Source organism: Manis pentadactyla, chromosome 5 (genome assembly GCF_030020395.1).
Source record: "Manis pentadactyla isolate mManPen7 chromosome 5, mManPen7.hap1, whole genome shotgun sequence".
Lineage (NCBI taxonomy): Eukaryota > Metazoa > Chordata > Mammalia > Pholidota > Manidae > Manis > Manis pentadactyla.
Window position 1 is genome coordinate 165,402,750 of NC_080023.1, and position 52,286 is coordinate 165,455,035.

General features: G+C 40.5%; 1 long non-coding RNA gene across 2 annotated transcripts; it reads right to left on the reverse strand.

Moving 5' to 3' along the window:
* Positions 1-4,508: 4,508 nt before the first annotated feature.
* Positions 4,509-46,502, reverse strand: LOC118920747 (uncharacterized). Of its 2 annotated transcripts, XR_005028047.2 has the most exons (5): positions 46,081-46,502; positions 30,121-30,165; positions 21,779-21,865; positions 6,056-6,270; positions 4,509-4,749 (listed from the first exon to the last, which is right to left on the reverse strand). It is a non-coding gene; the product is annotated as an uncharacterized LOC118920747 (long non-coding RNA). The 2 variants fall into 2 exon arrangements; XR_005028048.2 differs by lacking the exons at positions 4,509-4,749; positions 6,056-6,270; positions 21,779-21,865 and adding an exon at positions 28,342-28,525.
* Between the last annotated feature and the right edge of the window lie 5,784 nt (positions 46,503-52,286).

Below are 52,286 nucleotides of genomic sequence, written 5' to 3' on the forward strand. Positions count from 1 at the left end.
CCAAGGTGACGTGGGTTCGGGGCTGAAGAACAGGGAGCCTGAGGACTGCCACACTCTCTGGGGGCTTCCTCACCACGAGGGGTTGGCCGAGGGTGAACACTCAGAACAAACAGTCCCTATACAAAGCAGAGAACTGCCTCCAGGAATCTGTGTGAACTTTGCAACCAAAGAGAGAAGCCAAGTACTGTGCTTAGCACCCTGACCGGTCACAGCTTCTGTTTCAAGGCATCTCGAACGTGCTCCGCTATCAGGTAAGGCACTGACTGGCGCTTTGGCAGGGGAAGGGGCTCCCTGCGTGCTTGCCCTGCTCTGCGTAGCCAGAGCAGAAGCCTGTCTGAGCACATCTCCCAGCAGTTCGCACCAAAAGCTCTAAGTCAGTCCTTTCATTCACAGGAAAAGCCAGCCGAGGAAACAGACCTGTGCATGCTGAGCAAACACACAGCAGCTCTCTAAATCGATCTGATGAGATTTTTACCTTTCTGTTCACACAGAACACAAAATAGGGCCCAGGTACTGGAGGAAAAATGACAATCTGAAAAATAAGCATCAAGAAAAGGAGGCTTGAAGACTGCTAACCAAATAAAAATCCAGCCATCTAAAAGATAAGTGCCAAGCCAAGCAGATTAAAGACTGTGAAATTTAATTCAGATATTGATGTGAATAATCCTTAAATTCAAACTGGTATCTCCAAATTGATGCAAGGGTCTTACTTCTGTGAAATGAGAAAAACCAGGTATGAAGAAAGAAAAAGCACAGACAGTGACTATTTTGTTGCTGACTTAGGAAAACAAAACAAAACTCTCAAAAGAAGCTAGAAGACAGAGTGACATGGGTGACAAAAATGAGCAAATCTCTCAACAGAAAAAAACCCCAGGAAAGTGGAAACAGTGAAAGAAGATGCCAGGAACCTGGGAGGCCAGGCACTGGCAGTCCGACTGGCTCCCTGGGTGGCAAGGATGGAGAGGAGGGAGGCCAGGACATCATCTCAGAAATCCCTGAGGAAGTCCCAGGGCGCCTGCGGCTTCATCTCAGCAGGACCTGCCCGGTTACCACACAGGCAAGCCGCAAGGAGAGAAATCAGTGACTGCCTGGTGAAATATCTGAAACCTGCGGATAGAGAACAACTTTCAAGAAGAAAGAATAAAACAGGTACCTACAAAAGAGTGAGGATCAGCCGCCACACGACTCTGCTCAGCCTGTCCAGGTGCTAGGAGGCAGCAGACACTGTCTTTTTGCAGAGTACTCTGAAGGAGGAAGACTCCAAACACAAATTCTATAACCGATCTTTCATCTAACAGGTGAGAGCAAAGGCACTTTTGGGTATCCAGACACAGAAGGCATAGAACCACACAGTTCTTCCATAATGTACCCCAGAGACCTCTACCCAAACCTAGCAAATTGGAGAAAGAACATAGGACACATGGAGATTGTGGTGGACAGACAGGAGCAGCTGGGTGAACTGATTCCTGGTGAGGCCAGACAGGGCGGGTACCCTGCAGACTGTGAAAGGGATTAGTGCAGGGGGCTAACTCAGCAGGAAACATGTTTTTTTAAAAAAGTTCTTTATAAAGGGCACGTAGGCAAAGTTTTAAACTTTCTTTTGGCAAAGCTACACATTGTGAGTCCCAAGCCTGAGAATTCCTGAACTTTGGAAGAGGAGCCACTGTGGTGACTGACGGTGATGCTGGCCGGTTCAGCAGCAGGCCGCCCGGAATGCGGTGATGAAGTCAGCCCCTGAGGACAGAGGACCTCTGGTCTTCTGGCTGAGCCACGGCAGCCAGAGCCAATGGCCAGCAGAGGGCACCTGGCATGCTCTTTCTATCTGAGTAGAGTGTCCAGATTTAGTAAATAAAAATACAGGGCACCCAGTTAAACTTCAGATAAAAAAAACCAGTAAGTCCTCAGTGTTGGAACATCCTATGCAAGATGTACTCTGTGTTATATGCTCTGTGTCTTATCTGGCAACTCTATGCCTAAGAGATTTCCCATTCCAAGTTCTTGGGCTGGAACATAAGCAGATGTTAGCTTGCTCTGAAAATTGGGACTGGGCGGTGGAGCTTGCAGTGCATTTAGACTCCAGGTCTCCATATGGCCAGATTTCTCATGGTGCATCTTTAGAATGATTCCAGCTACAAGCACCTGAGTTAAATCTGTTACTTATATTTTCAGCAAAAAGGGTATAATAAAACAACCTACCTCATAATGTTGTTGTCAGACTTAAATGAGCTAATCCAGGTAGGACATACACCAGCGCCTGGAACATAATAAGCAGCCCTAAATTGTAGGTAGTATTATAACTATTATAATTTGTCACTTTATCTTCAAACTTGGGACAGCAAAAATAACCAGGAAATGTATATTAGAATTGAAATAATCATTGTTCAAGTAGTGAGAAGGTGTGATGTGACTGGTAACAGAGAATTCTAAAAAATAATATTTATTATGTAAAAGGGAAAATGAAAAAGGAACTCATTTAGATGATTTCTGTAAGACTGAGAAAAGGAGTACATTTTATTTAGATGATATTATAGATGAAAACAATTCCTGATATTGATAGAAAAATGCCTTTACATGTGTTACACATGTCAAAGGTAATCAATAATAAAGATAAAACTTAGAACTTCAAAAACATTGGAAGAGGAAACAAGGAAAGTAAAATAATGATACAGGGACAAAGTCAGGAAATGAAATAAAGGAAATGAAATGAAAACAACTAACCAGAAAGCACGGCTACTAAAAATGCAAAGGAACTCTAAGATATCACTGAAAAAGTCAAGTAGTAATGAGTAAACAGCTCACTGGGGATGTGTTCATTTTCTCCTGCTCTTGGAAAAGCTTAGAGAACTGTGAAGGCAGAGCTCTAGGAAGGGGAGGAGCAAGGAAATCATGAGAAATATGGTCACTTTGAAGGTCCTCGTGGCACTTGCCTAGAAATCCACACATATTAGCAGACCAACAGCTACGTGGTGTAAGGACATCTCTGACCCTTCAGAAGGGGTGGGTATTCCAGGGACTCAAAACCCTGGTATAACCATGGGATGCTAAGAAGCTGGCTTTCCACTGGGGAGAGTAAATGTTTTTTTTTCTTACTGGTTTCTTATGATGTCGCCTTTTTAAATAGCAGACAAACAAGAAACAAGACAAAGCCCAACTAAGAAAGACCTGGTTGTAACACAAATCATAGCATAGCCGGGATGCCACACCATGCCTTTGGCCATTATTAAACAGGTGACTTTTTTTTTTTTTAAGATATCATTGATATACACTCTTATGAAGGTTTCACATGATCAACACTGTGGTTACTACATTCACCCATATTATCAAGTCCCCCGCCGACCCCATTGCAGTCACTGTCCATCAGCGTAGTAACATGCCACAGAGTCACTACTTGTCTTCTCTGTGCTGCACTAAACAGGTGAAATAATTCATCTATGTGAAGTTTTTGATGTCTGGGATATACTTCAAAATAATCCAGTAGAGGAAGGTGGAAGGGGAGAGCATACAAGGGTGCGTGTGTGTTGGGGGGCTGATAAAAGACGAAGCAAAATGGTCCAAGTGCTGATAACTGCTGAAGCTATGACAAGTTCACCAGAATCATTATGTTATTTTCTTTACTATTGTATGTTTTGGATATTTCCATTTTAAAAAGTGCAAAGAATGATATAACAACAAACACCTGATAAGAGATCTGCTCATTTATTTTTCTACTTATATTTTTAGCTCCTTAAAGAACTAATAGGGATGTCTGATAACAGGGATAGCCGTGTGTTAAGGGAGTCTGTTTTTTTAAATAGGGATTTATTCTCCTTTGGTTTCAGTGTCTCCGAAGGATCTTTTATCAGGAAAGTTGTTTTGACTTAACTGAGACATGGTGGACAGAACAGTGGCTTGGGAGTCAGCGGGCCTTGACGCTCCTTCTGGTTCTGCCACTAATAACAATGCAAACAGATTTAAATAATCTAGGTATTAATACTCAATAATAAATAATAATATTAATGAAACTGACAGTACTTGTCTAGCACTTACTATGTAATAGGTATTGTTCTAAGTACTTTACATACAGTACTTCATTTATTCCTTAAGATAAAGCAAGATGTAGGTATTACAATTCCTCCCATTTTAGAGATGAGGAAATCGAGAGGAATACAGTAAATATGGCAGAGCTGGGCTTTGGGCCCTGGCAGTCTGGCTCCAGAAACCTTGTGCTTAGCCCTATGCTAATTACTCCCTCAGGCCCAGTATCATTCACTTTAAAATGAGGCATGACGATATAAGCCTGAAAACTTTTCCCGTACTCCCATAAAGGCAGGAATAGCGGGCGGGTAGCATCTTCCTGAATTCTAGATGTGGCAATGGGTGCAGCTGGAGGGCCATGCAGAATCCCAGGAGAGGGACTGGAGAATTCAGGGTATGGGGAGGTGTTCCCATGGCCTTCCTTGGGGACTGTGTCCTCATTAACTGTCCATGAGGTTTCCTCTTCTGCCGCCCTCAGCCCAGCTCACCTCTCTGTTTTGAAAGTCAGGCCACACCTTGGCTGACGTCTGGCATGGCGCTGTCCCTTAGGACAAAAGGACCAGGACTCACTTCTGAGTGGTTCTGAGAATCGGCTTGCTCCCAGGATCTGTGCCCGGCAGCTGTGGTGACCTGCGTCTGGGCGGGGTGGGCATCTCCCAGGCGGGAGGCCTGCTCCTGGTATTGCCGCCTTCTTTCTTCACAAGAACTGTGTGATCCAGGGGAGTGTGGATCTAGCTGGAGAGGTTAATTCAGACAACTAGAATCTGCAGCTCAGCACCCAGCTGTCTCTTTGATTCACAGTCCCCTACATCAGCAGTCTCACGGTGGGGTCCCTGGACCAGCGCACCAGTGTCACCTGGGTACTTGATAGAAATACAAATTCATGGGCTCCTTCCCAGACCTTCTGAACCAGAAACCCTGGGGGTGCGCCTAGCAGCTTTTGGGTTTAACCAGCCCTCTCAGTGAGCTAATGGCGTGTCTGAGAACCACTGCCGGAAAATCTGGCTTGGGGGTCTGTACACTGCTGAGGGCCTGAGACAGATGGACAATGAAGGACCAGTCAGTTTTGCAGTAACCTGAGGGTTCTGAACAGACACCAAGAAATCTCCCAGAGCCTTTAGAGAAGACTCAGTCCTCAAGTGCTCCAGGCTGTTGTAGCTCTTGGGGACATGCCACTCTGCTAAATGCTGTGAAGGATGTGTTGCATGAAACCCCGCATGGGATTTGGAAATAAAACTGTTTGAGGTTTGTGTTCCAGGTCCTTCACTTACTGTCCATGAGACTTTACCTCCAGAGTCTTAATTTTCTTCTGGGTTAAAATGGGATTGTTAATATTGACTTTACAGGAGATCTTTGAGAATAAAAAATATTCTTAATGAAGAGAACAATGATAAAGGCAATTAACACTTCCCAGGTGCTTAGTGAATGCCAGGACCTGTGTGGAGTGCTTTACAGGTGTTACCTTATTCAATCCTCAGAACAACCTTGAGACAGGTTTTAGGAATAACTTCATTTTGCAGATAGGGAAACTGAGTCTGAGAGGCTCGTTATTTTGCCCATGGAGACTCAGGGGCAAAGCTGGAATTTGAACTCATCTGTCTTCATTCAGACTCGGGCTCTTACTGCTATGTCTTCAGATCCACCACCTGCCCTTAGTGTGCACGCATATACCAAATGTTATAAGAATTCATTCTCATCCCTTCCAGTGTCCTGGGTTTGACTCGCTGATGGTTGTTGGCCAGGGCACATGCAAATTCGAGGAGCTTCTGTAAACAGCTCTTTTAACATTTAGATGCCTTTTTTCAGCGAACTTTATTCTGACGAAAAAACCCGTGCCCTTACCCTGTTGTGCAACCTGTGGATCCACAGCTGAGCTGCTCGGTCACTTGGCTTTCTCGAGAGGCAAATGCATAGCTGACTCCAGAACAAGTGCAATAGGGTCTCAGCCCCAGTGGGTTTCACTCAAGTTTTTGCTTCCACCAGAAGTGAGCACAAACCTACCCCAAACCCGGTAAAGCAACCCTCCGTACTAGGTTCTCACCTGTAGTGCACATCCTTCGTGCAGCACCCGGTCACCGAGCAACGCTTCGACCTGGAGGCTCCAGGATTACCTGCAGCGCAGCTGGAGACAGGGGAGCTGGCGAACAAGGAGGAAGAACTGCACATGCGCAGAAGGAGCCGCAAAGGACCGGTTCCCTAGGTTCTCCCGCTGTAATCCATCAAGTTCGCGACTGCCGGTGTCTCCACGTCTCCTTGCTTAGGGAAGGTCGGAAGAATTCCTGCCTTATTTGGTGTGCTGGGTTATTTGTCCAAAATCATCTCTACCTTTGTTTGGAGCCCTGGTGCCCCTCCCTAACCTCCAGGATTAGGGTCTGAACCTGGCTCCGCCTACAGTCATCATCCCTGCAGATTCAAAGCTTCCTTAAGAAGGCAAGATCTAGGTCTGAAAGCATAAAAATTTAACTGAAGGAAGGGAGGGGCAGAAGATGGCGGCGTGAGTAGAGCAGCGGAAATCTCCTCCCAAAACAACATATATCTATGAAAATATAACAAAGACAACCCTTCCTAGAATGAAGACCAGAGGACACAGGACAATATCCAGACCACATCCGCACCTGAGAGAACCCAGCGCCTCGCGAAGGGGGTAAGATACAAGCCCCGGCCCCGCGGGAGCCGAGCGCCCCTCCCCCCAGCTCCCGGCGGGAGAAGAGCAGGCAGAGCGGGAGGGAGACGGAGCCCAGGACTGCCGAACACCCAGCCCCAGCCATCCGGGCCAGAGTGCAGGGCGCTCGATACTAGGAAAACAGGGCAGCAAGAACAGTGAGCAGGCACTGGAGGCTGGGCGACAGAGGGCATAAGAAAAGCGCGCGACCATTTTTTTTTGCTTTTTTGCTGTTTTGTTTTGGCGAGCGCTTTTTGGAAGTCTTAAAGGGATAGGGACCCCAATAATAGGGAAACAGGGCAGAAAGACCGGTGAGCAGAGGCGTGAGGCTGGCACCGCAGAATAAAGAAAAACGAAAGGCCACCTTTTTTTTTTTTTTTTTTTAATTACAAAAAATTTTTTTTCTTTTTTTTTGGTGGGCGTTGTTTTGTTTTGGTGGGTGCTTTTTGGAAGTCTTAAAGGGGCAGGGCGGGTCACTTAATCCAGAGGTAGGGAATCCGGGATCTCTGGGCACCCTAACCCCTGGGCTGCAGGGAGCAGGGAGGCCCCTTACAGAGATAAATAGCCTCCCAGCCGCTCCTGCTCCAACGCGACTCCACCATTTTGGAGTAGCTGCCCGAGCCAGGCCACGCCCACAGCAACAGTGGAGATTAACTCCATAGCAGCCGGGCAGGAAGCAGAAACCCTGTCTGCGCGCAGCTGCGCAGCACAAGCCACTAGAGGCCGCTGTTCTCCCAGGAGAGGAGGGCCACAAACCAACAAGAAAGGAAGTCCTTCCAGCCGTCACTCGTCCCAGTTCTGCAGACTATTCCTATCACCATGAAAAGGCAAAGCTACAGGCAGACAAAGATCACAGAGACAACACCAGAGAAGGAGACAGACCTAACCAGTCTCCCTGAAAAAGAATTCAAAATAAGAATCATAAACATGCTGACAGAGATGCAGAGAAATACGCAAGAGAAATGGGATGAAGTCCGGAAGGAGATCACAGATGCCAGAAAGGAGATCGCAGAAATGAAACAAACTCTGGAAGGGTTTATAAGCAGAATGGATAGAATGCAAGAGGCCATTGATGGAATTGAAATCAGAGAACAGGAACGCATAGAAGCTGACATAGAGAGAGACAAAAGGATCTCCAGGAATGAAACAATATTAAGAGAACTGTGTGACCAATCCAAAAGGAACAATATCCGTATTATAGGGGTCCCAGAAGAAGAAGAGAGAGGAAAAGAGATGGAAAGTATCTTAGAAGAAATAATTGCTGAAAACTTCCCCACACTGGGGGAGGAAGTAATCGAACAGACCACGGAAATACACAGAACCCCCAACAGAAAGGATCCAAGAAGGGCAACACCAAGACACATAATAATTAAAATGGCAAAGATCAAGGACAAGGAAAGAGTGTTAAAGGCAGCTAGAGAGAAAAAGGTCACCTATAAAGGGAAACCCATCAGGCTAACGTCAGATTTCTCAACAGAAACCCTACAGGCCAGAAGAGAATGGCATGATATATTTAATACAATGAAACAGAAGGGCCTTGAACCAAGGATACTGTATCCAGCACGACTATCATTCAAATATGACGGTGGGATTAAACAATTCCCAGACAAACAAAAGCTGAGGGAATTTGCTTTCCACAAACCACCTCTACAGAACATCTTACAGGGACTGCTCTAGATGGGAGCACTCCTAGAAAGAGCACAGCACAAAACACCCAACATATGAAGAATCGAGGAGGAGGAACAAGAAGGGAGAGAAGAAAAGAATCTCCAGATAGTGTATATAACAGCTCAATAAGCGAGCTAAGTTAGGCAGTAAGATACTAAAGAGGCTAACCTTGAACCTTTGGTTACCACGAATTTAAAGCCTGCAATGGCAATAAGTACATATCTTTCAATAGTCACTCTAAATGTTAATGGGTTGAATGCACCAATCAAAAGACACAGAGTAACAGAATGGATAAAAAAGCAAGACCCATCTATATGCTGCTTACAAGAAACTCACCTCAAACCCAAAGACATGTACAGACTAAAAGTCAAGGGATGGAAAAACATATTTCAAGCAAACAACGGTGAGAAGAAAGCAGGGGTTGCAGTACTAATATCAGACAAAATAGACTTCAAAACAAAGAAAGTAACAAGAGATAAAGAAGGACACTACATAATGATAAAGGGCTCAGTCAAACAAGAGGATATAACCATTCTAAATATATATGCACCCAACACAGGAGCACCAGCATATGTGAAACAAATACTAACAGAACTAAAGGGGGATATAGACTGCAATGCATTCATTCTAGGAGACTTCAACACACCACTCACCCCAAAGGATAGATCCACTGGGCAGAAAATAAGTAAGGACACGGAAGCACTGAACAACACAGTAGAGCAGATGGACCTAATAGACATCTATAGAACTCTACATCCAAAAGCAGCGGGATATACATTCTTCTCAAGTGCACATGGAACATTCTCCAGAATAGACCACATACTAGGCCACAAAAAGAGCCTCAGAAAATTCCAAAAGATTGAAATCCTACCAACCAACTTTTCAGACCACAAAGGCATAAAACTAGAAATAAACTGTACAAAGAAAGCAAAGAGGCTCACGAACACATGGAGACTTAACAACACGCTCCTAAATAATCAATGGATCAATGACCAAATCAAAATGGAGATCCAGCAATATATGGAAACAAATGACAACAACAACACTAAGCCCCAACTTCTGTGGGACACAGCAAAAGCAGTCTTAAGAGGAAAGTATATAGCAATCCAAGCATATTTAAAAAAGGAAGAGCAATCCCAAATGAATGGTCTAATGTCACAATTATCGAAATTGGAAAAAGAAGAACAGATGAGGCCTAAGGTCAGCAGAAGGAGGGACATAATAAAGATCAGAGAAGAAATAAATAAAATTGAGAAGAATAAAACAATAGCAAAAATCAATGAAACCAAGAGCTGGTTCTTCGAGAAAATAAACAAAATAGATAAGCCTCTAGCCAGACTTATTAAGAAGAAAAGAGAGTCAACACAAATCAACAGTATCAGAAACGAGAAAGGAAAAATCACGACGGACCCCACGGAAATGCAAAGAATTATTGGAGAATACTATGAAAACCTATATGCTAACAAGCTGGGAAACCTAGGAGAAATGGACAACTTCCTAGAAAAATATAACCTTCCAAGATTGACCCAGGAAGAAACAGAAAATCTAAACAGACCAATTACCAGCAACGAAATTGAAGAGGTAATCAAAAAACTACCAAAGAACAAAACCCCCGGGCCAGATGGATTTACCTCGGAATTTTATCAGACATACAGGGAAGACATAATACCCATTCTCCTTAAAGTCTTCCAAAAAATAGAGGAGGAGGGGATACTCCCAAACTCATTCTATGAAGCTAACATCACCCTAATACCAAAACCAGGCAAAGACCCCACCAAAAAAGAAAACTACAGACCAATATCCCTGATGAACGTAGATGCAAAAATACTCAACAAAATATTAGCAAACCGAATTCAAAAATACATCAAAAGGATCATACACCATGACCAAGTGGGATTCATTCCAGGGATGCAAGGATGGTACAACATTCGAAAGTCCATCAACATCATCCACCACATCAACAAAAAGAAAGACAAAAACCACATGATCATCTCCATAGATGCTGAAAAAGCATTTGACAAAGTTCAACATCCATTCATGTTAAAAACTCTCAGCAAAATGGGAATAGAGGGCAAGTACCTCAACATAATAAAGGCCATCTATGATAAACCCACAGCCAACATTATATTGAACAGCGAGAAGCTGAAAGCATTTCCTCTGAGATCAGGAACTAGACAGGGATGCCCACTCTCTCCACTGTTATTTAACATAGTACTGGAGGTCCTAGCCACGGCAATCAGACAAAATAAAGAAATACAAGGAATCCAGATTGGTAAAGAAGAAGTTAAACTGTCACTATTTGCAGATGACATGATACTGTACATAAAAAACCCTAAAGACTCCACCCCAAAACTACTAGAACTGATATCGGAATACAGCAAAGTTGCAGGATACAAAATCAACACACAGAAATCTGTGGCTTTCCTATATACTAACAATGAACCAACAGAGAGAGAAATCAGGAAAACAACTCCATTCACAATTGCATCAAAAAAAATAAAATACCTAGGAATAAACCTAACCAAAGAAGTGAAAGACTTATACTCTGAAAACTACAAGTCACTCTTAAGAGAAATTAAAGGGGACACTAACAGATGGAAACTCATCCCATGCTCGTGGCTAGGAAGAATTAATATCGTTAAAATGGCCATCCTGCCCAAAGCAATATACAGATTTGATGCAATCCCTATGAAACTACCAGCAACATTCTTCAATGAACTGGAACAAATAATTCAAAAATTCATATGGAAACACCAAAGACCCCGAATAGCCAAAGCAATCCTGAGAAAGAAGAATAAAGTAGGGGGGATCTCACTCCCCAACTTCAAGCTCTACTATAAAGCCATAGTAATCAAGACAATTTGGTACTGGCACAAGAGCAGAGCCACAGACCAATGGAACAGACTAGAGAATCCAGACATTAACCCAGACATATATGGTCAATTAATATTTGATAAAGGAGCCATGGACATACAATGGCGAAATGACAGTCTCTTCAACAGATGGTGCTGGCAAAACTGGACAGCTACATGTAGGAGAATGAAACTGGACCATTGTCTAACCCCATATACAAAAGTAAACTCAAAATGGATCAAAGACCTGAATGTAAGCCATGAAACCATTAAACTCCTGGAAGAAAACATAGGCGAAAACCTCTTAGACATAAACATGAGTGACCTCTTCTTGAACATATCTCCCCGGGCAAGGAAAACAACAGCAAAAATGAACAAGTGGGACTATATTAAGCTGAAAAGCTTCTGTACAGCAAAAGACACCATCAATAGAACAAGAAGGATCCCTACAGTATGGGAGAATATATTTGAAAATGACACATCCGATAAAGGCTTGACGTCCAGAATATATAAGGAGCTCTCACGCCTCAACAAACAAAAAACAAATAACCCAATTAAAAAATGGGCAGAGGAACTGAACAGACAGTTCTCCAAAAAAGAAATACAGATGGCCAACAGACACATGAAAAGATGCTCCACATCGCTAATTATCAGAGAAATGCAAATTAAAACTACAATGAGGTATCACCTCACACCAGTAAGGATGGCTGCCATCCAAAAGACAAACAACAACAAATGTTGGCGAGGCTGTGGAGAAAGGGGAACCCTCCTACACTGCTGGTGGGAATGTAAGTTAGTTCAACCATTGTGGAAAGCAGTATGGAGGTACATCAAAATGCTCAAAACAGACTTACCATTTGACCCAGGAATTCCACTCCTAGGAATTTACCCTAAGAATGCAGCAATCAAGTTTGAGAAAGACAGATGCACCCCTATGTTTATTGCAGCACTATTTACAATAGCCAAGAATTGGAAGCAACCTAAATGTCCATCAATAGATGAATGGATAAAGAAGATGTGGTACATATACACAATGGAATACTACTCAGCTATAAGAAAAGGGCAAATCCAATCATTTGCAGCAACATGGATGGAGCTGGAGGGTATTATGCTCAGTGAAACAAGCCAAGCGGAGAAAGAGAAATACCAAATGATTTCACTTATCTGTGGAATATAAGAACAAAGGAAAAACTGAAGGAACAAAACAGCAGCAGAATCACAGAACTCAAGAATGGACTAACAGGTACCAAAGGGAAAGGGACTGGGGAGGATGGGTGGGTAGGGAGGGATAAGGGGGGGAGAAGTAGGGGGGTATTAAGATTAACATGCATGGGGGGGTAGGAGAAAAGGGAGGGCTGTACAACACAGAGAAGGCAAGTAGTGATTCTACAACATTTTGCTATGCTGATGGACAGTGACTGTAAAGGGGTTTATAGGGGAGACCTGGTATAGGGGAGAGCCTAGTAAACATAATATTCGTCATGTAAGTGTAGATTAGTGATAGCAAAAAAAAAAAAAAAAAGGGCAGTTCCTGTGTGGTAACCTCCAACGAGTTCTACACAAGGGTATAAAGGGCATATAAAAGTGTAGGCAAAGGGTCTGTTTGTGTTTATACAGAGGATCAAAGCCTAATTGGGCTACCCCGAAAATGAACTAAGATACGATATGAAAAAGAACTTCCAACATCTGCACCCTCTGGAAGACTCATGCCAGAAGATGATCATCAAAAAACCCCAACAAAGATCCACGCACTGCTACAGCTGTAGATGCACTCATCCCACCAGTTCCTGGACCTGCCATGGGAATGAGGAAGGAGATATCTAAGCTGGCCTGTGCATACAGTAAAACAACAAAATTGGACTGGATCTATACTGTTGGAACTCAACCAAGAATTTGGAGAAGTGCAAATTGTAGCGCTCCAAAGTCTTACAACTACAAACTATTTATTGTTAAAAGAACATATGGCATGTGAACAGTCCCCAGGAATGGGTTGTTTTAATTTGTCTGATTTCTCTCAGACTGTTCAAGTTCATTTGGACAATATCCACCATATCATAGATAAGTTTTCACAAATGCCTAAGGTGCCTAACTGGTTTTCTTGGTTTCACTGCAGATGGCTGGTAATTACAGATATGCTTTGGTTATGTAACTATACTCCTATTATGTTAAGGTGTGTGTGCAATTTAAGTAGTAGCTTAAAACCTATACATGCTGAAGTTACTCTACAAGAAGATATATCAAAGAAATAATCAATCTTCCCATGTTTTCTTCCGCCTGCTACTTCTATAGCTTTTCTTCTTCCTTCCTAATTACAACCCTTAAATAGAATTCGTGCCTCATATCAAATTTACCGAGTATCATAATTCTTCCAAGTGGTAAAGATACCTCAAGACAAATGCTGGGCATAGAAGCCACAGGGCATAAATATGCAAAGAAGTAAAAAGCTAACTTTTTCAAACAATAAGGCTTCTCTCTCACTTACCAACTTCACATTTCCCTGTATGGCCCCGGAAGATGACTGGTTAGCCAGAGACGGGTAAGATTCCTCAAGGGAGGAACAACCTAAGACAGGCACAGTCGCAGGGGGGCCATCAGGTGAGAAATTGGGGATCAACAGAGGTGAGGCTTAGAACCTCACCCCCCCGTTCTGAGAGAAATCTTCTGCATCCGTGGATGTTTTATTGCCCTGGTCTAGCTTGGATTAACACATAGTCTACAGGCACACACCTGATCATCTACATTTGCTCTCTTACAACACTAAACTATATTTCCTACCTTTATCTTGTATCTACCTACCACTTCAGCATTTTATTAAAAATAATAATAATAAAGAGAGAAATGTGGTATCCACATATAAATTAAGTATAAAAATCAAATGAGTATTCATATTTGAACTGACTGTTTATAGTTCATAATGCATGAGCAAAACCGAAAGTTTCTGTGATGACTGCCCTTGTACTGTTCACTATGTAACTTATTCACTATGTAAGAATTTGTTCTCCATGTAAGAACTTGTTTGTTATGCCTCAGAAGATTGGAGACTGACAAAAATTAGGCTTGGGGTGGATTAATGATTGTGCATTGAGCATTGACTCCCCTATACAGAATTTTATTGTCGTTAACAACCATTTGATCAATAAATATGAGAGATGCCCTCACAAAAAAAAAAAAAAAAAAAAAAGAAGGACAGACTTCCAATGGTAAAATAAATTAGTAACCGGGAGGTAATGTATAGCATAAGGAATATAGTCAAGATATTGTAACAGCCTGGTAGGGTGATAGCTGGAACCTAGAATTATGTATATAAATGTTCTACCACTGTGTTGTACACTTGAAACTCATGTAATGTAATACTGTGTGTCAACTACCCTTCAATAAAAAATAATTATTAAAAAAAAAATAAATATATATGCACCCAACACAGGAGCACCAGCATATGTGAAACAAGTACTAACAGAACTAAAGGGGGATATAGACTGCAATGCATTCATTCTAGGAGACTTCAACACACCACTCACCCCAAAGGATAGATCCACTGGGCAGAAAATAAGTAAGGACACGGAAGCACTGAACAACACAGTAGAGCAGATGGACCTAATAGACATCTATAGAACTCTACATCCAAAAGCAGCGGGATATACATTCTTCTCAAGTGCACATGGAACATTCTCCAGAATAGACCACATACTAGGCCACAAAAAGAGCCTCAGAAAATTCCAAAAGATTGAAATCCTACCAACCAACTTTTCAGACCACAAAGGCATAAAACTAGAAATAAATTGTACAAAGAAAGCAAAGAGGCTCACAAACACATGGAGGCTTAACAACACGCTCCTAAATAATCAATGGATCAATGACCAAATCAAAATGGAGATCCAGCAATATATGGAAACAAATGACAACAACAACACTAAGCCCCAACTTCTGTGGGACACAGCAAAAGCAGTCTTAAGAGGAAAGTATATAGCAATCCAAGCATATTTAAAAAAGGAAGAGCAATCCCAAATGAATGGTCTAATGTCACAATTATCGAAATTGGAAAAAGAAGAACAGATGAGGCCTAAGGTCAGCAGAAGGAGGGACATAATAAAGATCAGAGAAGAAATAAATAAAATTGAGAAGAATAAAACAATAGCAAAAATCAATGAAACCAAGAGCTGGTTCTTCGAGAAAATAAACAAAATAGATAAGCCTCTAGCCAGACTTATTAAGAAGAAAAGAGAGTCAACACAAATCAACAGTATCAGAAACGAGAAAGGAAAAATCACGACGGACCCCACGGAAATGCAAAGAATTATTGGAGAATACTATGAAAACCTATATGCTAACAAGCTGGGAAACCTAGGAGAAATGGACAACTTCCTAGAAAAATATAACCTTCCAAGATTGACACAGGAAGAAATAGAAAATCTAAACAGACCAATTACCAGCAACGAAATTGAAGCGGTAATCAAAAAACTACCAAAGAACAAAACCCCCGGGCCAGATGGATTTACCTCGGAATTTTATCAGACATACAGGGGAGACATAATACCCATTCTCCTTAAAGTTTTCCAAAAAATAGAGGAGGAGGGGATACTCCCAAACTCATTCTATGAAGCTAACATCACCCTAATACCAAAACCAGGCAAAGACCCCACCAAAAAAGAAAACTACAGACCAATATCCCTGATGAACGTAGATGCAAAAATACTCAACAAAATATTAGCAAACCGAATTCAAAAATACATCAAAAGGATCATACACCATGACCAAGTGGGATTCATCCCAGGGATGCAAGGATGGTACAACATTCAAAAGTCCATCAACATCATCCACCACATCAACAAAAAGAAAGACAAAAACCACATGATCATCTCCATAGATGCTGAAAAAGCATTTGACAAAGTTCAACATCCATTCATGTTAAAAACTCAACAAAATGGGAATAGAGGGCAAGTACCTCAACATAATAAAGGCCATCTATGATAAACCCACAGCCAACATTATATTGAACAGCGAGAAGCTGAAAGCATTTCCTCTGAGATCAGGAAATAGACAGGGATGCCCACTCTCTCCACTGTTATTTAACATAGTACTGGAGGTCCTAGCCACGGCAATCAGACAAAATAAAGAAATACAAGGAATCCAGATTGGTAAAGAAGAAGTTAAACTGTCACTATTTGCAGATGACATGATACTGTACATAAAAAACCCTAAAGACTCCACCCCAAAACTACTAGAACTGATATCGGAATACAGCAAAGTTGCAGGATACAAAATCAACACACAGAAATCTGTGGCTTTCCTATATACTAACAATGAACCAACAGAAAGAGAAATCAGGAAAACAACTCCATTCACAATTGCATCAAAAAAAATAAAATACCTAGGAATAAACCTAACCAAAGAAGTGAAAGACTTATACTCTGAAAACTACAAGTCACTCTTAAGAGAAATTAAAGGGGACACTAACAGATGGAAACTCATCCCATGCTCGTGGCTAGGAAGAATTAATATCGTTAAAATGGCCATCCTGCCCAAAGCAATATACAGATTTGATGCAATCCCTATGAAACTACCAGCAACATTCTTCAATGAACTGGAACAAATAATTCAAAAATTCATATGGAAACACCAAAGACCCCGAATAGCCAAAGCAATCCTGAGAAAGAAGAATAAAGTAGGGGGGATCTCACTCCCCAACTTCAAGCTCTACTATAAAGCCATAGTAATCAAGACAATTTGGTACTGGCACAAGAGCAGAGCCACAGACCAATGGAACAGACTAGAGAATCCAGACATTAACCCAGACATATATGGTCAATTAATATTTGATAAAGGAGCCATGGACATACAATGGCGAAATGACAGTCTCTTCAACAGGTGGTGCTGGCAAAACTGGACAGCTACATGTAGGAGAATGAAACTGGACCATTGTCTAACCCCATATACAAAAGTAAACTCAAAATGGATCAAAGACCTGAATGTAAGCCATGAAACCATTAAACTCTTGGAAGAAAACATAGGCGAAAACCTCTTAGACATAAACATGAGTGACCTCTTCTTGAACATATCTCCCCGGGCAAGGAAAACAACAGCAAAAATGAACAAGTGGGACTATATTAAGCTGAAAAGCTTCTGTACAGCAAAAGACACCATCAATAGAACAAGAAGGATCCCTACAGTATGGGAGAATATATTTGAAAATGACACATCCGATAAAGGCTTGACGTCCAGAATATATAAGGAGCTCACACGCCTCAACAAACAAAAAACAAATAACCCAATTAAAAAATGGGCAGAGGAACTGAACAGACAGTTCTCCAAAAAAGAAATACAGATGGCCAACAGACACATGAAAAGATGCTCCACATCGCTAATTATCAGAGAAATGCAAATTAAAACTACAATGAGGTATCACCTCACACCAGTAAGGATGGCTGCCATCCAAAAGACAAACAACAACAAATGTTGGCGAGGCTGTGGAGAAAGGGGAACCCTCCTACACTGCTGGTGGGAATGTAAACTAGTTCAACCATTGTGGAAAGCAGTATGGAGGTACATCAAAATGCTCAAAACAGACTTACCATTTGACCCAGGAATTGCACTCCTAGGAATTTACCCTAAGAACGCAGCAATCAAGTTTGAGAAAGACAGATGCACCCCTATGTTTATTGCAGCACTATTTACAATAGCCAAGAATTGGAAGCAACCTAAATGTCCATCAATAGATGAATGGATAAAGAAGATGTGGTACATATACACAATGGAATACTACTCAGCCATAAGAAAAGGGCAAATCCAATCATTTGCAGCAACATGGATGGAGCTGGAGGGTATTATGCTCAGTGAAACAAGCCAAGCGGAGAAAGAGAAATACCAAATGATTTCACTTATCTGTGGAATATAAGAACAAAGGAAAAACTGAAGGAACAAAACAGCAGCAGAATCACAGAACTCAAGAATGGACTAACAGGTACCAAAGGGAAAGGGACTGGGGAGGATGGGTGGGTAGGGAGGGATAAGGAGGGGAGAAGTAGGGGGGTATTAAGATTAACATACATGGGGGGGTAGGAGAAAAGGGAGGGCTGTACAACACAGAGAAGGCAAGTAGTGATTCTACAACATTTTGCTATGCTGATGGACAGTGACTGTAAAGGGGTTTATAGGGGAGACCTGGTATAGGGGAGAGCCTAGTAAACATAATATTCGTCATGTAAGTGTAGATTAGTGATGCCAAAAAGAAAGCAAAAAAAAAAAAAAAAAAAAGGGCAGTTCCTGTGTGGTAACCTCCAACGAGTTCTACACAAGGGTATAAAGGGCATATAAAAGTGTAGGCAAAGGGTCTGTTTGTGTTTATACAGAGGATCAAAGCCTAATTGGGCTACCCCGAAAATGAACTAAGATACAATATGAAAAAGAACTTCCAACATCAGCACTCTCTGGAAGACTCATGCCAGAAGATGATCATCAAAAAACCCCAACAAAGATCCACGCACTGCTACAGCTGTAGATGCACTCATCCCACCAGCTCCTGGACTTGCCATGGGAATGAGGAAGGAGATATCTAAGCTGGCCTGTGCATACAGTAAAACAACAAATTTGACTGGATCTATACTGTTGGAACTCAACCAAGAATTTGGAGAAGTGCAAATTGTAGTGCTCCAAACTCTTACAACTACAGACTATTTACTGTTAAAAGAACATATGGCATGTGAACAGTCCCCAGGAATGGATTATTTTAATTTGTCTGATTTCTCTCAGACTGTTCAAGTTCAGTTGGACAATATCCACCATATCATAGATACGTTTTCACAAATGCCTAAGGTGCCTTAATGGTTTTCTTGGTTTCACTGCAGATGGCTGGTAATTACAGATATGCTTTGGTTATGTAACTATACTCCTATTATGTTAATGTGTGTGCGCAATTTAAGTAGTAGCTTAAAACCTATATATGCTGAAGTTACTCTACAAGAAGATATGTCAAAGAAATAATCAATCTTCCCATGTTTTCTTCCGTCTGCTACTTCTATAGCTTTTCTTCATCCTTCCTAATTACAACCCTTAAATAGAATTCGTGCCTCATATCAAATTTACCGAGTATCATAACTCCTCCAAGTGGTAAAGATACCTCAAGACAAATGCTGGGCATAGAAGCCACAGGGCATAAATATGCAAAGATGTAAAAAGCTAACCTTTTCAAACAATAAGGCTTCTCTCTCACTTACCAACTTCACATTTCCCTGTATGGCCCCGGAAGATGACTGGTTAGCCAGAGACGGGTAAGATTCCTCAAGGGAGGAACAACCTAAGACAGGCACAGTCGCAGGGGGGCCATCAGGTGAGAAATTGGGGATCAACAGAGGTGAGGCTTAGTACCTCACCCCCCCTGTTCTGAGAGAAATCTTCTGCATACGTGGATGTTTTATTGCCCTGGTCTAGCTTGGATTAACACATAGTCTACAGGCACACACCTGATCATCTACATTTGCTCTCTTACAACACTAAACTATGTTTTCTACCTTTATCTTGTATCTACCTACCACTTCAGCATTTTATTAAAAATAATAATAATAAAGAGAGAAATGTGGTATCCACATATAAATCAAGTATAAAAACCAAATGAGTATTCATATTTGAACTGACTGTTTAGAGTTCATAATGCATGAGCAAAACCGAAAGTTTCTGTGATGACTCCCCTTGTACTGTTCACTATGTAACTTATTCATTATGTAAGAATTTGTTCTACATGTAAGAACTTGTTTGTTATGCCTCAGAAGATTGGACACTGACGAAAATTAGGCTTGGGGTGGATTAATGATTGTGCATTGAGCATTGACTCCCCTATACAGAATTTTATTGTCGTTAACAACCATTTGATCAATAAATATGAGAGATGCCCTCACAAAAAAAAAAAAAAAAAAAAAAAAGGACAGACTTCCAATGGTAAAATAAATAAGTGACCGGGATGTAATGTATAGCATAAGGAATATAGTCAAGATATTGTAACAGCTTGGTAGGGTGATAGCTGGAACCTAGAATTATGTATATAAATGTTCTACCACTGTGTTGTACACTTGAAACTAATGTAATGTAATACTGTGTGTCAACTACCCTTCAATAAAAAATAATTATTAAAAAAAAAAAAAAATTTAACTGAAGTACTAGAAAATGAAGCCCAGCACTAGAGTAAGATTGTATAAAAACTTCCACCACAAGCAAGTTTTCTCCGAGGAATGTCAACACCATCACCACCTAAAACTGGATTTCAAAAGCAACTAACTAAAATTGCAGGTAAGACAGAATAAATACACATAAATCAAAGGAAGATTTGACCAAAGGAGAGCACTCAGAAAGCTCCCCTCCTGGAGATGACCTTTCAGGTGATATGTTTATTTAATGTTCAATATGTTATTTCGATCTTTTCATTAAACATGTAGTTAGCAATTTTCTTATCCTTGTTACCTTTTTATTTGGAAGGTTCTCAAACTTACAGAAAAGTTGCAGGAATGACTCATTGCGAATTAACACCTGTAAACTGTTTACTCAGATTCACCAGTTGTTAGTATTTTGCCACATTTGCCCTCTCTCAATTTCCCTCTCTCTCTCCTCTCATCCACCTCACCATATGAAAGCAGGTTGTAAACATAAATTGTCACCCCTAAAACTTTAGCATATGTCTCCTAAGAACAGGGCATTCTTTTATGCAACCGCCATGCAACTATCAAATCTAAAAACTGAACATTGATATATTATCTAATATATAAATTTTATAAACCATATTTATGTTTATTATTATATAAACCATATTGAAATTTCATCCATTGTCTCAATATCTCTGTAACTTTTTTTTCTGACCCAGGATCCAATTCAGTATCATTCATCACATCCAGTTGTCACATCATTTAGATTCCTTTAATCTAGTTACTCAGCCTTTCTCTTTTATGGCATTGATAATTTTAAGGAGGACAGACCAGTTGTTCTGAAGAATGTTCCTTCATTTGGCTTTGTCTGATTGCTTCCTCATGATTAGATTCAGATGATAAATTTCTGGGCAGAAATCCTTCATAAGGGATATTATGTTCTTAATACATCACACCAGATCAGTTTTATAGACATGATGTTAGTGTGTCTCATTTTTGGTAATATGAACATTGGTCCCATAATTAAGATGCTGTACAGGTCAATATACTCATATCAATTCTTTCTCCTATGACAATGATAGTAATAGGGAAAAAAAATCCATTCACAGTAGCATTCATTATTTTGGACTAGGTTAACAAGACTGGGCAGAGCTTACACAAAAGAAACTATTACACTCTACTATGTGACATTAAAGATGAGAATGTAAACGGTATTGTTTTCCTGGATGGGAAGGCTCAACACTCTTTAGCAAAATTCCAGTCAAAATCTCAATAAGTTGAGTGATGTGGTTTCTTTTTGTATGTTTTATTTTATTGTACTTAACAGAACACATTTAAATTTCATTTGGAAGAACAAAAAACCCTAGGAAAAAAGCCAGGACTTAAAAAAAAAAACACCACAGTGTTTTCTATCAGATATAAATATGTATAATGTTAATGTAATAGTCAAAAGTTACCTGTGGCTCCTTAGAAGAACAGGTACCAAGCCAAGAGTTTGTGTGCGAATTTGGAGTATGATGAAGGTGGCATTTCCACGTCGGGCACTGTGGGAGGAGGGGAGAAATGAGGGAGTCAAGAAGTCATGTCAGGAAACCAGAGGCAGTGGGAAGAGAGGGAAGAGTCTGTCTTTAGTACACACACACTTTATTCACACAGAAATTTCATATAGACTCTTGATTTAACACTTTAATAGTAAGACACCAAGTACCTAGAGAAAATATAAAAGAATCTCTGGGTAGGGAGGGCAAACTGTCAAACCATAAAAGAAAAAACTGCTGAATTTTACTCCAGAAAAATTTTAAACCTTACTTTCAGAAAAAAAATCAAGCAAACACACTTAGAAAATATATTTGTTGAGTATACGAAAGAAATTGTTAATATTGACTTCATTTAATTATCTCTAACACATTTATAAGAGGATCATACTACCATAAAAATGATCTATGGGTCTGAAGGGGAAAGTAATAAAAGGGAAAATGCAAATAAGGAATAAATATGTGCAAGCCACCCATAAACTACAAATAAAAAATGCAAATGTTTAAATACATTTTTTTTTTGCCTTATAGTTGGCAAATATTATAAAGAAAAATGATATCCAGGGTGAGCATAAGTTTGGGGAAATGTTCATTGTCATAAATTTCTACTTGGAATATAATTTATAAAACAATTTGGAATATAATTTATAAAACCATTTGGAGATTTAAAAGGAGTGTGCACCTTAATGTAGCAATTCTATTACTAGAAATCTAAGGAAATAATTGTCCAAAGATACAGGTATAAGTACATTTTTTACAATTTATGTTAATAGCAACACAATGTCAAAAATCTAAATGTAAAAAAAGCTTGCAGGAATTCATGAGGTGGAGTATTAGGTAACCATTAAAAATTATAATGCAGAGCTATCTTAATTGACATGGGGAAGTTTCCAATATATTTTTAAATAAAATGTTCTTTACACAAGAATACAAAGCAATGATCTATTTTTTTGTAAAAAAATCATACATGGCTCCAAAGGGTATAAAGACAAATGTAAAAAGCAAATACAGGAACAAAATTGAACCAAAAAATTAAAAATTACTTTACTCTCTTTCACAACAAAAGAGCAGTTTATACAAGAATTTGTTTATAAAGACCTGGAAAAACTCAAAACCTGCATCGTTCAATATTAACATCCCCACGGGAGTAGATGTAGAATAAGAATGCATTCTCAGGGAGCATAAATATACATCCATTGTGGAATGTACCTAATGCTACCTTTTTATTCTCTCAGTGTTGGCTCTGATGTTGCAGTGTTTCCCATGAAACTAACTGCACAGTGAATTCTGGTGTTTGTTTAAGTGTCTTTGAGGTATACTGTAACACCTAATTTCCACTTCAAAGTAATTGGTCTTCATGGATTTTTAAGCCCCCTAAAAGCACTACCATTTAATGAATATTTGGATGAGACTCTAGTATTAAAAGATTAAAAACTTTAATAATAGAGAGTGTTAAAATAACTGCCAAAGTTACGATATCATTCAAAAGATTCTGAAGCATTAGTAACAATATGCTCATTTAAGGACACTAACAATTCTGGGCGTGATTATTAAATGGGTAAATTTGAGTTTATTTGCTAAATTTGAGGTAAATCTCAATACCTTAAACACAGCTCACAATTAGTGCTATTTACTGCTTATTAGTTATGTGATTCCTTACAATTTGTAGAAACTTTAGAAAACTTGTATTATATTAAAATTTGAACCTACTATGAGACATTAGTATACTTGCTATAGGCTTCTTAGAGATGTCCATTATCAATAATATATAGGATATCTTCTGTTCCTAGTTTGCTAAGGATTTTTTAAGTCATGAATTTAAAAAATTATGGGTGGATTTTGATTGTAACAGATGCATTTTCTGCATCATTGATATGGTCCTTATCTTGCTAATATGGTTCATTTCAGTGTTAATTTTTTAAAGAGTTAAGTATACTGCATTACTGGACTAAATCCAACTTGGCCATGCTATCTTACCTTTTACAAGTATTGCTTTAAAAAAAGTTACGTGAATCTATACACTCATGGTAACATGTCAAATACACTCATTACATGTCATATAAACATGCCAAAATTCATCAAGCTGTACATTGAGATTTGTGCGTTTTATTGTACATGCTTCAATATAGTTTTTTAAAAATTCAAGTATCACTTTTTTGTATCTATATGAGATGATGAATGTTAACCAAATTAACAGTGATAATCATTTTACAAGATATGAAAGTTAAGTCATGCTATACACTTTGAACTAACACAGCTCTGTATGTTAACTTAGTCAGTAAAACTGGGAAAAAAACACTGCCCAATTTTATTTGCTAATATTTTGTTTAGAGCTCTTATTCATGAATGAGATTGACTTTAATGTTTCATTCTTACAATATCCTTTTTTTAAAATTTTTTTAATTTTGATATCATTAATGTACAATTACTTAAACAACATTATGGTTACTAGACTTCCCCTATTATCAAGTGCCCCCCACATACCCCATTACAGTCACTGTCCATCAGCATAGTAAGGTGCTATAGAATCATTACTTGTATTCTCTGCATATACTGCCTTTTCCGTGTCCCCCCCCACCTACATTATGTGTCCTTCTTTGGTTTTGATATCAAGATTATGCTGGCCAATGAATAAAGCTGGGGAATATTCACTTTTCAAAAATTTTCTAAAACAATTTCTGTAAGACTGGGTTACTTCTTCCTTACATATTTGGTAGAATAAATCAGTGATGGTATCTGGGCCCCTGCATTTAAAATTATGGATTCAACTTAGAAACAAGTTTAAATAAAGAATTAAAAAACAATTTTAAATAAAGAAACAAAGGTTTTTCACTTCTTCTGTTGTCAATTTTGGTGATGTTTTCTAAGAATTCATCCATTTCATCTAAAAATACTGGCAGGGGATACTCTCAGTTTGTCATCTAAATTCTGTTACTAAAAATATACGTAGTCCTAGACAATCTTACTCATTCTACTCTAATTTTATTGCTATTTAAGAAAAAGCAAGATTTAGGTAACTTGCAGTTTACTCCAGTATTACCTTTCAGTGCTTCTATAGCTAAGAGGAAAAGCTTTGAAGGGGATTGAAGGGGAAAAAAGTCTGTTAGGTAGGGTAATTCATATGGTATAGGACCAGTCCAGAATCTGGACAAAGAAAGCAGAAAATAGAGTCAGTACGTAGTTTAGGGAGGAGTGGAGATGTATTTCATCTGCTGGGATTGGTGAGCTCTTATTCCAAGACCACGTCTCCTCCAACACCTTACAATGAAGTTATTTCCCTATGGAACCTGCCCCTTACCCATGCCCCTTTGCCCTGGCTTACCTCTTCATTTCAAAGTTCACCCACAGCTTCCATTGTCACACAGTATCTGGTGGCCTGTGAATGTGGTCATACTATCCTAGCTTTGCTCACTACATGCAGGAGGCCCGGCTATCTAGGACCTACTCCTGCCAGGGATTCTTCTGCTCTGCCAAAAGTTTAGGGAGGGTGCTCTCCAAGGTGCTTCTAGAACCATTTCCTTCTTTCTTCTCTGGAAGTGGTTCTTGTGGAGCTTGGACCTGGGCCTGGGGGTCAGATGAACTTGATTTATAACCTCTGACCTGGCCCACAAACTGAACTTCAGACTGGGCTACTGAAGACAGAGCCAGACTAGAGAGGTTAGGAGAGGCTCTGAATCCTCACTGTCTGACCCTTTGACCCATGATCACCCCCCCCAACCGACCCCGGTTAGATTTCAACTCAGTATTTTTTCCACAATTATTTGGCAAGGCGTATACATTGATGGAAAGATAAAATGGTGCATATATTTTTTTCCTTATTTTAGGCATAAACATATACTGAAAAGATAATGGAATGTGGAGTAAAATACCTGAATTTCAACAAAATGACTAGCTGTATGACCGCCCACTAGCTATATGATCTTCACTTCACCTGGATGAGCCTTAGTTTATTAAAATGAGGATTTAAACCCTAACCTCATGAACTGTGAAGGCCAAGATAGTTAAGAACCTAAATAAAGAAGCTTGAAATAACAATACTAACACTGGTTGGATGTCTATGTACTAATATGTACTGGGTGGTGTGTGTAGAATCACCTGGGAGCCTTGTTAAATTGTGGATTTTTATTCAGTTGATGTGGAATTGAGCCAAGATTCTGCATCTCTAGCTATCTCTGGTGATGTTCCGGTCCTGAGCCACATTTTGAGTAGCAAGGTGCTAAATCTTTTCCTTCCTAATCTCATTTAATCCTCATTAACAACACCTTCATTTTTCAAAAGAGGAAACTGAGAATTACACAGATAAAATAATTGTTCAAGGTCTGATAGCATCTCGGTGGCAGGTCTGGGACATTTCCTTCCTAAGTCACAAGAGCCCCAGCAGATCATCACTATCCTGGTTCTCAACAGGAAACAGACAAAAAGTCAAGGACGTTTCCAGCTGCTTTCAAGTACTTCACTACCAGGCCCTCTGCATTTATGGAATCAATTCTGGTATGTTCATTCTTTTTCTTTATTTTTTTAAATTTGTGAAATAGAATACAGTTATGGAGAAGTGTGTAAAACAAATGTAACTTACTCTGATGATATAACCTCACCCACATCAAGAAACAGAATTCTTGTACGTTTCCATGGTCATAACTAACCTACAGAATACACTTTCTGAGAAAGAAACAAAGGCTAATGAAGCCCACCCAGCTTCTCCCTCAGCCTAAATCTTGACCAGACAGTCCTGTGTTCCCCAGTCCTTCCTGTTCCTACTATTGTCAGGACCAAAAGGGCCGAGAGTGCTGCAGGCAGGACTGGCCTTGATTGGGAAACGAGAAGATTCTGCATGTGGTGATCTGGGATCTATGTAAGTGGGCTCAGATGGGTGCTGGGCTCACTGGCTGTGCTGGGGCTGGCCTCCCAGAAAGGGTGAGTTCATGCTCTGTTCCACTGGAAAGCTGAGTAAGTTTTGTTTCCGGCAGATCTGGGAGGTAGAGCTGAGCTTTGGCACTTGGGGAGAGGTCCCATGTGCCCCCAATCCCAGCTGCAGCATCATGTGTGGGCTCTTTGTAGGGCCCAGGTCAAGGCTGGGAGGCCACTGTGTATTTATGTTTTTTCTGTGTGGTTGAGATGGTAGTGATTTGGGGTGGGGATGGTGGGCTGGGGCATGTGGTCTCACTTCTGCCCTCAATTTTGAGGTGTGACTTCTCAGGAGTCTGAGAACAGGAGGAAGAGGAGAAGGAGAAAAATGCCTCTTTCATTTCTAAAGGTGATATCTCAGGTGAATTGCTTACTTCTGATTTTGTTCCTAGAATACCCATTTACAAGGCCTGCGAATGTTTTGCTGTTTTGGGCTGTAAGGGAGAATCTGTTCTGGGCTCTCCCCCAGCTCCTGATGCTCTGCTGGCCATCTTTTGTGTTCTTTGGCTTTTAGGATGCATCTCTGCCTTTATCTTCACACTGTGGCCCCCCTGTGTCTCTTCACATAGTTGTCCCTCTGCATGTCTGTCTCTGTGTCCAGGTTTCCCCTTTATAACCCATTTTGGATTAGCTCACCCTAATCTCACTTTAACCTGATTGCCTCTGTAAAAATCCCCATTTTCAAGTATGGTCACATTTTGAGGTCCTGAGGGTTAGGACTTCAATGTGTCTTTTTGGGGGGACCACTATGAGTCCATAAGAGACCAATTTAAAAAAATTATCAAAACATTTCTTCTGGTAGAAAAGTTCCATTTCTCTTGCATTTGTTGGACATTTAATTTTTCAAGTCCAAGTTAACATCTGCCTTTGTTTTTGAAGGATATCTTTACAAAGTATAGAACTCTAAGTGCATGGCCTCAACTAAATGCCCTGTCACCCCATCCTCCCTGGGCACTCACATAGGCTGGGCTGGAATCCTTTCTTACCAGCATTGCATGACCCCCTAAACTTCTGTTCCACTCATATCCTGGCAGCTGTTCTCACAAGTCTAGCCCTGTGAAGGCACAGTTCAGGTGTCAGCCAAGGACCCAAGTGCAATTTTCACACAGGTGTTTAGGGCTCCCTCTCTAGCACTCTGCCCTCCAAACCCCAGCTGTGCTGGAAGAAGGCTCCAGACTCTGATACCCTCTCCTTCCATTGAGCAAGACCACTGCTCTCTGCCTGGGTTGTAGTCCCTGCACTGTGGCTCTAGAAATGCCATCAAAGAGAATACCAGGAAAATGTGCTTTGCTTATGTTAAGGATCACAGCCCTGAATAGGTTGCTTTCCACTGTGTAAAAATAGTGGTTTGTATATTTATCTAGCTTTTTAAGTTCTCTTACAGTGAGAGGGAAACTCAGAGCAACTGCTCCATCATGGCTAGAACCAAAGATGTCTGTCCTTTCATTTAAAATATAGTTCAAATTTACTTCATTTGGAAGGTATCCTGATACCTCAGCCCATATAATCTTCGTCAGTCCACACTGTATGGCATTTAACAGTGATCGTATTAATCAGAGTTCTTCAGAGAAACAGAACCAATAGGTGTGATTTATTATAAGGAATTGACTCCCATGATTATGAAGGCTGAGAAGGCCCCAGCTCTGTACACAGCAGGCTGGGGACCCAGGAAATCCGACGGTGTGGTTCTAGTTCTAGACCATGTCTGGAAACCCGAGAACCAGGAGAGCCGACGGTATCAGCTCCAGCCCGCAGCCTTCAGTTCTGAGATTCAAGAAGAGTGATGTTTCAGTTTGAGTCTGAAGGCAGGAAAAGATTACTGTCCCAGCTCAGCAGTTGGGCAGGGGAGTGCCTTACTGTTCCTCCTGGCTGGATTCTGACTTCATCCACAATCCTGCAGACGGCAGCTTTGCCTCACTGACCCTCAGATAAGCACATACACTGAACGTATGTTTCTTTCGCTGTTACTTTTTTCATGAGGATAGGTAATTTTGCCTTTCCAAACTACAAGGACAAAGTCTGTTTCTTACAGTTTTCACTTTCTGTTATAGCTTTTGGCCACACATTCTAACATCCCTTATCTTCTGTCTGCCTCACAATTGTGTCCAACTTGAAAGATACCTACCAAGGGCCACACAGAAGCACATGTACATGTAAACTATAAATTGTTATTTCAGGAGTCAATGAAATTGAGCGATGTGGCTGTGCTCTTTCCCTCGGACCAGTGGGCTCAGCTGAGCCCTGAAGAAAGACAGTTGTATAAGGATGTAATGCTGCATAACTGTGATTACCTTGTGTCTCTGGGTAAGGAGAGCTTTCCTTGTTAGTTTACAACTGTCCATGGTGGAATTTTCCCTGAATACCTGCAAAGCCCCTGCAAAGGCTTGACTGGATTTGAGCTCAGTACTCCCCCAGGAAAGTACTGGAGCTGTGTGATGTTAGAAAGGGCATTTTCGTCTGGGGACAGCTCAACCTTCATATTCTCTGTTGTTCTCCGGACTATCAGTCCTTCCTTAAAAACCCTGCTTCTCAGGTTATTGTGTGCCTAAGAAACAGTGGGGAACTGTTAAACATGTAGGTGATCCTTAAAAAAGAAAGAAAAAACCAAAACAGTGCTTTGGAGGTTCCTGAGAGATTTTAAGAGATAATGAGATTCATTATCACCAGAAGTGAGGGTCTAGATTCTGTAATAACCACACATGGTCAAGGTTATTTATTTTTTCTTAGGACACTGGTCTTATAAGGCAGATGTGATATCCTGTTTGAAGCAAGGGAAGGATCCCTGGATGTTGCAGAGAGAGCTGACAAGTGCTCCATGCCCAGGTAATGGACAGGCAACAAGCAGGTGGAAGCCATCACTGCTCAAGTCTCACCTGGTGGGAGTAACCCGGACCCCTGAGGTGACGGGAGAGGAGCTCCCCCATAGGCTTCCAAAGAAATATTAGTTTTACCCCACATTTATCACCCTCCCTAGGCTCCTTTTTTTTCTCCCTCCACTCTTAGGACACAAAATGGTGTGCTGGTAAAATTTTGAAATTTAAATTACCACATGAAAGGATAGAAGTATGAATAGGTGAACCGGTCAAATAATGTATCAGTGACTAGAACGAATGAATGGGTCAGTTCAGAAAAGAGTCCTGTAAAGCCTTTTTCCTTTTTTCCCCAAGAAAGAGTTATGGAGATGGATTTTTTCTCTCTCTAGATTAGATTAGGATAATGTTAGACATAGAACAACCAGAATAGAATAACCAGAAAAACAAATCAAGTTTACCATCTACTTAGAGATGACATGCCCATTACTAAAATAAAGTGGAGATTTCTGGAATGCAAGACTATTTAGGGATTTCAGAGAAACTTACGTAAATTCCAGTGCACAACAGAGAAGGCAGCTCATTAATAGACTCCTGAAAGTTAAGCAACAAAAAGTTAAGAGTTGGGATAATTTTGGCTTGGGACATTATTAGATCTGAAGAGTAGAATAAAATAGTAAAAGCATATGAGCTGTAGGCATTTTGCAAACTGGGCCTGGAGCCCAGGAACAAATTCAAAGGTTTTAGAAGAACTGTTCACAAGAATTCCAAGTAGCTCCGGGTCTTCTTCTTCTTTAAAAACTTAATAACCTGGCCCAAACTCCTCTCCCATCCCCAAGCTAATTCACCTACACAGAGAGTCATCTTCTGATCTTTCCCTTTTGGTCCATTAGTGTATTTGTCTTTCTTCCTTATCCTTTCATTCTTGGTGCATTGCTGCATGTTTCATCTCAAATTGTCATTTTAATATTTACTACAATATATTTTCCTAATTTTTCCACTGCCTTGTGGTTTGAGAAAACAAATATGTTTTGTTTTGTGGCTACCACATCCATTAAATATTTTTTGTTTTCTCGAACATCTTCACTATATTGTTTGTTTTTATATATAACCCACATATCTTGTCCCTATTGTGAAATCTCAAGTATATGATACAATAGTAACTATAGCTATTATGCTGTATATTAGATCCCCAGAACTTATGCATGGTATAAATGAAAATGTGTATCCTCTGACCAACATCATCCGACTTCCTCCACCCCAAGCCATCCCTGGCAACTACCACTCTACTTGCTTCTATGAATTTTTTAAAGATTCCACACATAAGCCAAAGACAAATACTAGGTAGTCTCATTTATTTCACTTAGTATAATGTCCTCCAGGTTCATCCGTATCTCAAATGGAAAGATTTCCTTTTTTTTTTAAATGGATGGATCATATTTCACTACATACATGTAGCACATTTTCTCTATCTGCTCATCCATTGACAGACACGAGGCTGTTTCCGTGTCTTGGCTACTGTGGATAATGTTGCAGTGACCACAGAAGTGCAGATAGCTCTTCTAAGATGCGGATTTCATTTCTTTTGGATATATGCCCAGAAGTGAAATTGCTGAATCACTGTAGTTCTGTTTTCGATTTGTTGAGGCTCTTCAATCAAGACTTTGAAAGTATTACTCCATTTGTCGTCTTGCCAAGATGCTGCCATTGAAAAGCTTAACATCACTCTGATTCTTAACATTATGAGTGATCTGTACCCTTTCTCTAAGAGCTTCTAGAATTTTCATTTTATCATTCTCGTAACTCTTAATGTTCTTATATAGTTTGGGTTTCCCTTTTCTATTTTGTTTGGCACTCAATGAGGCTTCTCATTTGCAGTCTTTCCTCTGTGATTCTGGGATATTATCAAGTTATTTTTGTTTTCTAAGTCTTATCAAGGTATAACTGACTTAAGCTGCACATAAAGTGTACAATTTGATAAATTTTGACATATGTATACACATAAAGCCATCCCCACAGTCAAGACAGTGAGCATAGTAATTATTCCCAGAAATTTCTTTGTGTCCCTTTTTCAGTCCTTCCCTCCTGACCCTCCTATCTCCTACCCTCACACCCAAGAAACTGATCTTTTTTTGTCACTATAGGTTGCATTTTCTGGAGTTCGGGTCATGAAGTACATCCTTTTTTTTTTAGGGGATGGGGAGGTCTGGCTTCTTTAATTCAGCATAATTATTTTGAGATTCTTCCATGCTGTGCATATACAGTTCATTCTTCTGTATTGTTGAATAGTAATCCATGATATAGATAAAATTTGCTTATTTATTCATCTTTTCATGGGCATTTGGGTTGTTTTCAGTTTTGGGCTACCACAAATAAAGCTGTGATAAACACTTGTGTACAAGTCACTCATGTACATATTTCCTTTTCATCTGGGGTAAACACCCAGGAGTAGAATGATGGGGTGATATGGTACATGTTTAACATTTTAAGGAACTATCAGACTGTTTCCCAAATGTAAAGCTTTACATTCCCACTAGCAAGAGTTCCACTTCCTCCTCATCCTTGCCAAGACTTGACATGGTCAGTCTTTTTAAATAGCCATCCTAATAGGTGGTAGTGGTATCTCACTGTGGTCTTTATTTGCATTTCCTAATAACTAATGATGTTCAACATGTCTTCACGTGCACACTTGCCATCCATATAATCTCCTTCAGTGAAGTGTCGGTTCACGGCTTTTGCCATTTTTAAATGAGTTTGTTTTTTATTGTTTTTAGTTTGTTATGTATTCTAGACACAAATTCTTCAACAGATCCATGTTTTGTAATGACTTTTCCTTATCTGTGGCTTGTCTTTTTATTCACTTAAAACTTCTGCTTTGCAAAAGATAATGTTAAGTTCTGAAGCCCAATTTATTAAAATATTTTCTGGATTATGCTTTTGGTGTTCTATCTACTAGGTCTCTGCGTAATCAAAGATCACATAGATTTTTCTTCATGTTTTCTTCTGGAAGCTTTACAATTAGGTCTATGATCCATTTTTAGTTAATTATTAAATATTGTTTAAGGTATATATAACTCAAAGGATCAACCAATTACTCTTAGGCTGATAACAGAAAAACAATGGTCTCCCTCCTTTTTTCTACCTACCTTTTCTCTACTCAATTTATCTGTCTAGAGAAGCTACTTAGCTTCGGTAAGGAACAGCGGAGAGTTATCTCCATTTTATTGAATAATTTATTTTTACTGTTTTTTCTTATCTACCTTAGATATTGACTCTCTCCATTATACATATGCCCCCTCTCAGCCCCCCAGTGTGCTATATAATCATTTCTTGCTAAATGGATATTCAGTATCTATGCAATTATGATTGATTTTATATGACTAGTATTAGTTGCATGTCGAGGCATGCTGTGTTGAACAACTTGTACTTTTTCCTCGGGTTCACAATTCCTTCAGCTTTTTTCTTTTTATCTACAGATCATTAATTCATCTCCCAAATCTCTAGAAAAACTAAAAATCTCTTGGTACATTAAATACATCAAGTGCTCTAACAATTTTCCTTTGAGACTTCTTGCATGAACTCCCCATTTTTGGACATTTTGTGTTGGCTTCATACAATTCTCCTCACTCATCTTTTCAGTGTAGTTATATTATGATTTCAGCTACTTCATGGCCACTATTTAAGTAATGAAACATCATGTTTCGCCCCCTCAACAACAGATAGCATTTCTTAACTTGCCACTATAAGGACCTCACATCAGTACCTTTCCACTTACTAACTTCTTTCCTGCTTTACATTCCCCTCCCCACTTGTCAAGTTTACTTTCACCTTGTCAACCTTGATAACATTCTGTGACAATAACCATATTTCCTTCAAAGATGAAAACGATAAACTGTATTTACATTATTATGATTATTTAAATATTATTCATTCAATAGCCAAATGCTGTGGATTGCCTTGTCGTTGGCTCCAAAAGTTTGATGCACATGACATTCGTAGGGAAACATTGACATGAAGTCTACTTTCCTGCAGGATATTTAAACAGGGTCCACCTTTTTAGACTTCTACCATCTATTCAAAATCCTGTAGCATTCTATGATTTATATTTGGAGGATCACTGTTTTGTAGTTTTAATTATTCTTTTCACTTAGAGTGAAAACACTGCATTACCCTAAGCCCCTTCGTCAAAAAATCAGTTGCGTGTTCGGACTATTCTCCTAATACTCTTTGAATGGCTATAGACTCTGTAATTATGTCACCCCTTTCATTCCTGACATGGTAATTTGTGTCTTTTTCTTTTTTTTCTTGATGAGTCTGGTGATGCTTATGAATTTTATTGATCTTCTTAAAGAACCAGCTTTTTTTCCCCCCTGTATCTTCTATTTCATTGATTTCTGCTTTGAGTTTATTATTTCCTTCTGCTTAGTTTGGTTTAATTTGCTCTTCTTTTAAAATTAAGGTGGAAGCAGAGGTGATTGATTTGAGACCTTTCTTCTTTCTAACATGGCACTTAGTGCTATGAATTTTACTCAAATACTGCTTTAGTGGCAACCTGCAAATTCTTATATAGTGTGTCTTTATTTTCATTAAGCTCAAATACATTTTAATTAGTCTTTTCATTTCTTACTTGATCTGATTAGTTAGAAGTGTATTATTTAGTTTGAAAGTATTTGAGGATTTTTCTTAGTTCTAGTTCTATTGTGGTGGGAGAACATACTTTGTATAACTTGAGTCCTTTTAAAATTTGTTAAGACTTGTTTTGTCCCCAGAATGTGGTCCAATTTGGGAAATACTTCCTTGTGCACTTGAACATGTGTATTCTGTTGAGTGGAGTGTTCCCTAATGAGTAATTAGATCTTGTCAGTCAATACTATTGCTCAAATCTATCATATATTTGCTGGTAGTATGCCTACTTCTCTAATCAATATTGAGAGAAGGGTACTAATCTCCAACCATAATTGTTAATTTATTTATTTCTCCTTGATATTCTATTTGAAGCTCTGTAGGTGCATAAACATTTAAGATTGCTATGCTTTTGATTAAGTGATCTCTTTATCATTATGAAATCAATTTATTTATCCCTGGAAGTATTTATTGCTCTGAGGTCTGTTTTGTTTGATGTTAATATAGCCGCTCTAGCTTTCTTTTGACTGGTTGCATGGTATACATATTTTTCATTCTTTTACTCTTTAAAACCTATTTCTATCTTTATATTTAAAGTGTGTTTCTTGTAGAGAACATATAATTTGATTTTGCTTTCTATCCAGTCTTGACAATACCTACATTTTAATTGGGGTGTTTATATCAGTGGTTCTCAATGAGGGTAGAGAAGATTTTGTCCCTCTGGGACATCTGGCAATGTCTGGTGACATATTTGGTGGTCACAACTAAGGATGGGAGTGCGCTACTGGTATCCAAGGGGTAGAGGCCAGGCATTCTATTAAACTTCCTACATGGACAAGACAGCCTCCACAATAAAGAATTATCTAGTATAAATAGTCAGTACTAACACAGATTGAGAAACATGATTTATACCATTTACATTTAATGTGATTATTGATATAGTCAGGTTTGAACCTACCTTCTTGATATCAGTTAGTCATGTCTGTTCTTTGTTTTCCTTTTTTGCCCTCTTTAAAATTTTTTTTTTAGGACCCAGTTTTATCTCCTTTGTTGGCTTATTAGCTATAACTCTGTCATTTGAGTGGTTGGTTTAGGGTTTGAGTTCACAGTATCCATCTTTAACACTATAGTTCTTATACTTACCTTCACCTAGCCCTTATGCTGTTACCATGCGCTGTACTCACACATCTGTTATAAGCCCCATAATACATTGTTATTGCTTGTGTCTAATCAGCCAAAACTCTTTGAAAGGTACAGTAATTTAAAACACCTTAGACATATTTACCATGTAGTTACAATTTCTGATATTCTTCATTCTTTTGTGCAAATTTCCATCTGGTAGCCTTTTCCTTCTGCCTTCAGGGACTTCTTTTAAAATCACTTGTAGCAATGGTCTGCTGGGAATGAGTTCTTTCAGCTTTTGTATGTCTGAAAATGTCTTTTTTTTTTTTTTGCTGGGCATAGGATTCTGGTGATAAGTTCTTTTCTTTTCTTTTTTCTTTCACGATATTAAGGACTTTGCTCCACTATTCTTTTGCTTGCAGTGTTTCCAGTGAGAACCTGATCACCCGTATCTTTTCTCCATGTAGAAAGTGCTTTATCCACCCTGGTTTGGTTGATTTTATAGTTTTACTTATCATTGATTTTTTTTTTTTTTTCAAACAATTTGACTATGATGTGCTTTGATGTAATTCGCTTCATGTTTCCCATGCTATGGCTTGTTGGGCTTTTCAGATCTGCGAATTTATAGTTTGGTTTGGAAATTTTTGGGCATTATTTTTTAAAATATTTTTCTAGTACTTCCTTCTCCCTTTTTTTTCTCAAGATTCCAGTTGCCCATATATTAAGCCATTTGAAGTTGGCAAATCTCCTAATTGTCTTTCCTTCTATAGGACTTATATTACTCCTGACTGTTCTAACTTTTGAGTTATATATTTCATTTCTTTAGTCTCTTTACCTCACAGTTCTCCAACCAGGTTTTTCCCTGTTACTGTTTTAGTCCTTGGCTATATAATTTTGTTACTAATGTGAACTATTAAGTTTATCTAAACATTGCATCTTCAAACCAATTATTTCTACTTTGTTCTTTTATTATGACTTCATTCTTTGTTGCATGACTTATTCATCTTTCAGAAAATATTATTCCTACACATTTTAAACTATTCCTCTGTATCCATGCATTTTCTAAACATTTCAGAAGCATCTTAAGGTCTCTTCCATCTTACCAACAATAAAATTTTTGAATTTATTAACCTATCTATAATATATGTCCTATAGAAATGCTCAAAATTAATTTTTTCTCTAGCAATTAACCAATCTTTATTTAGCTTTCTTAATTACAAAAAAAATTGCTGGAACTTACGGCCCCACAGTTTGACAAGAAATTTGATAGTGCCTAAGGTTATCAAGATACTAGAAAATGATGTGCTCATATACTATAAGAACTTGAGTGTGGTGTGTAGATATAAAAATGGGACTCCCTTTCATTTCTAGAATCTATGCCTAGAATATATTTCCACAAATTAACAAAGACATATATAAGATTATTCTTAGTGTTCTTAGCAATAGGAAAAATAAATACAACTCAAATGTCCACATAAAGCATTGGCCCAATGACACTGTCATACAGTGAAATATTACATAGCAATAAAATTGATGACAGATTTATATTTACTCATACAACAGCCTCTAATTTTCTTGTTTCAAAGTATTTAACGTATAATCACGTTTATAAATTGCTGTATCTATAGAGATATTTTAAAGGACCTTACATGAGTGAAAATAAACCTTTCATCCGTGCTTAGAATTTCACATGAGTCTATTTAGATAGATTCTTTAAGCTTTTCTGTTTTGGTAATTAAAATTTCAACGACTCATTCTTTTTACAGTCACAGCTATAAGTATTTCAAATTTAGAGAAATTCTTCATTGGCCACACATTGATCACTTAAATTATTCCTGTACTTGGAGAAAATTTCTGACCCCCTACAAACTCCTACTTATCCTCTCTAAAGTCTCCAGTCACTGACCCCTTCTGTTCCCCCACTCCACTAATTATCTTGATGTTTGTTGCAACGCCAGGATTTAATTTTATTTTTCTCATATTGTTTTCCTAATAGCGTGTCAACCAGCACTGGTGAATTGTCATGCCCTTAATGAATTTGCGATTGCCTTCAGACAAAGCTCTTAACATGCTAAATATCAAAAACTTTGTGCTTTTGTCCAATGTCATGAGTGTGATGACTGCGGCATGGCTTTTAGCCATATCTCACAGCTTATTAGACACCAGAGAATTCACAAGGTAGAGGAACCCCGCAAATAGGGTAAAAATGCAAAGGCCTTTAGGCATCGTTCATCATTTACAACACTCCAAAGAATTTATATTCTAGAGAAACACTTTGAATGTAACTAATGTGACAAAACCTTTAACAGAGCTTCAAAGTTAATTCAACATCAGGGCACACACAGTGGACTGAAACCATACAAATGTGATGTGTGTGAGAAGGCCTTTAGGTTTCTCTCATACTTTAATACTCATCAGAGGTTTCATGTGGGTAAGAGACAAAAGCAAACTCACCCTCAAAAAATTCCTACTCAAAACAAAGTCTTTGCCTGTAAGTTTTGTGGAAAGGCCTTTTGTAGTTTTTCAGAAAAAACTGAACACCAGAAAATTCACATTAGAAAGAAAAATTACACATGTAATTATTGCAAAAAGGACTTTAGCCCATACTCACAATTTATCCTGCATCAAAGGGTTCATACTGGAGAGAGACCCTACAAATGTAATGATTGTGAAAAATCCTTTAAAAGCAGTTCAAATCTTAATAAACATCAGAAAATTCATACTGGAGACAAACCCTTTTCATGCAATGAATGTGAAAAGACCTTTACCTAGCTCGTAGATCTTAATCACCATCAACAAATCCACAGTGGAGAGAAACTTTACATATGTAGTAATTGTAAGAAGACCTTTGTCCATTTCTCAGATCTAACTCGACATCGAAGAACTCATACTGGAGAGAGACCCTACCAATGTAATGTTTGTGAAAAAACCTTTAAACGTCATTCAAACGTTACTAAACATCACAAAACGCATTCTGAAGAGAGGTTCTTTACATGTAACGAATGTGAAAAGACCTTTCTTTCGCTTTTGCTCAGACCTTAATCAACATAAGAAAACTCATACTAAAGAGAAAACCTATAAATGTAATGAATGTCAAAAGGTTTTTAACAATAATTCAAATCTTAACAAACACAAGAAAATCCATACTGGAGAGAAACCCTTTGTATGTAATCAATGTGGAAAAGCTTTTAGCTTAAACTCAAAACTTCCTCGACATCAGAAAACTCATGATAGAAATAAACCCTAAAAATATAGAAGATTCAGAAAGGCATTTAGAAATCTTTTTTTTTTTACTAGCAGTTGAAAATTTAAACCACAGAGATGAATGTGGAAAGGTTTTTAGTCAAAGCTCAGTTCTGCATGAATTCATCCTGTATGGAGTATTTTAGAAATTTAAGTGCATGCATGTTGAAGAAACAGGAAGATGTGATCAGAAATGTACTTTCTATACTGTATTGACTTGGTTCTTTGAGCAGAAGTGGCTAAACATGTTCAACTAAAACTTGAAATTGGATGAGCCAGTTGCTCTGGTGAGAAGTAGGCTAAGAGGCAGCTGGAAGGGTGCAGTTAAATGACCATGTTTGTTTTGTTGTTTGTTCATAATCTCTTTTCACTGGATGAATAAAGTATTTTTAATAGAGGTAGGCCTCTGAAGATGTAAACTTTTGCAGGGAGAGGACGCAACCCAAATCTAAGCATCAGTAAAGAAAACAAGTCATTTCTTTGGCATTAGAACTATCAGAGAAGAGGAAACTTTGCAGGACAATGAAAGAGGTGATCATGACTCAAAAAAGTAATGGATAAAGAGAAGAGGGTTAAAAAAAAGAGTTAATAGGGTAGCGTGAGCAATCCAAAGGTCATGGGTCTATGGGTAATGAGATGGTTTCTGCTTCCTTCTGTAAATGGACGTAACTTTGAGGTACCCAGTGCCCCCTGAATAGATAGCACTATTAGATGTTTCTAGAGAACTAAGAGGAAATGGAAAAATTGCAATAATTCTGGTTAGACTCAGGACATGGGGAATCTATTACTTGGAGTATTATTTTATTTGAAATAAGTTGACCTGTATGCTTTAATGAATAAAATGCAAAGTTTTCTAATATATGCTAATGCTGGGGTGTAATGCTGAAAACATTCAGGCTTTGTGTCAGAAATCTAATTACACTTTCCTTAATCTGTTCTCATAATCACTGGGGTTAAGTAACTTAGCCCTGTTCAGCTAAGTGGGATGGGCATGGCCTAATGAGTCTGTTGAGGACTGGCCTCAGTTCACAGAAAGTAATGGGAAGACAACATTCAGTTTCTTCTTTGGGTGTCATTCTCTTTCTGCTTCCTCAGATTACAGTGCCTGCCACAGAGCTAAGCTGTTGTGCGGTTCCCCAGAGGTGGCCTTCCTTGTCCTGTGTGGAAGGTATTGTGAATTCTCATTACAATCAGCCAAGTCAGGTTCTGCCCAGGAGACCCTTACAGGTCAGGCTATACCTTACAAGGCAGCCCATTCTAAGGTTTCCATGATCAGTTTAATTAGTCATCACCAGCAGACCCAAATCCTCTGATTACCACTCTGCTCTAAAGATTGTTATGATCATTGGGTCCATTTTATCTCCAAAGATTAAGCGCTGCTACCTGGCTTCCACCACTCTTAAGATCCTATTATTTCCATTTTAAGGATCTGTTTTCTGGGGCCAGTTTTGGTACCTATTACAGAATCAGTCCTATTAAGAAACAGTGCATTCAAAAGGAAAGAAAGAAAATTTAACAAAGAGAGTCTTTACAAAGCGTGGGCAGGGTTGGGGGAAACAAGGGGTGGTGGAGCACGCAGAGCTCGCAGCGGGGGAAGCCCTGCCCATCCCTGACCCCGAAGGGTGTGTGTGTGTGTGGTGACTTTGTGAAGGGTTCACTTGGCTTGGTGAGCTCTGTTCCCAGAACTCCCTTCCCTGTATGTTTCCAGTGACGGGGCCACAAAGGACATTTTTGTGTGAAACGTAGAGGGAGAAGTGAAATAGTCTTAGTCCATTTGGGCTGCTGTAACCAAAGACTTGTGTTCTAGGTCACAGAAACTTCTTTCCACAGTTTTGGAGGTCAGGAAGTCCAAGATCAAGGCCCCAGCACGGTCACGTTCTGGTGAAGGCTCTTCCTGGTTCACAGCCAGCGCCCTCCCAGTGTCCTCCCGTGGTGGAAGGGGTGAGGGAGCTCTGTGGAATCTTTTATGACACTATCTCAAATCACCTCCCAAAGGCCCTCGCTCCTAATAACATCACTTTTGGGGGTTAGGATTCAACGTATCAATTTTGGGGTGACACACAAGGACCACAGCAACTGTCACTTCACTTTTATGCGAGAAGGGCTTCTGTGACTCACACATTTTGCATCTGCTCACTCTCCTCGTTGGCATGGTCAGCACAGGCCTGCAGCTGCTGCCTTCCCTAGGGCGCTTCTCCCTTGAGCTTCTGTGCCACTCCTCTAACCTTTAGTACAACTTGAGAGAGTTGTTTCCAGTGCGTCTCCTCCCATAGTTCTGGAAACCACTCCATTTTTACTGTGGGTGCCTGCGGCACCGAGCCTGTATGAGAGCCCCAGCAGCCCCTACCTCCTGGTGTTCATGCCCTTGTGTGGGCCCCTGCACACAGTATCAGGGTGGGTCTGCATGACCGAATAGACTTCCAAAGCTAGGTTACCAGGGAGGCTGTGGCTTCTGCGTTGCTCTCTTGGCTCTCCTCCTGGCAGACGTCAGCTGCCATGTTGTGAGGGTATAAAGAAGCCCTATGGGGAGGGCATGTAAGAGAGCCTCTGTGGGAGTGGATCCTTCAGCCCCAGTCAAGTCTTGATCAACATTTGACGGCAAACTCATGAAGGACCTGGAGCTAGAACCACCAGGCTAAGTTACCTGCAGATTCTGAAGACACAGAAACTAAGTGAGATAATAAAGGGTTGTTGCTATCTTTAAGTTGCTAAGTTTTGGGGTAATTTGTTACACAGCAACAGATAATACCTTCTGATATGTGTTGACTTGTGTCTCCCCAAAATTCACATTGAATTCCTAAATCCAAATACCTTAGGATGTGACCTTATTTTGAAATAGGTTGCTGCAGATTTAATTAGTTAAGATGAAGTCATACTGGAGTAGAATGAGCCTCAATCCAGTATGACTAGTATCTTTATAAAAGGGGAGACTTTGGACACAGACATACATGTGAGAATGCCACGTGAAGACTGAAGTTATGCAGACAGAACTGCCAGAAGGCAGGAGAGGCCTGAAACAAGATTCTTCCCTAGAACCTTCAGAAGGGGGCACAGTCCTGCCAACACCTCATCCTCAGACTTCTAGTCTGCACAACTGTGATACAATAGATTTCTGTTGTTCTAAACCACCCAGCTGGGGTGCTTTGTTACTGCAGCTCTAGAAAACGAACACACCCTGTATGTAAGGTTTTATTTTTCTTTGGTTACTTTTAAGATTTTCTCTTCATTAAACTGGTCTTGATTTTTATGTGTCCTGAAACCATGCCTTGTGGTTTGTTTTTATTCTGCTTGGGGTCAGTGAATTTCTTGGATTTGTGGGTTTAAGTTTTTCATCAGAATTGAAAAAAATTCTTCCTGACATGCATAGCTTTTCCATCTGCACAATATTGAAGAAAAACAACACCGTAATGGGCAGAATCCTGTTTTGCCATATGACCCAAAGCAAGTGGGCAAGCGGAAGGCACAACGGGAGAGTGAATATAGACCATTAGCACACAAAATTTCGGAGCAATGCAAATCCACCAGTTTCATTTAAAATGAACAATGAATTTTACGAGAAGAGAACAACAAAAAAGAATTCAAACTGAGGGATGATTGTAGACAAATTTGGTGTAAAAAATTTTAATTTCATCAATAAAGAATATAATTTGAAAATGAAAGAATAAAATTTCATTCATAACAGCAACCACACCTTGAAGCAACTATGAATAAATTTCACGGGAAAAAAGAAAGACTGGTAAACATACACATAGAAACATTTACACATACACATATATTCATAGATATAATACATGTATAAATACATATACATACACATACATACGTATCCCAATTTTACCAGTTAGATAAACCCACTTCATTTTCCCTGGGGCAGAATGCACAATGAGGCAGAGAGGCCAGGAATGGGCTAGGGAAAAATCCTACTCATGGAAATCAGGATTTGAAGGGAATGTGTTTCCTGCTAACTTAACATCAATCCAGCTTGATTACATAGATATGTATAATGTATTTTAAATTGGCACTACAGAGACCCTTTTTTCTGAGAATTTGGTAAGTGAATTCTAAAGTACACTTCTATGAACATGTTTATTAAAATAAAAAAAAAGGGAAAACATGTTACCACTGGTAGAATAGGGGTGAATGGATATTGGGGAATACTAACACCAGGGAGACAAACACCTGCTGGGTTCAAATACCATCAGAGTTCTCTCATTGCCTAATCTGCTTATCTGTGCATTTTTTTCCCTATTGTAATTACTGTTTTCTTCTGGCTGCTGGAATCTTCAGGATCACATTATGAGCTATCTATCTCCCATATACTGTCGAAGTAACAAAGTGGAGAGGAATTGATTAACTTAATGTTTTTTTCATTATTTTAAAAGGGAGGCACACCTGGCATTTTGAATCATTAATGTTTTCATGGTTCACACTGAATTTTATACCACATTTATTAAACACACTCTATCTCTTTCCTGTATGAGTTCTCTGATGTTATAATAAGGGTTAAGGGTAGAAAATTTTCTCACATTAATTGCATTTGCAAGATTTCACTCCGTGCATTTTTATAGTTTTAGCATTGTGTAAATAATATGACTTGCTGTTTTGTTGGTCATGACTTTGTTCAAATTTACTTCAGCATTTTCTGATGTAAAAGGAAGTTTGGTTTGTGGCAAAATGTTTTCTTGCATTTATTATATTCATAGGGTTTCTCCCTGTGTGTATTTTCTAATGTTCAGTCAGAGTCCACAGCCAGTGGCAGGTTTTTCCACATCTGCTACATTCATAGGGTTTCTTTCCTTTGTGAATTCTCTGATGTACTCTGATGGCTGACTTATGGCTGAAGGACTTCCCACAATCATTACAGTCATATGGCTTCTTCCCAATGTGAGTTCGCTGATGTTCAATGAAGGAGAACTTCTGGCAGAGAGTCTCCCCACATTCATTACATTCATAGGATCTCTCCCATGTGTGTTCTCTGATGTTGGGTGAAGGATGACTTCTGGCAGTAGGTCCTCCCACATTCACTACATTCATAAGGTCTCCCCCGCATGGTTCTTTGATCCTCAACGAGTGTGAGTTGTTGCTGATGGCAAACCCATGTTCATTACACTCATGAACATTCTCCTTTGCGTGCATTCTCATGGTCACCGTGGTTTGACTTCACAATCAATGTTCTACCACATTTATTAAACACTCTGTTTCTCTCCTGTGTGAGTTCTCTGATGTATTGTGAATGTAAACTTACGGCAGAAAAATTTAAAAATTTTCCACATTTGTAACACATGTAAGACTGCTCTCCTCTATGAGTTACCTGATGTGCAATAAGGGCTGATTTAGTACATTAAAATTTTCCACATTGACTGCACTCAGGGTTTTTCTCCTGTGAGGTCTCCCATGCACACTGAGGGCTGACTGACAGAGGCTTTCCTACATTCATGACACTCACAGGGTTTCTCCCCCGTGTGAGATGGCCGGCTGGCATCTGGACATCTGGTTTGGAGCTCAAAGAGAGACAGGCAGTCAAAAGTCCTGGAAGGCATACATAACGAGGAAGGTCTCTATGAACCAATACGGAGGGATTTTCAGACTATAACGTTAAGTGAAAGAAGCAAAGTGCAAAAGAATGCTAGTATGCTATGAAAGAACGGAGGTAAGAAAATACACATGTAACTGCTCATGGGTAAGAAAACGAAAATAGGATACACCAGGAACCAATGCAATGGGTCCCCTTCAGGGCACAGGTGGGACAGATGGAGAGGGTCGGGCAATGGGAATGGGACAGAATGGGTGGGGGAGTGGCACTTCCCTATATATATCTTTCCATACAGTTCTGACCCTTAGAACTGTGGCAATGTCACATACCCCCAAAATAAATAATTAAAATCAGCCAGGATGTGGAAGGGGAATACCAAATAGAATACAAACAGTAACAAACGAACCTGATTGTATTAAAGTTAAATAACTACAAGCAAGGGATGAGGAAGAAAAGAACTAACCAAGTAAGTGGAGGAGAGTATTTCAACTACATCCCGTAAGGCTCCAGCTAAGGACTGCACAGTGACAGTCCAGTTAGGAAACGTGCTTTTCACAGGGGATGTGGATCTGTGATTCTTAACCACCACGTGTGTGTATACTTGGATGAGCAAATAATACAATGTAGATCATGAGAGCCAGGGTTCCCTGTGAGGCAAAGGAATTATAAATGAGGAAAAGGGCAGGCTAGAATGACCCCAACAAAGCTACCAGCCAGGAGAGACTAAGAATGTCTAGTCCTAGATCGCAGGAGGCTAAGGAGACATGACAACCAAATGTACTGTGGGATCCTAGGTTAGATAAGCAGGATAACTGGCGAAATGTGAGTAAGATAGAAAACAGGATTGTGTTCACGTTAATTCCCTGGTTTTTTGACTGCTGTACTATGGTTTTCAAAGACCAGGGGAAGCTAGGTGAAGGTGATGTGTGCACTGTGCATGATTTTTCTAATTCTTTTCTAAGTCTAAAATTATTTCAAAAGAAAGTAGTGGGAAATGGAGCACCTTCTCCACTTCTGCAGATGCTCATATACTACATCTGCTTCAGGACCGCTGTATGCTTTCAGTTTTTCCTTTCTTGCCCCTGATGTATATCGTTAAACTAACACATCATCAGACAACTTAATCACACCCTTCCTCCGATCATCACTGAACTGTTTCCTGTGTGTAAACTAGAAGTAGTCACCTTATCCATATTATTTCCTCCATGAATTACTTCCTCCAAAGAGGTCATACCTTCCTGAAGATAAGCAGTATCTTATGATTATAGGCGTAACACTGGACAGATAAGGTCCTAATGACTAGTAAGAATGACTGGCAAAATATTAGAAGCAAAAGGCAGGTGAGACAGAGAGAGCCAGACAAGTGGGGAGCCTTCACTAGGGAGTCCTTTACTAATGCAGACACAACTGTACTTAAAAGCACAAGGTCTAAAATATGAGTAAAGCGTTCACTTTGTGAGAAACTGAATTGTGTTTATAACAAAAGAAAAAGAAAGCCAATTCTCTTTACTCAGGTCAACTCTGCAAGCAACTTGGTAAGGGGTATCATCATCCATTCAGGGCAGAGGGTACTTCCCTATGAGGCAAATATTCCTATGCGCATTTTACAGGTGAGGAAACAGGATTAGTCTAACACGTCCAGGGATGCAGTGCGGTAACGTGGCAGGACCTGATTTGAATCCAAACTCCACGATCTCAAAACCTCATGCAATGGACAAACATCTCCGCCCCCCACCCTCAAATCCCTCATTGAAATCTTTCCCAGTCAAATCCGCATCCTGGCATCCCCTTAACTCCAGCTCGCACCTTTCTTATAATAAGTCCTTAGTATAAAATAACGAATATAATGATAATATAATCATTTCTTATAATAAATATTTGTCCTCTGCCCTGCTCTCTGTACTTTTCAAGCCAGCCTGGCAGGTTGCAGGTGCAAGAGGATCAGCGGAACTTTTGGAATCAGATTTTAGCCATTTGGATGCACAAACCTTTCACGTTCACAGAACACCTTCTTCAGGCAAGAAAGTCTGCAGGGAGAGCCCGCTCCGACGCCTGCAGGTCAGGGGCTCTGCCCGCCCCTCGCTGCTTTTCTCCCTGACCTTCGGAAACCCGCTTCGGGGCCTCGCTCCGGAGGGATGCGGGGAAGGCGCACGTCCTCGCTCCGCGGACCAAGGCTCCGCCCGGCCTCTCCTCCCCTTCTGCTCCCGAGGCCTCGGAGCTCCCCGCCAGCCTTTCCTCTAACTTGTGGGTGCACCCGCTTCTCTTCCAATTCGCAGTGGAGCCTGGCGAGCGCAGTCACGAGGGCCTCCCCGGCTGCAGGACCCGGACCAGGAAGAGCCGGGAAACCCCGGGCTGAGCCGGCTCCGCACAGGCGCAGAAGAGGCCTGCGGGCGGCTGCCCAAGTTCCCGGAGGGGGCGGTGGCCTCGTTTCCGGACTACGTTCCCCATCAGGCCCCGCAGCCGCTGCCCTCGGCGGAAGCGGCTTTCGGAGGGCGTGTCCTTTAATTACCGGTCTTGGTTGATTGCCCTGAACCGTTAATACAAAATGAAAAGTTGAATCTTAACTTCATTGAAGTCTGTGGGTGAGAGAAGATGACAGTCTATGAAATGTGCAGCAAAATGCTAATGGTTCCAAAATCTTTATCGTTCTCCTAAACTCTTACGAACCCGGAGCCGTCTATCTTATTCTTGCTACTGTTTTTCCCACTCAACAACCGAAAACACCCTGGGGAATAACCTCTATGAACATTTTAAATGCGAGAAAGCTTTCTTGATATCTAAGCTCTCCTAAAGGAGCAATCAGAAGCGTGTAACCAATACAGTAAAGCCTTCACCTTTTTGTTGAATCCATATAAATATGATGTATGAAAGCGTAGAATTCAAACGTCTAAAAATTCTTACTGGGAGAAAATTTATTAGTGCAAAGTGTTGCAGTAAAAAAAAAAGCCTATGATATACTTTTGAATGGAATAAAAAGGCAAACAATATATAAAGCGTAATTCTTTAACATATACATATATAAAATAGGCATATTTAAGTAGATAAAACTATAAATCCAGATAAAATTTAGAAAGATATGCTTCAAAATGTAACTGTGGTAATCCATGGAATATGAGATTATTTAGGAGGGAGAGGGGCTTTTGCTTGTGTATCTATATAATTTTTCTGTGAAGAAGTAAAATGAAAGGTTTTTCCATTTTGTGTATGAAAGACATACAAATGTGTGTGTGTAAAGAGACCAGAACACACAGATCCTCTTTGAGATAAGCAATGAAGAAAAGACTGGAATAAAAAATATTAAATATTCAACACTTATAGGTAAATCTTATTTTTGATGTTATATCCTTTAAAAATTTTCCTTAGTGTCTCAGTGATTTCTATCTGTCCTCAAATCATTCGTCTGCCATCCTGCCATCTGTATTTGCTAAAGGTGCTGTAAAAAGGTACCAAGACTGGGTAGTTTAAACAGTATAAATTAATTATCTCACAGTCCTGGAGTCTGAAAGTGTGAAATCATGGTGTTGGCGGGATGGGATCTCCGCAGGGGCTGTGGGGGAGATCTGTTCTGTGCCTCTCTCCTAGCTTTTTGTAGCCTCAGGAATTCCTTAGCTTGTAGGTGGCATTCTTCCTGTCTTCACATTGTTTTCCTTCTGTAGGTGTCTGTCACTGTGTCCAAAGTCTCTCAATCCTTTTTCCAAAAGGACACAGTCGTTTTATATTAACGTCCACCTGAATGACCTCATCTTAACTTGGTCATCTACACAGACCCTATTTTCAAATAAGATCATACTGACAGGTACTAGGGGTTAAAATTTCAACATCTTTTAGGGGGATATAACACCACCCAACAATTTTCTGATAGCTTTATTAGAATAAAATTAATTATGACCTCTTACTTACTTTCATATGGGTGTAGACATCTCTCTTGGGAGTTATTTGGGCAATAGGACATAAGTGGGTCTTGGTAGAGTAGAAATCCACTCACTGAATCTATGTTAGTGTTAGTCAATCTCAGCCTTATTCCATATACAGGCGGTGCTCCAATAAACATTTGTTGAATGAGTGGTTTAAAAAAGAGAGAGGAAAATATGCAAGAATGAGGAGAAAAACGGGAAGTGCTGGAGAGGGGGATGGGGTCTGAGTTCTATGGCTTTCCAGGTCCCCAACTTTGGGGCTCAGTCTGGCCAGCACAGAGCTCAGGGACTGGTTCCCAGAGATGATGAATTAGGATAGTCTAGGGGAAGGGTGACAGCCAAGAGGGAGAGAGGAGAGGAATAGGGAGGTAAGGGGTGAGGAGTGAAGGCAGGATGGATGCTGGGGAAGAAAATACAGAAAAGGCAGACGTCCGGCAGATATTGGATAGTGCAGTTTCCAACATGGCCACTAGGTGACAGTATTAGCATGGGCCAGCCCCCAGTGACTACCAGGATGAACTCTCCTGGCCTGACTGAAGGCTTCCGCTGCTCTTAGACCTGGGTTAGCTCATCTGTGTTGTTGTTTTGCTTCTCCTGACATTTATACCGCCTTTTTCTGGTAACAAGCACTTCAGTTTTCCTTTGGGGAACTACCCCACTTCCATTAAAGTCTGCCACATATACTTGCATAGGCACACTGCACTACTCCAGAGGATCCATCTCTTCAGACTGCTGAGTGGTGGCCAGGAATTGAGCAGTGCCCAACCTATACAACTGTCGATGGTCCAATGAGTTGCCCGTCGTACTCCTGATTCATGGATGCCGTGAAGCAAATGCCCACTAATTCCTGTTATGTGGATCTCTGGAGTCATCCTGGTTCTGATTCTTGCCAACTCCAATACATTCCTTTTGGATTTAGTTAGACATATTTTCTGTTGTCAGCAAAGAACCCCAGCAAGTCACAATCTACACATCAAACCTTCTTCCAACTGGGAGCCAGATCTCAGCAAAGGGTCTTCAGTACTAAAATGAAAGCTAGTATTTACTCATTATCCATTCATTTATTCACCCAACAAATATTTCGGGGCATCTGCTGTGTGCCAGGCACTGTCCTGGGCTCTGGGAAACAGCAGTGAAAAAGCCAGACATGGTACCCGTCTTCATGGAATCTGCATACTAAAAATTTGGTGAGGGGAGACCACAATACTTAGAGAATCACAAACAGCTATAGAATTCCAAATTGTGAGGAGCATTGCGAGGGAAAAGAATGGGATGCCCCGTGGAAGATATTGTTAAATAGATAGCATTTATTTTAAGCTTGCTAAGTGCAAGCACTTTCTATGCTTTACAACAATCTCCAGAACAATGCTCTGAGTTTACTACTGTGGGTCTTAGCTCACGGTGCAAAAACAAAGCTCACATTAAATAGAAATATATATACATAATAATTTATAAATATAAATACAATGTAAGTGTAAATAGGTTTCCCAGGACACAGGGCTTTCAATACTAAAACTAGGGCACTCCAGGGCAAACAGGGACAAGGTGACACTCTAGTAAATAACTTGGCTAAGTTTGCACTGTTAGGGAGTGGTCGGTGAGTACTGACTCCAGATCTAAGTGGGCCCCAGAGCTCATGTATACAGTGACTACCCACGGGTGCCCTCAGATGGGGTGGGCAGTCTATGGAGAATGGGTCCTTTCCTTGGCAGAAGCATCTGCCCCTTCCCATGGTCCCAAATGTCCCCAGGGCAGCTGGAGTTCCTAGACAACTCCTCTGGAGCAAAGGCACCCCCAGTCTATGCTGCCTGGTGTCCAGGCAACTTGTCATGTCCCCTCACTGATGAATTTGCTTCCACATGCACCCCGTAAGAAAGGACAGCAGAAGGGGCAGGATCCCTCCACAGAACACGCCCTACACTGTGAGTCCAGTAAATCCCCCAGGCCCTTCATTCCTCCCTGTGGGATGATGGCAGGATGGGGGACTCAGGCATTTTCCTCTCTCCCTGACCCTCAACTTCAAGTTGATTACTTAGACAATGAATCTCCTTACATCAACCCATTCTGTAAGATGTCTCTGAATTCTTCCTGAGCCCCACTGGATGACAAATGGGGACCCCAGAGGGTCCCACAGTGCCTGAAGATGCTTTGCTGCACTCCTGCAGCAGTCTGGGCTACCGAGAAAACCCCTCCACACCCCACCCAAATTTCCCTTTCTTCCCCATCTTCCCACCTGTCAATGCCACCTTCTTTGTCCTGGATCCCTTAGTATCCTAAATCTTTCTTTTTCAGGGAAAAACCTTCAAGAACTTCATCATCCACACTGAGATTTTGGGACCCTGTTAAATCCTTCTCCAGAGGAAATGTGCTTACTTGGGGAAGGCGATGCTTAACGACTTCAGCAAAGCAGCAACAGCGAGCTGGTGGCACCTATGGAGAAAACAATGTGAGTAGATTGTTTGGGGGAAGGTTATGCCTCAAGTTCCCTTAAATTAAAACATGGAGACCCCACCTGGGAGTAAGGCTGGTTCCAGCAGCCTGACATTGTCCTCCTCGCTGACCCTCTCCGGCTGGGCGGTCTTAGAGCCTCGATCCAGGACAGAGCTGTAGAGGGCTCAGGCCCAGTGCAGGCAAGGCAGGTGCCTCCTCAGCCAGGATTCCAGGGCCAGGCCGGATGTGCTGGCCCCCCACCCCCGGCCATCCCTCCCCCGTTAGACTGGGAGCTCCTGAGGGCAGGGCCCTGTTGGTATCATTTCTGTAGTGTCCGGAACGCTTAGCAGGCTGCCTGTATGGAGCAGGGTTTCAATCAAGTCAGGTGCCACCACTTGGAGGGAGGCAGGAATTGGTGTTTATACTGGCAGAAGAGGGCTCCCTGGATTTTCAGGAAAAGGGCCCACATGGCTGGAGGAGACTTGTCGGAACTAGACACGGATTGGTGGTCTTGCAGTGTCACAGACGGCTTCCACCCCCTTGGCTTCCTTCACATAAAGAGTGGAGAGACAGAGTCCCTGAGAGGTGACGGCTTGCTGCCGAGTGACCCCGTCTCCAGTGAGAGAGTGGGACTTGAATACATTGCCGTGTCGCGTATGTGATTTCCATTCCTCCGTCCCCTTGGTCCGGGAGTGGCATCTGGAGACTGCAGATGGGTAGGCAGTGTCCTCCACACGGTCTTCCCGGCTGAACTCAGAGAGGCTCCTGGTCTTCAAAGCCTTCCTCTGGCTCCTCCCGCGCTGCTGTAGCACGGTGTGCGTTCCGAGGAGATGCCTCACACGCTGTTCTGCAATGTGGCCGTGCCACTCCCAGCCAAGAGGTGGGGTGTATTTCTCCACGCCCTTGAATCTGGGCGGGCCCCGGGACTCCTCCGGAGGAAGCCCTTCACTGGCCTGGCAGCGTCTGCTTCCCACCTCTCGGAGTCCCAAGCTGCCATCTGAGGCCACGTCAAGGGGCACTGAGGCCCCAGACATCGAGGGGAGAAGCATCATGGAGGGCCAGCCCCTGTCACCCTCTGCAGGCACTCATATGAGAGACCTCAAGGAAGAGCCTTCAGGTCCTTCCAGCTGAGTCAGCCAACACGCCCAACTGTGGAAGACCATCTTGATTTGTTTTAGCTCTCTACGTTTTGGGGCAGTTTGCTCCCCAGCAATAGATAACCAGGAACGTTCACCCTATGAGGTGAGTCTGTAATAGAAAAAAGATTAGAATTCAGGGATTCGGCCTCCCGGTTTAGGGTATTTCTGTTTTGTTTTCCTTGCACGTTCCCTATTCTGTTAGCTAGAAGCACTTTCAGGGACTGCCTGTTCAAGCAGAGGCTATCACACAAATGTGTGAATTCTGGGATGCGGGGTCTTTGGGGGACAACTTGGATGTCTGTCACACCAGCTAACATGCACCTCAAATTTAAACCTCGTAAGTAATAAGTAAATTCAATAAGTAAATTCCCATGTAATTTAGGAAATTCTACATCTTTTTCTAAGGAAACCCTCCGGTGTACACAGGAGACATGGGCAAGGATATCCAATGCAGCATTGTTTATAATAGCAAAAATTGGAAACCACCTAAACATCTATCAGGGGGCACTGCTAAACATATCAGTGCCATTCAACAATCAGAAAGAATGAGGTAGGGCTATCACATTGCTGAATGTGATATAAAACTATACATATAGTGTCATGCCATTTAAAGCTCAACACATATTATTACATATTTCTATATTCTGTTCACACATATGCACGTGTGTAGAAAAATATCTGAATGGTACCCACCCAACTGATAATAGTGGT